Here is a 55631-nt window from a genome sequence, read left to right as displayed (position 1 = left end):
ATGATACTACGGATTAAATATCCATTATTTTAAATCCCAAATATCCACAGATTTAATATCCCAAATAATTTCTTTGGTTTAAACAGTATTCATGCCTGCACATTCACTTACTTTTTGGTTGACACTGAAAATCATCATGAGCAGAGCCGCAGTACTATGAAGAGAAAGGCCACAGTGGACTAAAAGTCTCTTAGACCAAACAACCATATGGAGATAGGAAGTTCATCGCTGTTATCTTACAAGCACTTTTGTTACCTTTAAGTGAAGCAAAGCTCCTTGTGCTTCAGATTCCTAAGTATGAGAGAATGTTCTACAATCAAAATTTCTTTATTCCAGAAAAAGTATCACTGATAGCTACTTTGCAGTTCTGCAGCAGCCTATCTGTAAAGAAAATATGAAACAACTCACCCCATTTAGTCATTTTTTTCCCCTCTTCTCAGTTCTGTTCAAGACATAGTTGAGATAACCAAATCACTAGGATGTTTGCAAAGTCTCATGTTGGCTGCAGCTGCAAATATTTTTATTTGGTGAGGTAACACCTTCAGCAGGAGAATAAGGATTTTAAAAGGCAGCTCATATTCCATAACTCATTTTGGCAGATTTATTATCAAATGTGTAGTAGGATTTGGATACAGAGATGGGATTTCAATTTTTTTTTTAAAAACTCAAAGCTAGTATTATTTCTTTACAGTTCTTAAATCTGCTTTTTCTTGTTCTTCTAAAAGCATAAAGATAGCACAGAGAAGAATGTTGCCAAGGCTAAGGAAAGAGAGAGTATTCACAAAGCAAACTTCATTAACAGCAGTCATGCCTAAGTAAACTATCAAAAACATTAGTGACAGCAGCAGTATAGGGCTTACACACCAGTGCATAAATCTATCAGCAAGGCCCAACTTACCAACTAGTTTACTCCCAAACAATTCACTTATTTTGGTGGAGAGAGAGCCTTACAGATAAAAATCATTTCTACACATCAAAACTAATTAAAATCTAAATGAAATAAGTCCTGCCAATACCTACAGGTTTATTTCTTAAAATCTTAGGCATTAAAAAGTCTGTAATTCTGACAACCCACATTAATTTTCAGAGGAGGAAGGAACGTAGACAACTATTACATAAACCAAAATTAAGGTATTTCAATTTTTCAAAAGAGGTAGAAAAGTATTTATAGGGGAAAAAAAGCTTTATTGTAAAGTTAGATAAACTTAGGTATTAAATTGGCAACGAATAAGAAACATACATAGCCCAGTATCGAACACAGTTCACACAGTCACCCTTGGCATAACTTACTGGGTTCTGTGATAAGGGTCTAAAATACTTCTAGATTAAATTTAATTTTTTCTTTATCTTTAGAGGGCTAAATGCTGGTCCACTGCCATCAAAATGAGGGAAAATAAATGTTAATGTGTGTTTAGTTTCCATCTAAACTTTCTATTAAACAGCTCTAAAATTGTAAATGCCTGCCTTATTTCTAAAAGGATTTTTTATATTAAAATTTAAAATAAAGTCTTTACAAAAGATCTAAATGGAACTTTCATTTACAAATTTGTTTAAAAGTGTCAGGATTACAAAACTGATATTGTCAACTATTGATATCAGTTATTCTAGGTAGATGACACATATTCTCCCTTCTTTTAAAGATGAAAACAAAATGGCCACATCAGTTTTTCTATTGTAAAAAAGCTGTGAACTTGGTAACAATCGTGCTATAGTCTCTTAATACCATGTTTGGTCCTTAAATCTTACTTGCCTATGTATAAAATCTATTATCTTAAAAAGAAAAAAAAAAACAGATCCAGTGGGAGAAAGAATGTTTAATAAATGGTATTGAGACAAATAGCTGTTTGGAATAAAAATAAAATTAGATCCTTAAATCTTGTACCATATAGAAAAATACATATTACTGATGGATCCAAGAGTAAAAAATAAAAATGTAAATATCCAAAATTCTACATACAATTTTAGGGGGTACACAGATTCTCTGAAGCCCACCCATGGATCCCAGATTATTATCTATAAGAGGAACTGTTAATTATAACCTCTATTAAAATCTCAATGCCAAATACTAGCTGTATTTAAGTCACATGCAACAAATGAAAAGGAACACATTAACTCATTGTTATAACTTTATAAAATCTCCAAACTGGACTAGAAACAGAGGCATGTCAATACAAATGGACAGTGACTTAAAAAAAAATACACCAATTTAAATAAGTTTGAATGCATACTGTACACGTGTATCCATGTCTGTTAGCCTTTCAGAAATATAAAATCAGTTAAATCTGTAGTCCTTAAAATTCAACATATGTAATGTTATTCTCAAACTTCATTAAAATAATAAATATACAAGTTATGTTTAATATGAGTAACTGCAACATACTTAAACATCTAAACATATAATAGGAATTCTATATTAAAATGCAATACTTTCACCTGCATTAATCTCTTACACAATGAAAAAATACTTGCAGATAATTAGCATTAAGAATGCAAATATATTTTTACTGTGGAAGAAAAATTCCAGTAATAAGGTTAGAAATCATATATCTGTATAATCTACAATGAAGCTGTAGATAGTCTACATTATGATATTCTATCTTAAAATGAAAACAATTCAATATTTAAGCTTACAACAAATTTACTCAAGGCAAAATATGTTTATTACAGAACAGGATCTTAAAGTAAGCAAGGCAACATGAGATCAACCATTTTAGATTTTTTTTTAATGAAGTGTAGCTTTGAAATTGTAATAAAGGTGAACATAAATTCTAACATGCTCTTCTCTTCTTATAAATGGGATGATGTAGAAAAGCAAAGCTTCAATGTATAGGGATTGGAACCATCTGTAAAAAGTAAAAAACAGAGTTAATATTTCACTTCATCAAACTTTCAAGATCACCTTGAAGTATCAGAGTAAATTACTTCACCTTTTTACACTAAATATAAGAAATATGGTGAATATAAAGCAGGAATATAAAGAAGTAAAATTGGCCAGACGCGGTGGCTCACCTGAAGTCAGGAGTTCGAGACCAGCCTGGCTAATGAAGTGAAACCCCGCCTCTACTAAAAATACAAAAATTAGCTGGGTGTGGTGGTGCACGCCTGTAGTCCCAGCTACTCAGGAGGCTGAGGCAGGAGAACTGCATGAACCTGGGAGGTGGAGGTTGCAGCAAGCCGAGATTGTGCACTCTAGCCTGGGTGACAGAGTGAGACTCCATCTCAAAAAAAAAAAAAAAGTAAAATTTCTAAGTAAAGTAAGGGAAAGATTTTTATTCATATTTACTGGAAGGTAAGCTCATGAAGGCAGGGACTTTGTTCACTGCTACATTTCTATTGTTCTCAACACTGTCTGGCACTCAACTTTTTTTAGTGAATCGATCATTAAAGAATAAATAGTATCAGGATTAAGCAGCAAAGCTCACATTGCAAAAATATTGCCAGCAGTTAACTCTCTATAAAAGCCAATTCAAATACAGCTTGGGAAGTAGGACAAAGCTGGAATGTACATGAAGACATCTATGATCCCAAAAGGTTCCAGGAAATCTAGTATTAAATCTCTCTTCATCAATGGGGTACATAAGTTTTGAAATTACTGAAAAAAAAGAAAACCAACTGGGTATACTTCACAAAAATATTTCCATTTTGTAAATTTTTCTTTCCTTTAATTTTTCAGACCAGGCAGAAACAGCTCTTCCTCAACTACATATATAAGAAATCAAAGCAAAGAACCAGTTTTGCTATCTTAATGTATCACAATTTTAGTATTAAAAGCTGTAGTTCATTAAAGAAAAAAAATTCCTGTAAGGAAAAGCATATGCATCAACAAGTGTGTACAAGACACTGCAGAGGATGAAAACATACATAACTGTCCCTATCTCCAAACAGTTTATAATCTATATACTGTCTCTAAGGTATTTCATATAACTTTAAAGCTTTTTAAAACTTTCTCTCAAAAATTAAGCCTGACTACTTAATAACATTTCCTTTTTTTTCTTTTAACTAAAAGTAAAATGAGAAGAAAGCCGACACTGTGGCTTGTGCCTACAATCCCAGCAACTTGGGAGGCTGAGGCCAGAGGACTGCTTGAGGCCAGGAGTTCAAGACCACCAGCCTGGGCAACACAGCAGGATCCCTCCATGTAAAAAAAATTTAAAAATAAACAAATATACACCAATAAGCTGGATGTGGTGTTGCACTCCTATAGCCCCAGCTATTTGGGAGGCTGAGGTGGGAGGATCACTTGAGCTCAGGAAAGTCGAGGCTGCAGTGGGCTGTGATTGTACCACTGCATTCCAGGCTAGGAGATGAGCAAGATCCTGTCTCAAAAAAAAAAAAAAAAAAAAAAAAAAGGTGTTTCTTACTTAACTTTTTATTTAGGAATTTTCAAACATACACAAAAATGTAGATAGGTTTAATGAATCCCCACATACCTATCACCCAGCTTCAATAATTGTCAATATTTGTCAGTCTTACTTATCTACCTACCCTTCACACAGTTGTGAAAGCTAGAATATTTTAAAGCAAATTTCAGATGTTATTCCAGCCATAAATCATTCATTGTTTTTTTTTCTCTTTTTTAAACCATCATTCATCACCACACCCAATAATGTTCCCCTATTATTTAAATACCCTGTAGATCCAGGGTCAAAGTAAATTACACAGCAAAAAGTTTCAAAAATTAAACTTGAGTTTTCTCACGCCTGTAATCCCAGCACTTCGGAAGGCGGAGGTGGGCAGATCATGAGGTCCAGGAGTTCGAGACCAGCCTGGCCAACGTGGTGAAACCCCGTCTCTAACAAAAATACAAAAATTAGCTGGGTGTGGTGGTGGGTGCCTATAATCCCAGCTACTTGGGAAGCTGAGGCAGGAGAATCGCTTGAACCTGGGAGGTGGAGGTTGCAGTGAACCAAGATCGTGCCACTACTCTACAGTCTGGGGGACAGAGCAAGACTCGTCTCAAAAAAAAAAAAAACAAAAAAAACCCCCAAAAAGGCCATTGTTACTATTATGGAGACAAACAAACAGGTTAACAATTTCACTTGACTTGACACAAATTAAAACAACCGAATACCATTTTTCATCTATCATACTGGTAAAAATTGAATATCTGACAACACTCAGTGTTGCTAAGAGTGCTGAGCAATGAATATTTTCATATACCACGGTTGGTAATGTAAACTGGTGCAACCTTTATAAAGTACAATCTAGCAACATTTTACCTAACTATAAACCTTCATGCCCTACACTACTGAAAAACTGTCCTACAAACACACATTAGAAAGTGCAACGATTGACCAGTCGTGGTTGCTCACGTCTGTAATCCTAGCACTTTGGGAGGCTGAGGCAGGAGGATCACTTGAACTCAGGAGTTCAAGACCAGCCTGGGCAACACAGTGAGACCCTGTCTCTATTAAAAAAAAAAAAAATTAAAAATAAAAAAAATTTAAAAATAAAAAAGTGCAACTATAAGGATGTTTATTACAATAACAGAAAAAACAAACAGAAGCAACCAGAGTGTTCATCAGTGGGGGGACGGGTAAATAAGACAAAACTGTGATACATCTTGACTATAAATAGCTATCCTGAAAATGCTTTAAAAAGCTTTGAATGTGGCAATATAGAAATAGCTCCAAGATATAGTAAGTGCAAACAGCAAGACACAGGAAAGTATGTACAGAAGAATCATTTTGTTTTTTTATTTTATTTTTTTGAGACGGAGTCTTGTTCTGTTGCCCAGGCTGGAGGGCAATGGCGTGATCTCGTCTCACTGCAACCTCACCTCCCAGGTTCAAGCAATTCTCCTGCCTCAGCCTCCCAAGTAGCTGAAACTACAAGTGTGTGCCACCACGCCAGGTTAATTTTTTATTTTATTTTTTTATTTTTAGTAGAGACAGGGTTTCGCCACATTGGCCAAGCTGGTCTCGAACTCCTGACCTCAGACGATCCACCCGCCTCAGTCTCCCAATGTGCTGGGATTACAGGCGTGAGTCACAGTGCCTGGCCAAGTTTTAAAAATATATGTAATTATATATACACACTAGGGAAGAAAAAAAGAACAAGACAAAAGGTTGGAGGTTGTAGAAAGCTTTAACTTTTCATTTTGTACCTTTATGTACTGTCTGAGTTTTCTAAACATATGCATGTATTGCTTTCCTCTAAAATGATCAGCAGGGATTGTGGAAGCTATAGCTTGAAGGTGATTCCAACCTCCTGGTACTCCCACCCTGTATAGTCCCCTCCTACACTCACTGTACTGTTTGGTCTCTGTGACCAAAAAAATTATAACATTAAGTGATGGTATGCCACTTCCAATGTTAGGTTATAAAAAACATTGTTGATTTATCTCTTGGATCACTCAGAGAGAAGTCAGCTACCATCAAAAGGCCAATGTGGCTTGATTGAGCCTACACACAACCATATGAGTGCACCTGGGGGTGGATCTTCTGGCTTCAGTCAAGCCCTGAGATTACTGCAGACTTAAACAACAGTTTGACTGCAACTTCATGGGAGATCCTAAGCCCGAATCGCCCAGCTGAAATGCACCCAAAATACTAACCCTCAGAAACAGTAAGATAATAAATGTTTGCTGTTTTAAGATGCTAAATTTTATGGCAATTTGTTATACAGCAATAGATAACTAATACAGGAATTAATATGCCTTTCTTTTTGTATTTATCTGTATTTTTTAAGAAGCCTATTAAGTGTTATTTTTATATTACCATGAATGTTTCTGTGACGGTAACTGCCACTACATAATTACAACACAAATAAAGCATTTTACTTACTCGGCACTCTTATCTGATAGTGATTCAGTGCCGTAAGGGCTTCTACTGCATCAGTTTTGCACTCCCATTCTAATAGACCAGAAAGTGTTTTGGCTGAAGCTAAAACAAAAAAACACAAACTCAGTTATTATTACTTGCTTATCACCAACTTAACCAGAAAGCTTTAAAAGAGGGACTGTTCACTTACGTTTTGCATCAAACACTTTATATTTGATGAATGTAAGAACTTCATGGTCATTACACAACTGTCAAAGAAAGTAAAACTTCATTAAAAATAGAGCCAAAATAATATCCCACTTTTTTACAGAAAGTAAACTTTATGGCAGAATTTAAGTTTTAATTCTCAAATGAATGGATTAAATCAAGTATGTTTTCTACATTAATATCAAGCTGTATGAAAAAATCAATTAAAAACAGTACAATTCTATAAACTATATTAAGTAACTTAGTGCTGTACAATAAAACCACAGACTTGTTAACTAAAATATATATTCTCAGAGTTGACCAGGATTTATCTAGTACTTAAGGTAGGGAGTAGAGTTCCACAAAATCATTTCTTATCTGAAGCATTTCTTACAGTTCCTACTTAGCATTTTCTAAGTTAGGGGAAACAATACGGATAGAGAAAATTTTGTTATGGGTGAGATTTAAAGACACGATATGTCTTTAAATAACTTTCTGAATGCAGGAGTAAGATGACCTCATTCTAATTCCAACTCTCAAAAGGATTGAGCCACAAATCAACGAAGACCAATGAGGAATGGAGGCCAGAAAAGTACAATGGTCAAAGAATAAACTATCCAGTACCAAGTAAATAAAATAGTAATAATATCAAAAGCAAAAGAATGAGCAAAACGACTTCAAAATGAAGCTAAAACAGATTTTAAAATAGGAAATAGCAACATTCTATACACATTTGTATTTCAGTGCCTACCTTTGTGAAGGTCTCTTCTGTGACACACAATGGAACATTATAATAATGCAAAACACAGGAGGGTGGCTGGATTATATTCTTAGATGCTTGGCCAGCACTTGTAAAGCGATTATTTTTGCTCATTGCAAAATCTTTGTAGCTGCTGGTACCATCCTCCAGCTCAAATATTTGACTTGGAACAACTGAATGTTGTTTAGACACACTAAAGATTGGAAAGAAAAGACATACAAAAGTACTTTGTTAGATAAAAAGCAGCAAGTAGTCTCAGAATGCTAATATATTTTGCTTGCATAAATCTTAACCAAAAAAGGCATACATAGAGCTATTTAAATAGAGGATTTAGTTTGGGTTATAATCAATCACTCTTGTAGTTTAGACATCAATTAGAAAGAAAATCTATTAAATATATTCTCATATTAGAAAACTTTAACATAAAAACGTGCCCATTTTAACACGTTTTATCATCATAAAACTAAAAAGCAGGTATCGCTAAGCAAAATCTGAGTGATATGACCCTAACTCTTGTCTAAAATAACAATATTACAGCTGTTGTTTCAGATGTGCCCTCAGTTACATTAAAATATTCTCAAGTTGACTTTAATGTCTCTAATAAAAAGGACAAAGATTTTTAAATATTTTTTTAAATTTATCATTTAAGATAGATAATTACCAAACATTAAGTCTTTTCCCAAATAATTTGACATTATTAAGGTGTGTGACAGCTCTTTCTACAGCATACTCATCACCCATTTCTACCAGTGCTGTACCAGGAATGGTCTTCATAAATTTTACCTGTAAACACAAAATTCCAAAAAGGTGACCATTTAATTCCCTTTTACAGTAACAGAAATTTTAAAACACAATACGACCTAAGTGGTTAAAGTAAAATACGGAAGATCACCTGGATTTTAACTATATTCTGCCATGTTATGAGATACCCTTAACTCTTATCAAAGTTCAATAGTTAAAAAGGAACACTATTGTATAGCCCACTGAAGAACAGCACAGGCTCACCCTAACTCTGTTATGTATTAATTGTGTGATTTGAGGGCAATATACTTAACTTCTCTGAGCCATGGATTGTCGCTGAAAATATAGATAATACCATCTGGCAGGACTCGTTAATATTTACTCTTTCAACAAATATTTATTAAGTGTCTAATATGTTTTGATAAGCACTGTGGTAGGTACTGGGGATTTAATAGTGAATGTTAACAGACATTATCTTCTTGAACCTTATATTCTAGTAGTTAAGTCAGAAATTTAAAAGTAAACAAATAGTAAGTACAAACTATGTAGAATTCTGTTAATGCAGTAAACAAGATGCTATATAAGAAATAATACAAAATAGCCTTGAGATAGCATGGTCACAGGAAGGCTTGTGCAACATAGGGGAATACACGTTATTTCAGGACAGTTTGGGCAGAGGCCCTACTTACCCTCTTGTACTATTTCCAGTTTTAGAATGTAATGCTGTAAGGGTTAGAAGGTATAAAGTATGATATCATTCAGCCTAATGCTTAGCCCTTGGGAAGTCCCTAAGTGGCTATTAAGTACAGTAGTTCCCCCTTATCTTTGAGGGATACATTCCAAGAACCCCAATGGATGCCTGAAACTGCAGACAATCCCTGGTGCAGTGGCTCACACTTGTAATCCCAGCACTTTTGAGAGGCCAAGGTGGGATGCTTGTTTGAGCCTAGGAGCTTGAGACCAGGCTGGGCAACATAGCTGAGACCCCATCTCTACAAAAAAAAAAATACAAAACCAGCTGGGCATGGTGGCATGCACCTGTAGTCCCAGCTACTCAGGAGGCTGAGGCAGGACTGCTTGTGCCCAAGAGCTAGAGGCTGAAGTAATCTATGACGGTGCCACTGTATTCCAGCCTCGGCGATAGAACAAGACCTTGTCTCAAAAGCAAACACACAAAAAAACTGTAGACAGTACTGAAAGATAATTAGATAGATAGAGACACAGACAGATAAGAGATTAAACATAGTATATACTATATATAAGCATAGCATATATAGACTATGCTTTTTCCTGTACATACATACCTATGATAAAGTTGAATTTATAAATTAGGCACAGTAATAGACTAACAAAATAATAAAATAGAAAAATTATAAATGATCTACTATAATAAAAATTACGTGAACATGCTCTCTCACAATATCTTATTTTACTGTAGTCACCTATTGTTGGAGCAGTTAACAGTGAGTAACTGAAAGCAAAACTGTGGATAAGGGAGGACTCCTGTACCAATGACATAGATGACACCTTCAACGTAGTATTTCCTTCTTATCTATTGACGTCTAAAGAATACTGAGAATGTATTTACACAACAAATGCAACATGGCTTCTATTTCCATCACTTCAACTACCCACTTTAATAGGATATACTACACCTGTACTTGAACAAAACTCAGTCGTAACAGGATTTTTCAGCTTTATTTGAAATCTCTTGTCTTCTCATGGACAAAATTCCTCTCCCTTGATTTAATCCAATGACTATCTGCAAATCTAATAGTGACTAAATATACACATTAAATATGTGGTTCTTGTATTGGTAAATCTCCAAAAGAAAGTTAGAAAAAATTAACTATATCTGGATCTTTAAAGGATTATGATAGTTTGAGTTCAACGTATCATAGCTTATCATTTAAAATGTTTTAAAAACTTGCGAGATGTAGAGTGAAAGGGACTAGAATTAGTCAAATAACATACAAAAAATCTAAGTTTTATTAGAAAAAGTAATTTGAGTTTCTAAATCATGAGACAATTAGTTCACAACACAAAAGACATAGATCTACTAAAGATGTTGATTAAATTGCCTGATTCTGATTGTCTGCATATGTGAAAAGCACAAAAAGAAAATACTCTATAAAGAAAGTTAAAATATACATTAAAGCCCATTTAATTATCAAACATGCATTCCCTCCACTTAACACTTGGGCCTAAGATAGTGTCTGTGTGAAAATAATACTTCTCCCAATGCTACTAAACCTATCCCATGTATTCTTGCCCAGTTACACAAGTATAGGTATCCCATATGTTATCTCCCAGACCAAATGTGGAATTTTTTGTTTTGTTTTGTTTTGTTTTTTACTGTGATCAAATGGTTGACAAAATTCTTGTTTCAGAATTCTGAAGGGTTGCTTCCTCAGATCAAGAAGCTTTAGAATTAATGAACTAAGAACTACATGTAGCAACTTTTCAAGCCATGTTCCCCTCCCACACATAGTGACTCACATGCTGCAAGAACTTACTGTTGCAAAGAACACTAAAATCACTTAAAACAGGAAAAAAACACATTACTACAGTACTAAAACTCAAATTAGCAAGTGTTTTTATCAAACTACTGGTAACTTAAGACTACCATTCATTTTCCTAGTTAAATTTTCCATGATTCTTTCAAAAACTATTTATCTCACAATTGTGAGGTATCAATAAATAAAACCTCGCAGATTTGGGGAAAACACAGTTATTTGATAATAAAGTTACAATTATTAAAGACCTTCAAAATATGTAAATTGCTAGACAGAAAGTTTTGGACACATTCTATCAAAGTGGGTCAGTTTCAAATACTGGTTGAGCTAAATGCACATGGTTCCTCCGAAGATAATAGAACCCTGGCATTTAGGAAGCAAGTGCATAAATTCTAGAACTCTTCTGAAATTCACAACTTCTGGCTAGGCTCCGAAGCTTGTTTTTATATATACCCTCCATGAAAGTAACTGCTCTTTCAACATGTTAAATGCTAGAATCTCTTTGAAATGAGATCACCAAAATATAGACTTCAGGCCTCTCATACCATAGTGGTTGATTACTACTGCTTTAGACTTCTTTTTATATTGGTTATTTTAAAAATATTTGTAGTATCAACAACCTATACTTATTACTTATCAACAAAAAACATTTTCCAGAGTTCCTATATAATGGATTTTTAGCTTATGTGGGTCATTACTCAAAGAATTTGGATATTCCCGATACAAGGAAAAGACACATATTTGCAGCCTTTTCAGAGTTACCACTGAATATCCTAGCAAAAGAAACCAATATAAAGAGAAACTTACCTTCTCAATATTTCCATATAAGCAGAACAGGTTGAAGACTCTTGAACAATTCATTTTTAGTTGATGTAATCCACTAACCATTACAACTGAACCAGAGGGATTTCCTCCATGCATGTAAGAGGAAGAAGCCTGCGGTAATGGATAAGCAACAAGTTCAGGTGTATCTCGAGAGCCCATTCTGTAACGACTTGGTAAAGGCAATAATGGACCATGGGATCCTATAAAAATGATCAAAATAAATAAATTAGTTAACATATACACATAGTTCTGTTTGTAAATACTTTAGTAGATATACTGCACCACACACAAAAAATAAACTCTTAATATTAGCTAGTTTGATGTACAAAGAAAACTCAAATGTATGAATATTTCAGTATAACCTGAGGAAAATTAATAAAATCTGTATTCATTTGCACCAGATACAATATATATTGACCTATACCTGCATACACCAGGCTATAAGTTTACATTTTTAAAAAATTATAGTTTAACAAAAAAGACTATGGGGGGGTTAAGAAAATGAATGTAAAATCTGGTAAATTTGAGGTAAAATTATACCTCAAATTTAAAAAATAAACCTCCTGCCAATGTCTTTTGGAGGAGTAATAATATTACATGTACAGTGAAATCTGGGAAGCTATCTCTACACAGATATAACAAAAAGAACCTCTTCAGTTCCACTGAAAAGTTGTTTCCTTGAATATATTTTACTATGTACTTTCAGGTTGGTATCTTATTCCCCTAATTCTAATTTAGGAAACTAAAACCCTAGATTTAGTTAATAACTCAACTACACACAGGTGTCTTATTACTCTACAACTTCCATTTTTTTGAAACAGTATCAAGAACCCAGAAGGAAATAATGCCTGAGTATCTAAAACTATTTCAGCAGAAAAACACACACAAATCTATGTCTCTTACATTGAGAATCCTCATTAAGAATCAACTTGCTAACTTTAGAGTAGCTTTAAACAACTTTATCTGTTTTTCCCATCCACAACAGATCTAACAAAAAATAAAGCTAGAGTGTAGAATGAAAAGAAATGAGGGTGGAGAAACTGACACTCAAAGTAGGCACAGGGCACATTTTACAGCAATAAGAAGAAAGGCAGAGGAACTCAAAAGCAGCAACTAAGATGGAGACATGCAGCTTAGAAACAGAAACCCTACACATCTTAGATGCTCCTAATAATAACAGAAGCAACATCTAGGGTACATGCAAAGGTCCCCCTGATGTGCAAAACCAATCCAAAAACCCAAGTCCTTTCTCTATTTCTCAAGAAGAGTATGTAATGCCACTGAGTTGCACTTGTATATAGGACTAAGGGACAACTGTCATCTATCTACTAAGTGAGTTACTAAGAACTACTAAATTTTGGTATTCATAACATACTATTAGAGCTTACGGTGGACTCCAATTTTCGGTATTCTAACAACAGCTGCCATTGATAACAACACAGTAACACAACCACCAAGCACACACAAACATGGTGTGAATTTCTGCAATTTTAGGGAGGAATACTTTATCAATGTATCATCAGTGTCTCCTTAAATTGGTCATGGATTTCAACTACTTCTTTTATTGGCAATTGGTAGTTTAACAAAACAATCCATACGAGCGACTGTTTAGTAATTAGTTTTTAGGCTGTTTAGTAATTATTTTAGCCTCTAATTTAGACTCTCATACACACACCAAGATTCAAATATCAATTATTCTTATTCCTATTGCAAAAGTACATCTACATAATATACTGCCTCCCCGCCACCTACCATTTGCTTGTACAGTAATGACATTTCACTATCATCACACTAAATTTTCTTTTTCATGGAAGTAGAAAGACACATGGTAGACAGGCAGTGGAAACTTTTACTCTATGTATAGTGGCTAAAGTCCAAAACCTCTGAGATCTACTGCCCTAAGTAACAACCAAAATCAGTCCACAAGAATAACTGATGTTTATAATTATGACTTTGAGCCATCATTATTAAATTATCTTATCTATACTACTTAAAGTATTACCTATATTATTTAAGATAAGAAAAATCAGACGTCTTTTAAAAGTTTTCTATACTAAATTTATAACAGAAAGTCTGGGTGTTTAAAAAACTAATGCTTTAAATATTTAAAAAACTGACGTGGAAAAATGCTACATAAATGGTATATTAACATCTTGAAGGCATTTTTCATCTTTCAAGCTTTAAAATCTTTCGTCTACAAACCATATCCAAAGATGCCACAAATTAATACACAAACTCTTCTTGAGCTTATAGCAAATAAATCTATGTATCAATTTCTCCCATGGTTCAACTATGAAAGCTTCTACCAGTTCATATCATTAAGTCTGGGCTTCCCAAATTAAAAGATGTAAAGAATTGTGATGATTCATGTAGATTTCATACTGCTATAATAAACCAATGAATAAACTTAATCTGATGGAATCTATGGGTCCTGAACCATAATTAACTCTTTCTATTCCCTTTCTTATAGTCGTCACATAGGAAAAGGAAAGGTCATCTATAAGGTGATCCCAAAATGCAAGTAAACCTGTTTTGCTGAAGCGCTGATCTGAAGGGATACATTTGTGATTTGCAATATTTGTAAAAAGGCTCAATATCACTAGCACACATCCCCCGTCTTTGCTTTTTCCCCTATTACTCATCTTACTTCTCTTCTCTGCCTCTTTATTCGCTCTCTTTCCTCCTATACCCCAATTCTGCTTACTTCCCTAGAAAAGTGGAACAAATTAACCTCAGATTAAATATCTTAATGGACATAGCTCAGAATGGATACCCCCCTACATAATCCCACCACAACTATCAAAGAATTTCACAATAGGCTTTTTAAAAATAAAAAATTTTGGCAGGGTATATAACATCTTTTGTTTATACTATTTTTTGGTAAAATATTTTATAAAGGAAGGCAGACTTACACTAAGAAAAAAATCTGTTTCCACACTACTACAGCAGAGTTCCTTGTCCTTCATTTATTCTTTCACAGATTTTTCTAATCCACTTTGGCAAAATATTTAACCAGTTTTTAGCCTTCAGCTGACTGCCATGACTCTACAACTATACTACAAACTTGTAATGGCAAATTTTTTGTAACCCTCCATTATCAAAGTGCAAAAAACACCCAATGTTTTTTACTGCAGGATCAGAACTACCCATACAACCATGTTTAATGTTTACTCTGTTACAGGAATAACTAAGAAAAATAATCAAGGTACACATTCACTAAACCAGCTGTAATGAGATTTTCATTCTATACCACACTTACTGTTTTGACAAAACAGAGATGGTTTCAATCTTTTCTGCCATATAGACTATGGAACCTTGAAGTCACACACACACACACACACACAACACAAACACACTACTAGAGTTCAAAAGAAAAACACTAGAAAGTAAGCTAAAACTCACAGCTAAGAATGGTCATTAAAGTAAGTATGTAGGCAATTTGAACCATTTAGGACAATAGGCAATACCAGGTGCTTTTCGGTGACCAATCCCAAGACTACAATATAGCAATTTCTATTTTCTGCCAGTTTTAATAGTATTGTGCTTCAACTTTAAAGCACAGAATAGGTAGAGTCAATAACTACCACTAAAAACTAAAGAATATTTTCAAACAATTTACAGCTAGTTAAAAGATTCTACTTATAAGAGAACAATAGTTTGATACCTAACGTTACCTAATTTTTTCCTGGGGCAGATTATTATTCTAGGTTCCATAATCTTATCAACATAGCAAAAAGTAAAAGCTGAGAAGTTTTAAAAGGGGAATAAATATGAACAAATTTAACTGAAACCAAAATACCAGCTATAGAACTGTAAGGTGAGTCTAACCAGAAGCATGTTTCCTTTTTGACAAATACCCTATTCTTTCTGCCTTTATTACTCAAAATTCCTCTTTGTTCCTAATTGCTGGAATGAAAGAAAATACACTTACTGAACAATAATTCTTCTTTCTGGTCCTCTTACAAGCCAGAACCCATTAAAAATCAAAACCAAACCAAAATATAATGGCAAAAAAGTATTCAATCCCCAACTAGTAGCTCTCACTTATCTCAAGGATTTTTTTTTTAATCAATATCCTAAGAAAACAAATTTTGGACAACTCCTGGGAGTACATTACAAGGGACTGATCCCATATAAACCGAGGCAGATACGCAGGAAAAATAGACAAGAAATGTGCCATACTTCATCAGAAATGCAGCAAGTCAAACAGTTCATCTATACTACCTTCTTTCTACCTTGACAACTTACCATAGCCATCATGTCTAAACGAAGAAGGGTGTTCTCCCAAAATGGCTTGTCTCTGGCGACCCTTTCCTCTATCTGACACAAAAGTAGAAACATGGTTTTAACAATTTTGACCCAAGTACTTAACAGAGTTCTCAGATGGGAAACACCCATTCAAAACATCCAATACAACAATTCATAAAAGAAATACGATTCCTGGTTAACTTTAAACATCCATTCATATCCAATTTAAACACAACACCAAGAGTGTAAAAAATTAATTCCATCTAACAAATTCCACTTAACTTGAATATATCTTTTTGGCAAATGCCAAATACAATCACACTTTCAAATTTAAGGAAGAATGGATACTTTTCAGAAAGTGAATGTACACAATGCTAGAAGTTTGACACTGTACAGAAGTTTTTACCAATACATGTCTTTAAAACAAGCTTTAAGTGCAGTACTTTTGAAAGACAGTACCTGAATCATACTATTAGCTTCAACAGCAACACATTTTCAAAGTGGGCTTCTTTCAAGAAGTTTCAGCATAAGCCAACAACAACCTGTATTACATGGTTTCACAATCAGTAAACACAGAGTATTTTATAAGTATATGCACATATTTACAAACACCTGACTTGAGAGCTGAAAATGTTCACATCACTGACTCATATTATATCATGAATAGGTCATTGTCTATTGACCATAACACCAGGTAGGACTATGAGCAACCCCAAACTTTAAAGATGCCAAGATAAAGCTAACCAAGGGGGCTACATTATTGGATGAGAATACTACAATACTCTAAAGGATAATTTTTATTCTAGCTACATTTTCAGAAAAGGCATGCCAATTTTCCCAAATCTAATTAGAGACATCAACAAAAAAATTATTTATAAGTTTCTAAAATAGCACCTCCTATGTTAGTAAATTTTAAAAATCATTATACAATACTTTTAGAAAGTTTGCTGATGAAATTACAGTGCCCAATAAGATTTTTAAAAATATGTATCTTAAGACTCTGGTCTTTCTAATCCTTGAAAATTCAGAGAGGCTTTACCTATATCCTTAGGCACCTAAACAAATGAGGTTTATGGGAGATGAGAAATACTTTAATTTTCACTTCAGTCTAGAGAAGTAGAGTTTTAATCACCTATTCCAAGTTATTGTGGCATTGAAAGGGACTGAGGCCATCTAGTTTAACTTTTATTCAATGTAAAAATTCTCTTTACATCATCTCTGTAAGTTGGGACCATTTAGCTTCTGCTTACCCAAAACCAATAATAAGATTTCCAGATAGCCCTAAATTGTGAGAAAATGAATTTTTATATTGTATAGAAATTGATCCTCTACCCATATTCTACCCCATTTAGGGCCTTACAGACTTAGTCGTTGGCCAAAACCTCTTCTAAATGCTCGAGAAGTTATTATGACTGTCCCCCCAACCCCATTTCCCCAAAGTCATTTCTTCTTCAATCCTAACATTCACAGTTCCTTCTACCACATGGCTTCTAACGTCTCTCATCATGCAAGTCTCACTCCTTTTGAGCCAATCTAGCCTACTAATCCATTCTGTTAATGTTCCTCTGCTTAAGCATACGCCATCAAACACTAAATACAAATCCTTATCTGACCTAGGAATCTTAAAACCACAACAACCATAATGTCTTCATGACTCAGTTTTATTGATATAGTTAACAGTGTGCTATAAAGGAAAGAGAACTGGGTTGGGAATCAGACGATTCCAACTTAAACCACTAATTTGCTGTATAGTCACAGAAACAATTTTCATTCATAAATGAAGGAGTTGGAGTAGATTATCTTCCAAGCTATCTTTCAGCCAAACATTCTCATTAATAATTCACTTCTAAATGACGAGTTAATGGGTGCAGCACACCAGCATGGCACATGTATACATATGTAACTAACCTGCACATTGTGCACATGTACCCTAAAACTTAAAGTATAATAATAAAATAAAATAAAATAATTAAAAAATTAATAATAATTCACTTCATTTGAAGTATTCACTGCGTAACAGGTCACGTAAAACAGAAGTGAGCAGAAAGTTGAACACTAAATATATCAGTTTCTAAACAGTGGTAAGCTTTCCTAGAGTCAAATGATCTGATGGAAGCTGTGAACATTCTCCCCAAAAAGATGCACCTATCTACTACAGGTTCTAAGATTTCTGGAGGGGTTCCCTGGCGTCCTGGTTAGGGATTCTTTACACTAAAATGTAATTCAAGCTGAAAAGGGCTTTGAAAAAAGTGAGGGTATGTTTTTTAAAAAGTTTTTATTTTTTTTTGGTAAAAAAAAAAAATGTTATGAAGGTCTTTATTTGGGGATAGCAACCTAACAGTTTCAATAGCTATCAACTTGAGTGCAAGCTAAGAGCTCTACAGAAACAAAAACATAAACTGTTATGGTCTCGCAAGACAAATATCTGTAAGGAATTAGAAAACAAAAAATTTTCCTTGAAAGCATAAACTAAAAACGTTTTACGTGATTTAATTATATTTCACTATTCACATATATACCTTATACATTTCTAAACTTATCTGACTAGAATTATATGAAGAACTAACCTCAGCTGGCTTTGTGTAAACATCAGACCTTTTAAAAGAATAGATGTAAACACTATTAAAATAAGCTTATCTACACCTGTTTAAAGAGCCCCTGAGAAAAATGCAACCACAACTATTTCAAATGAGATTTTTTTTAAAAAACAAAACCGAGTGGTCAATAACTGTAAATTGACAGAAGTGAGACATTTCTCATCAACCACTTGTCCGGTTGTTTCAGTGCTAAGGATGTGCTTTCTAATACTGACATCAACTGTACCAACCCAAGGCCAAGCAGATTTCCATAAGTAGTGAAAAACATGGGGTCTAGCCAAAGCTGCATTACAAAACAAACCTATTTGCAATTTCATGCATAAGGCAAGATGATTTCCTGGGAATTGAGAGTTAAAGGAGCCAATCATCTAAAAGTCCTAAATATGCAAACATGCAAAAGATCAATCATCACATTGTCTTTTTCTTTTTGCTAGAGTACATGCACTACAGAGTACCCACTCCCCAAGGTATTTTGTATGCCATAAAATTTTTTTCTAGTTACTGACTTTTACAGACATACTCATCTTGAGCTTTTCCACTCTGTAGTTCAAACACTGATATTGTAGTTAAGATGTAGCCAATACTGCAGCCCCCTTGTTTTTACAAGATCCACATTTTAATTTGTATATTCCAGAATTGCCACACAGTTAGTTGAACAAGTTTATCAGTCAAATTTATCCTCATGAAATCTAGCACTTATAGGTGAAGATGCATCTCAAATGAAATGCTCTTATTTTCAGATTTATCAAGTTTAAAGATATTCTATGTGGAACAGACATGTTACTTTCACCTACATTTGAAATGTCAAAATTTCTAGTTACACAAATTGACAGTGATAACCTTAAATTGTTACAAAAAGTGACAACTTATAAACAGCCACTTTACAAAAATCAAACCACACAGAAGAACGTCTTTCACATATAATGCACCTTTTCATTATGTTAGAATTTCTGTTCAGTGACCACAATTGAGAAAAAAACAAAAAATTTAAAAAGTAAACAATGCAGCAAGTGTGCACCTTTCTAATCCTTTTATTTTTCTATCTGTGTGGATTGGTTGAGCATTATCAATTCCCAAGACCTGTTAATAAACTGGTCCTGGTTATTTGCCAATTAACAATTTGAATCTAAGCTGCACACAGTCACAGTAATGGGCATTAAGATTTACAACATTGCAGATGAAGTCTAGTTTCCGTTAGTGGAAAGTCTTAAATTCTACAACTGAAACCTTAAGGGAAATCAGACCAATATATACATACAACTTGTATAAATGGGCACAGTCTATCATGGTGTTCATCCCATGCAATTCTGAAGTACTGTTAAGTGTCCTCCTTTAAAAACTTGGGGTGATGGTGCATGCAGTATGCAGTCAAGGTGAATTGCGAGTCTGAGTTTTTCAGAGGGCTTTTTGCTGATGCCGATGTTTGTGCATGATGAAGTGTAGAGTCAGCCTGCTGGAGTCCTCTATCCTTCTTAATGCCTCGTCCAGCTTGGGGGAAAGTCCTTTCCATAGAGAAGCAGTGTGCAAGTTTGCAGTTTGTAAGGAATATTCTGAATCAGTTTCCTCTCCTCCAAAGAGAGAGAGCTGCTTGGAGAAATGCAAGTCCTTGAACTGCGGGCGTGCCTGAATGTGTGGGCTCCTTGTTGAACTAAATATAAATAGCTCAGTACATACCAGTAGGGGGCACTAATGTTCAAGGTTATTTTCCAGCATTACATGGCCTTTTGCAACAAAAGCATTCATCAACAAGGTTTTCATTTGAATTAACTAGCTCGTCTCAGGAAAAAAGAATCTAACTGCATATAAAAATTTGTCAGCAGATCAAGTACATTCTAAAATGTATAAAATACCTACCTCGTCTTCCCAAATATGGTTTAGTGTAGTCCCAACTGTCATTGTCATTCCTAATAACATTTAGACGAGTTGGCTGTTAAGATTGAAAATAATGTAAGTTCAAACTGTATATCCAAAGCATAAATATTTCTTGGGTAGGGTGTTGAAAAAAATATTTACCCGTGCATATTCAATTTTTAGTGTGCAACATCCAGCGTATATGTCAGCTCCATTGAGTGCTGCTTTAGCTTTCTGGGCACAAAGGACTGATTCAAACATAAGCTCTATTAAGGAAATTCGGTTTAAGGTATCTGATACTTAATCATTATTCACTCCCAAAGGACAGGATTGAAAATAATCAGAAGTAGCTCTTTTACTTCTGGAAATGTTTTACCAATTTCAGGATGAATTTTAAGAGAATTTTTTGTTTTGTTTTGTTTTTGAGACGGAGTCTTGCTCTATCACCAGGCTGGAGTGCAGTGGCGCGACCTGGGCTCAATGCAACCTCCACCTCCCGGGTTCAAGCAATTCTCCTGCCTCAGCCTCCCAAGTAGCTGGGACTACAGGTGTGTGCTACCGCACCCGGCTAATTTTTAATTTTTTTAGTAGATACGGGGTTTCACCATGTTGACCAGGATTGTCTCAATCTCTTGACTTCGTGATCCGCCCGCCTTGGCCTCCCAAAGTGCTGGGATCACAGACGTGAGTCACTGCGCCTGGCCAGGAGAATTTATTTTTAAGATCAAGGGTGGCTGGGCACAGTTGCTCACGCCTGTAATCCCAGCACTTTGGGAGGCTGAACCAGGTGAACAGCCTGAGCTCAGGAGTTCGAGACCAGCCTGGCCAACATGGTGAAGCCCCATCTCTACTAAAAATACAAAAATTAGCTGGGTGTGGTGGCAGGTGCCTGTCATCCCAGCTACTTGGGAGGCTGAGACACGGGAATCACTTGACCACCCTGGGCAACAAAAAGCGAAACTCCATCTTAAAAAAAAAAAAAAAAAAATCAAGGGTACCAAAGAAAACATAATACAACCGAACTATCTACCTTAATTCTTTTAGGTCATCATTAGTACTTTATAAATCGGAAAGCAGAGGAGATAATGGAGCATGGTCCCATTCCCTAGCAAAGGACAACTTGCAGCCTTGAAACAGAAAAGATTTTACTCTTTAAGAAGAACATTACAAAGAGCCAAAGTAATACAAAACAAATACATGATTTTTACATATTTCTGAGAAGGCAGAGTTTTATAATACTCTATCTAAAATTTTGTCAGTTTTTAAAAAAATTACTTAAGTCCATAATCTTAAAAAAATAAAATCACAAAGGTATATAAGGTAAAAAAACAAAGATAAAACATAAGTCCCTTGCCAGAAGTAAGCACTATTAAAGAGTTTGCTGTATATCCCTACCTTCTTCTATGCATACACATGCACACGTAGGTTGGGGTTTTCTCTTTATTATTATTATTTAAGATGGGTCCAGCTTGGGGGAAAGTGTATTATCTGTACTATTTTGTAACTTGCTCTTCTTACTCAACGTGTGACAAATTTAACATAAAGAGGTTTTTACATAAACCATTACCATTTTAAAGGTTCAATAAAAAAAGGTAAGATTTTACTGACTCTAAAGTTTTGGTACTTCCAAACTACTTTAAGAGGGAGTCAGAAAAGTTCACTTAGGATAAATTCCAAAATAGTACAAGTGTACATATCTTCAAATAGTGTTATTTAACAGCTTAAAAAGGAAGCACTAGATTGCTTTCTGGTAGCAAGTTATTCTTATCATAAATAGTAAAATTCCCTATGAGTACTGCAGTTTCATTTTTTAAATCTAAGTCACGTAGATTTTTGTGAGAGGACAAAGTAAACACCACTTGTCTAGAAATGCTTAAGCCAGAAAAAAAAAGATCCGTATGAATTACACATCAATAAAAATTTACAAATAAAGGATATTCAACCATTGCTTGTATCCCATTTCTCTTGAATATAACAATACGTTGCACTTTGCCAACAGGGTTGCATACCGTATATAAAACATCCTATGAAGGAAAAGAAAAAGATTTCTTCACACTTTACATCTGAAAAAACATTAAAGCTATACTTCGTTTTGTTTTACCTAAAAACCATCAACTGTCAAGATGTCATTTCTATTGATTAATAAAATTAATTTTTAAAATTATTACTTTGTTTTTGAGACAGGGTCTCACACTGTTGCCTAGGCTAGAGTGCAGTGGCACGATCACAGTTCCCTACAGCCCTGACTTCCCAGGCTGAAACGATCTCCCGCCTCAGCCTCCCGAGTAGCTGAGACTTCAAGGCATGCACCACCACACAAGGTTAATTTTTTCATTTTTTGTAGAGACAGAGTCTCACTATGTTGTCCAGGCTGTCTCAAACTCCTGAGCTCAAGGGATCCTACTACCTCAGTCTCCTAAAGTACTAAGATTATAGGTATGAGCCACCATGCTGGCCTAAAATTATTATACTTTAATAAATCTTTAGGTATTTCTTCACCTACACAATACACCCACATTAAAGAAGTTCCAATGGAACATTTGGAAAGCACTGTCACCTATTTTATCTCCTAAATGAATCCTCAATTTTTATTTTCTTAACAGGTGACTAAAATAACTTCTGATGATATAAAATTAATAAACCAAAACTATAATCAATGAATATTTTTTCCAAATGTGACACTGAAATGTTTAATATTATAATCACTTGTGTTATAGTAATAGATATGTATTAAGAGATAATATTAGAACAACTCTGGTACTCATTTTTCAAGGGACAATGGCCATAAAGAAAAGACCCAAGGAAGACCATACAGTTACATGTCACTAAACAAGACGCCTGAGTCATCTAAGAATCTAAATACCTACTTAGGAGTAATTATTCAACTACCAAGAAATTTCTTGAGCATCTATAATTTACACAGCTGCATTGTTACACACCACAGATATAACAAAAAACAGAGTACCTACACTAGATTAGTTATATGTTTTCCCAACACCGAATATTATAAATATATTACTATATATTAATAAGTCTATATTTAAAATACAAAATGTCTAATTAAATCTAAAGAATATCTTATGCTTTAAGTTTATGTCCCAATATCATATGCCCAGACTACATATGATACCAACTGAAGTTTCCCTTACTGTGATGTTCCTCTATTCATTACAAAAATTAAGTGTCTGTGTTACTAGCTTATTATGAAACAGCATGTGAGTAGGAAGAAAACTAGTTCTGGAAACAAATCCTTTTTAAAACTTCTACCAATAACACTTTTCAAAAGAGTAAAGAAGCAGGGAATTTAAAGTAAATCAAAGACAGATTTTTAACAAGCTATTGCAAAATAGTTCATAATGATATGTGCATCTTACCATAACATGGGATTCTGTCACTACCTAGTAGATGCTCTTATATATATGCTGGCATATGCGTGATAGAGATTTTTTGAACGATTTCAAACAAGTCTGTCTATAATTCCTTATTATCAAAAACAGAACTGGTACTGATTATACATTAAAAATTTCAATGTGCCTATTTAATTATGACAACTGTGCTTATCTTTTTAACTATAGTGCTCAGCATTTTTTCTTTGTTCATTAAACTTGTTAAGATTAATTGTCAAAATTAAAAAAAATATTTTCTAGTATCTAGATGGCAATGAAAAAACTACAGATCAGTCACTCTGGAGGCAAATTGCAAAATCACTTTTAATTTCATTTGTCATACTAAAACACATACCACTGTAATTGGATAAAGTGGATTCTGAATTGAGAGCAGAAGAACTTTGTTGCCTCCTGATGGATCATCAGTATTTCCTGGCCGAGTGATCCTTTTGCTTGTAGAATAGTTGAAAAAAGCCTGTTGACCAGCAATGTACACGGGTTCATCTGCAGCAAATGTCACACATTCTTTGGCACTATCTATGTTTTCAAATTCCACTAGAGCCTGTCGTTTAAATGGCATCATCATCACATAGCTGAAAAGGGAGAAAAGGAGGAAACACACAAACACAGCAAGTTCCGTTAACATTATTTGTCCTCAATTAAGTAAAAGCAGACTTTAATAAAAATGTGTCAAATCCCACAGTATTCTTCACTACCTGTGTCCAATGTAAGTCAACTTTTTTTTTTTTTTGAGACGGAGTCTTTCTCTGTCGCCCAGGCTGGAGTGCAGTGGCGCAATCTAGGCTCACTGCAAGCTCCGCCTCCCGGGTTCACGCCATTCTCCTGCCTCAGCCTCCTTAGTATCTGGGACTACAGGTGCCCGCCACCAGGCCCGGCTGATTTTTTATACTTTCAGTAGAGACAGCGTTTCCCCGTGTTAGCCAGGATGGTCTCGATCTCCTGACCTCGTGATCCGCCCACCTCGGCCTCCCAAAGTGCTGGGATTACAGGCATGAGGTAAGTCAACTCTTAAATCATCCGAAGAATTGTGGTACAACAGGTAGATGTACACATATGAAAGCTTATCTCCCAGTGATAAGTTTATCTACCTCATGACCTCCTCAAAAAAAATTATCTGTTATTAGTTACTAACAAGACAACCCAGTTTATTCTTTGGGGTGCTACTCCGAAGCAGTATTAGAAAATTTCAAAGACATAGAAACCAACGCAGATCAAACTCAACAGAAGGTTGGGCAGACAGAATCCCTACTTAACAGCAGAAACTACCTCTCTTGAATTTTCTTGAATAAACATCCATACTAACAGCTAAGAACTGACTATACTTTTAAAACAGAGATAAAAATAAATGGAAGCAACAACAGACTGACCAAAGTTCCAAAGTTCATATAAATAATCTCCTCCAAAACATTTTAATACTAACCATCCATAAAAAATATTCATTAGAATACGGCCATCAGGAGTGTCTATGAGCAGGAGGGTAAAATGTTTACTTTTCAAAGTATATTCTTTACTAGAGAGACAAACGAAGCAGCCAAAAAAACCCCAAAATATAATACAGTACGTTCTTTTTGGAGGAGATATATTTTAATACAGGAAATGAAGAATTAAAAAGATATATTTTAATACAGGAAATGAAGAATAAGAAAGGAAGGAAGAGTTGAAGACAGAAATCACAGCACCTGGATCACAATGGGGGAAGCATGTCCTCTATTCACAGGAACAAGAACCTTAAAAATGCTTTAAAATACAATCAAGTGGTTTTCGTAATAGCAGAAGGCCAAAGAAATGTCGGGTCCGGTACTCAATGACATCACTGTTTCTCAATCAGGCATCCAGGACCTACTGCTACACTACGGAAACTAACAAATCGTACAGTATTAATAAGAAAGAAACAGATCACCTTACAGCCTGGCAAATTATTATTATAATAAATGTCAGCTTCCTCATTTATAAAACTTGGAGAATTGTCAAGATTAGAGTTACTACATACAAACTCTAAGCGGATTGCCTTGCACATTGTACACCCTCAATAAAAGGTAACTATTACTGTATTATTATTATTTAACATATCTTGCCTCATTCATCTTTCTGTCCTCAGAAGCTAGAAACAGAGCCTAGCACATATTTGTTAATCTAGGGGACTTATTAGTTTTCCCCACCCATATCATTCAAAATTAAAGAAGTACAAAAACAAGGCGTTGAATTTAAAAGTGCAAGATATAAATCCCAGGAGACATTCCTTTTAGAAACACAGACGCTTCACTGAAGTTCTAAAGTCTTGCACATGAAAAATAGAAAATGCTGGTATCAGGTCTATGCTAAAGAAATTCAAGAAGAAAAAATCTTCTTTCACAAAACAAAAAAGTTGGTTTAATATCTAAATGTATTACTAAGTTTATGTTATTACGCTAATAATGCCATATGAAAACAGAAAATTATAAAGGTACTGATATGGTTTGGCTCTGTGTCCCCATCCAAACCTCGTATTGAATTCTGATCGCCGGTGTAGGAAGTGGGGCCTAGTAGGAGGTGATTGGCTCATGGGGGTGGTTTCTAATGGCTTAGCACTATCCCCCTAGCGCTGTCTCCTGACAAGAGTTCTCACAAGATCTGGTTGTTTGACAGTGTGTGACACCTGCTCCTTTGTGTGCGCGCTCTCTCTCCTCTCTTTTTTTCTCTCTCTCTCTCCTGCTGGCTATGTAAAGATGTGCGTACTTCCCTTTCACCTTTTGCCGTGATTCTAAGTTTTCTGAGGCCACCCCAGAAGCAGAAGACTGTATAGCCTGCAGAACCGTGAGCCGATTAAGCCTCTTTTCTTAATAAATTAGCCACTCTCAAATACGTCTTTATAGCAATATAGCAATGTAACAACAAACTAATACAGGTACAGAAGTAAATTATTTATTGGCCTGTTATAGACTTAGTAAATTTGCTTTCTGTGACTAAAATAAGAAGTGAGCTGGCTAGGCACAGTGGCTCATGCCTGTAATCCCAGCACTGTGGGAGGCGGAGGTGGGTGGATCACAAGGTCAGGAGTTCAAGGCCAGCCTGGCCAAGATGGTGAAACCCTGCCTCTACTAAAAATACAAAAAATTAGCCAGGCACGGTGGCAGGCGCCTGTAATCCTAGCTACTTGGGAGGCTGAGACAGGAGAATCGCTTGAACTTGGAGGGCAGAGGTTGCAGTGAGCCAAGATCGCGCCACTGCACCAGCTTGGGTGACAGAGTGAAACTCCGTCTCAAAAAAAAAAAAAAAAAAAAAAAAAGGGTGAGCCAAAAGCACAACTTAAAAGTGAAGGTTACCCAGAAAAGTAGCATCAATGAAGATAAAGAAAAAATTAAAATGTTTTATTTTCCTTTTTACTGCCAATATTCAATATAAAAAAACTAAAATGTTACAGACATTTTAGCATGTGCTTAAATTGTTTTTTGAAAATCTTTAAAACGCACTCATATGAAACCAGGTGTGGTGGCTTGTGCCTACAGTCCCAGCTACTCAGGAAGCTGAAAGTGGGAAGATTGCTTGAGCCCAGGAGTTCAAAAAAATAAAGAAAAAAGGTATTAATACGAGAAAGAGTGGGAGATCAAAGAGAGAAAAGGCTAAAGAAACAAAAAAGCTAAGGGACATGGTAGGATCAATGCTTTTAACTCCATCAATTTAAAAATCTTTACCAATTTCTAAATAAAAACATAGGAGAAGACAACAGATTTAGTGCACAACCTGTGTCCTCCCAAATGTTGTATTGTAAAACTAATCATTTCCTAATATCTCCTTTAATGGGAGAGAAGGGGAAAAAGAAATACAACATATATTTTAAATACTCTTATACTCTTGATTATAATGCATACAGTATAGAAAAATAACAGAAGTTAAAAAATACAAGCAATTTCATCCTGACACAACACAACCATTTTTAGTATCTTGTTGTATTTTCTTCTGAGCTTCTTACCTATGCATCTAGTTTTTATATATAAGCTTACTACATACTGAACTTGGTGATTCACCATTTTAATATAAGCAATTTCTATACTGTTTATAATCCCACACATTCCATTAAATAAAGGGAAAGTTTCCAAATTGTAACATTTTGAAGCAAAATTTCTATTGGAAGCTGTTCAAGGTTCTTTCAGCCTTAATAGCAGCCACCTCTTATGCAAGTTCATTTCATACAACTGAAACTCCTATTACACCTATTTATGCCAATTAAGCTCTTAATTACACACTAATTTGTTCCAATTATTTCAGACTTTTCTATCCACATAACTACCAATCTTGAGGGCAAAATGACGCAAATTAACTGAATGACATTCACATACGGTAGACTTTACCAGAGACTAAGTATCAAATCAAAATTTTAGAGTCTAAAAATGCAAAGGTCACCAGGAGTAATTCAAATTACTAACTTAAAATACTTCTATTTCTTTAATTCCTAACCTTCATGTCATGGTACTAATCAACATCAAAATAGTTACTGCTTCCCAAAGTTTCCATTTATATTTGCTCATCAACTTGTTTTCTGACATCTGCCTAAGAAAATAGATTTTAAAGCCCTAAATACACAAGAATAGAGGAAAAATAAACCACAGACACCCACCTCTTTATAATTCCATAGGACAATGTGCCACTTATATAATCATTAGAAGGTCCTTATAGAGACAGGGGTAGTCTACTGTCAACAGCAAGACTAAAGGTCTAAGGAGTCTGTCTACTTAATATGTAACTCTCCACGCAGGTTTAATTCCAATATCCACTCCAAATGACGGAGAATTGATATAATCAACTTAGTGATACACTTTCAACATACAAACTTTACTATGCCCATGTGGATTCTCAATTTGTACATCCAAGGTTAACGTGTTTGCCAAGTCATTTACCTCTCAATGAGGTCACCCAAGAAAATAAAATTATGCCACAATGGACGTTATCACCTAATACTACTATTCCTTTGAAGAAATAACCCATTTCTGCTGGATACCCTCTGCTGGACATCTCTGATCACTACCTTATTATCTATGCATTTTCCTCTCAATACTCAAATACTTAACATGAATTTTTATAAAATTGAAGCAGTAAGGGTAAGTATCTCAGAAAACACACTGAAATTTCTCTTCTATTTATATACTTCAACTTGATCTGTGTCTTCGATAGCTGTAACAAAAACTCTAAACATATTTATCAAGGAAAAATAATAAAATCAACGCTAGATTATCTATACTAAGAAAAGAACAACAGCCGGGCATACTCCAAAAATAATTTAGAATTTTTAAGTGTCTATTTTTGGCAGCAGATTCACTTTTCTAATTATGTTTTCACTTAAGTTAATATTCTTAAGTATACACCAGCTGTGGGAAGAGACAGGGGGAGCCTGTGTGAATACAAGGCACAAAAGGAAGACAAACTAGGATAAAATATAGCTCATGATTTGCATTAAGAACTCACAGAGCCTATAATCCCAGCACTTCTGGACGCTGACGTGGGAGGATAGCTTGAGCCCAGGATAGCAGCTGGGGCAATGTTAAGAGACCCCTCATCTCTACAAAAAATTTTTTTAAATTACCCGGGCATAGTGACATGCGTCTATAGTCCCAGCTATTAGGGAGGATAAAATGGGAGGATAACCTGGGCTCAGGAGGTGGAGGCTCCAGTGAGCCATCAATGTGCCACTACACTCCAGCTTGGGCAACAGACAGAGACCCTGTCTCAAAAAATAAAAAGAACTCAGCAATATGCACATGAACAAAAGAACTCACAGCAATATGCACCTAAACAAATAATGTCTACCCTTAATCTGCTTACTTTTAGTTGCCAATTAATTCCTAAATATTCCAAAATCAAGAACAACAAAAAAGTCAATATTTAAGCATCACTACTTGAAACTCTGAAGATGAAGCATGTAATCAACTCAATGGTTTAAAGAGTGTTTGAATAGGACTCACGGACTCATTTGAAAATCAGATGAAAAGCACACATAATTTCTTTATACAACTTTGCTGGGGAGTGAGAAGTGATCATAGCTCCACAAAAATACACTCATGCATCACCCAGGAAGGTTAAAAATAGTAGGCTTAAAACATTCCAAAGAAATACAGTCATAGGCAAACAATAGATACTACTTTGTTTATATATACAAACAATATTTACTATGCTAAACATCAAGGCTTGTAACAAGCAAGCAAGGATTATTCTACCACACTGTTTTCAATCTACATGAAGTCCCTATCATCCTTACCATATTGTCCCAAATTTTTCCAGCGCTTCCACGAGGTCTGCTTCCACCACAGATTCACAGAGTCCTCGAACATGGACGACGGGTGAAACAGAAACTTTATGATGACTTCCACCTGCCTCCTAGCAAGAGAAAATAATTTCTAGTTAAAAAATTTTTAAGTCTAAGGCCGAATGCGGTGGCTCACGCCTGTAATCCCTGCACTTTGGGAGGTCAAGGTGGGAGGGTCATTTGAGGTCAGGAGTTCGAGACCAGCCTGGCCAACATGGTGAAACCCCATCTCTACTAAAAATAGAAAAATTAGCCAGGCATGGTGGCACGTGTCTGTAATCCCACCTACTCTGGAGGCTGAGGCAGAAGAATGGCTTGAATCCGGGAGGTGGAGGCTGCAGTGAGCCAAGATCGCGCCACTGCACTCCAGCCTGGGCGACAGAGTGAGACTCCATCTCAAAAAAAACAAAAAAAATTTAAGTCTAAGTTGAATTGCATCTTTCAGTAAATTCAAACCTGCTTAAAAAGTAAACATTTTTTTTAATCCCAAACCAAATCGCAATTCACAAGTTAGCAAAAGGATATGAGAATAAAATAAATGTTTGTTTAGAATTTTTTAATTTCTTAAAAGGGAGCATTCTATCTCAGTAAGAAGTACAAAGATGTTATTTAATAACACTTCAACTTCAAGAAAATCTCAGAAAGAAAATTTAGCAGATACATAGGGCATGCTACAACTGGAAGTATATTTGATACTCATTAGTTGTGTTACCTCCATAAAATCAAAATCTCAACTAGTACAAATGAACAAAAAGTTCCAATCAAAAATTTTTCCTCAACATGAAGATAATATACTTATCTTTCCTGTAACGTAGATTTGTATCATCATTTGTTCTTGTTTAATTGGTTATCTAGTCCCACTATAACTTGAGGATACTCACTTAGCAGTATTAATTCATTAAACACATGACAACTTAAATTTATACAAGGGTACCATCTTTGCAAGGCAGGGGGATGAATAAGAACTACTCAAAAATGCAAGCCCTCCTGGGCATCTACGGAATATTGTGTATCTTCGAGTATGCCAGGCAGGATGTTTCAAAATGTAAGAATATGGTCTTAAAGTTTATTTTTAAACGTAGTATCTGTACGAATTACTTTGAAAATGCAAATAGCTTTCATTTACTTATTCAAGTTCCATTAAGACAAAGATCTGTATTTACAAATGCCATCAGGCACTTCTCTTGCATCGTAACTTCAGAAATGACTTCCACCGTGTACATCCCTGTCTATACAAAAAGAAATTTTTTAAAGCTTTTTTCTGCTATAACAAGACTAATCTGAAAGCGCTATTTTACCATTAAAATTTAACAATTGTTTTAAGAAAATTAAATTTCTTTAAGGCTATTTTAAATGACTCACCAATTTTTCTTTATTATAAAGACTGTTAGGAAAATATAACAAATGGAGTGCCCTGCCAGTAAAAATTTATGTCACAACTGAAAGAAAGGAACTGATTTAAATATATAAAGTAACCACAGAACTACTCACGCTACTGTCAAATCCAAAAAATAAACTCAGTCCTTTGCCAATACTAATTCTATCCTTGGAATTTATTTGAATTGCTTATGCTCCGTCTTTCCTATGGTTAAACAGATATCCCTTACATGCCACTAAGTTTGAAATGAATCATTCTGAATATACCCTAAGTAAATCAACACTTTCTTAAGCAACATTAACAATCAGACTCTGTCTAGATGAAATTCAACAATCAAATGTGCATATATCATCATTACATTCTTAAATATAACTGGAAATGAATAAAGCAGGAAGAGCTCTAAATAATACCTACCTGCCAAACACAGCATGTATTTAAAGTATAACAAGTTTTACTCTCAAAATAATTAGAAAATAATAAACTGCAAGATATAATTAAGAGAATCATTTCAGTTCATTCTTAGAAATCAGGTGGCAAAGGTAAAATAAAAGGACAACAGAAAACTGTATTGGCCTGAACTCTTCAAAAAGTTAGTATCAAAAACCAGTGGAGGGAAGATTGTATATGGAGACTAAGAGACACAGCAACCAAATGCTGGGCCAGGCGTGGTGGCTCATGCCTGTAATCCAGCACTTTGGGAGGCTGAAGCAGGTGGATCACAAGGTCAGGAGTTCCAGAGCAGCCTGGCCAAGATGGTGAAACTCCGTCTCTGGTGTGGTGGAGGACGCCTGTAATTCCACCTACTCGGGAGGCTGAGGCAGAGAATTGCTTGAACCCAGGAGGCACAGGTTGCAGTGAGCCAAGATTGTGCCACTGCACTCCAGACTGGGCAACGGAGTGAGACTCCGTCTCAAAAAAAAAAAAAAAAATACACCTAAATGCTGGCCGGGCACAGTGGCTTACGCCTGCAATCCCACCACTATGGGAGGCGAAGCCAGGTAGATCACAAGGTCAGGAGTTCGAGACCACCCTGGCTAACACGGTGAAACCCCGTCTCTACTAAAAATACAAAAAAATTAGCCGGGCATGGTGGCAGGTGCCTGTAGTACCAGCTACTCTGGAGGCTGAGGCAGGAGAATGGCGTGAACCCAGGAGGCAGAGCTTGCAGTGAGCCGAGATTGCGCCACTGCACTCCAGCCTGGGCGACAGAACAAGACTCCATCTCAAAAAAAAAACCAAAAAACAAAAAACAAAAAAACCAAATGCTGTATGTGAGCCTTTATTAGACAATAGTTAAAACTACTATCAAACACATATTAGGGACAACTAGAGAAATTTGAATACAGACAGGATATTAGGTTAACATAATAGAATTAATTATCACTGTCTTTAGTAAGAAAATAGTAATGGTTATGTAAAAGAATACCCTTATTCTTAGGAATGTTGCGATATTTAGGCATGAAATGTCATGATGTTTGAAATTTACTTTCAAATAGTTTAGGGGAAAATAGTATAGGGGAAAAAAGTATGTATATAAATACAGATATGCAGATGTAGAGAAAAAAACCCTACACAGCAAAAAGCTAAAAACTGCTGAATCTAAGTGAAGGATATACGTTAAGTTGAACATTTTATATAATAAAAAGTTGCAAAATTATTTTATAATATTTAAAGCCTGAAAAAAGGTATAAATAACTTTATTAAAAATACCCACGGCCAGGCACAGTGGTTCATGCCTGTAATCCCAGCACTTTGGGAGGCTGACACAGGCAAATCACCTGAGGTCAGGAGCTCGAGATCAGCCTGGCCAACATGGCAAAACCCCATCTCTACTAAAATTACAAAAATGAGCTGGGCGTGGTGGTGCACATCTGTAGCTACTCAGGAAGCTGAGGCAAGAGAATTGCTTAAACCAAGGAGGCAAAGGTTGCAGTGAATTGAGATCACATCATTGCACTCCAGCCTGGGCAACAGAGCCTCCATCTCAAAAAAAAGAAATACCCATGTGCCCACCATCCAATTTAATAAATAAAACATTATTAGCCAGGCGTGGTGGCTCACGCCTGTAATCCTAGCACTCTGGGAGGCAGAGGCGGGCTCAGGAGTTCGAGGCTCAGGAGTTCGAGACTAGCCTGGGCAACATGGCAAAACCCCATCTTTAGCAAAAAAACAAAACATTAGCTGGGCGTGGTGGGGTGCGCCTGTAGTCCCAGCTACTCAGGAGGCTGAGGTGGAAGGACTGCTTGAACCCAGGAGGTGGAGGTTGCAGTGAGCCAAGATCGTGCCACTCCAGGCTGGGTGACGAGCAAGACCTTGTCTAAAAAAAAAAAAAAGAAGAAAAGAAAAGAAAAAAAACACAGAACAATAAATTGATCACATCTCTTCTTACTACCCCCTTCCCTTCCCATTATAGGTAACCACTATCATGAGTATAGTGCTAAAAAATATAACTATTTTTCAAATTGGTCTTCTTACAAAGAAATGGATTATACAATCGATTTTTAAATCTCTCAAAAAAATCTCATTTTAATATATTATTATTTAATTATATTTCCTAAGTGGAATAAACTGAAACCACAGTCATCACTTAAAAGCTGGACAATGTGGGCCGGGCGCAGTGGCTCACGCCTGTAATGCCAGCACTTTGGGAGGCCAAGGCAGGCGAATACCTGAGGTCAGGAGTTTGAGATCAGCCTGGCCAACATGGTGAAACCACATCTCTACTAAAAATACAAAAATTAGCCGGGTGTGGTGGCGGGCACCTGTAGTCCCAGCTACTTGGAAGGCTGAGGCAGGAGAATGGTGTGAACCCGGGAGGCAGAGCTTGCAGTGAGCTGAGATCGCGCCACTGCACTCCAGCCTGGGCGACAGAGTGAGACTCCATCTCAAAAAAAAAAAAAAAAAAAAAAAAGGGTGGACAATGTTAAATATACTCAGTATGGTAATTAGGGGAAGCTAACGATTATTTCAACCTCAAGGCAGAAAACATACCCCTCACCCACCTTGTACTTCCCTTATTCCCACTCAACGAATCTGCCATTCATAAGTTTATTTACCTGGATATTTCTATTTTTAAATTATGTCCCCTTTTCTTTAACACATAATTTTCTCATTCTTTCTGTAGTGATAAAAAAAAAAAACCTATGGCTGTTTCCAAATACAAAACCAATGTATCAAAGGTATCTTTCCCAACTATTTGTCTACCATCATCCTCTCCTGAGCTTCGTTTTCCCCCTTTTCCCCCAAAATACTCATACTGTTCTTAAATCACTTCTTTACCTGTACTATATGCTGGTGACAAGAAATCTGGTGTCATTTGTAGAGACTTCTCTTTTTTCTTGAGACAGAGTCTCGCTCTATCACCCAGGCTGGAGTGCAGTGGCGTGAGGTCTCACTGCAAACCTCTGTCTCCTGGGTTCAAGCAGTTCTCCTGCCTCAGCCTCCCGACTAGCTGGGACCACAAGCATGCACCACCACACCTGGCTAATTTTTGTGGTTTTAATAGAGACAGGGTTTCACCATTTTGGCCAGGCTGGTCTTGAACTCTTGGCCTCAAGTGATCCACCTGCCTCAGCCTCCCGAAGTGTTGGGATTACAGCTGTGAGCCACCGCGCCCCGCCTGTAGAGATTATTTTACCTACTCTAAAATAACCTCTTTTAAGCATCAAACTATGAATCTTGACTCCTAAACTGGTGAATAAATCAGTTTTGTTTTTACCCCCCATCAATATATTAATATTGTGGTCATGTCTTCTCCAGCTTAAGGAGTCCTTTTTTTAATCCTTCCTCATACAGGAGCCCAAGTTATTTCCATTTCAGATGTTTAGTTACCTAGGCTCTCTCCTTTCTGTATCTATTGCTTACCAGACTAGAAACAATATCCCAGCTGCGTACCCAGAAAAAGAAGGCATGCTTGCAACATACATGCACTTTACAAACTTACATAATCTCTTCTTTAGGTCAATTCGGTTAACTGTAATGGCAGCATTATTTGGTCTCTACTACAGGCTCTAGACCAGTCTACTTACAGACATTTCAAATTCTCAGCCCTTCAAAGGCCATTTCAGGGACAAACTCTTAATAATACAATATTTTATTTATTTTTTATTTTTTCACAACTCCCTCTTCACAGCAATACTAACTTTAAATGCTAATTTTGACTACTGCATATTAAGGACTAAACTCTACTGAAGAGAAGAAAAGCTCAGTACAGTATAAACAAAGGTTCAATAAACATTAGTTAGCACATCCTACCTTATCCACATTTCCCTCTTTTACATAATCTTTCAATTACCGATATTTGTAATGATTTATTAAGTCACACCTAAGTTTACTCTTCAGGCAAAATATCCTCCAGGTTCTTCTGTCACTCCTTTTATGATGCAATTTCTAGTGCCTTCTCCATTCTGGTAAGCTTTCTGGATACATTAAAATTTACCAATGCAGTCCCAAGAATAAGTACAGTATTTCCAGACATAAAACTATCCCCTATCTTACTCTGGACACTTAATATAGAACAAAGGACAAAGTTTTAATGGGCAGCTGTAAATATCATTTTAACCCACGCGATGTTTAATCACATTTTTTCCCTACTAAATTAAATAATTATGTCTCTTGGTCTTTTTCTCTTTGTAAAGAAGCACATCTAAAACATAGGGAAACTAACTTTCCTATCCAAAGTTTTTAGGTACATTTGATCACATAACAGAGCAAAGATGTAAAATTATGGCCATATGAGTCAAGTAACTTTTTTTATTTTTATTTTTTGAGACGGAGTCTCGCTCTGTCGCCCAGGCTGGAGTGCAGAGGCACGATCTCAGCTCACTGCAACCGTCGCCCCTCCAGGTTTAGCAATTCTCTGCCTCAGCCTCCGGAGTAGCTGGGATTACAGGCGCGTGCCACCACACCCGGCTAATTTTTTGTATTTTTAGTAGAGACGAGGTTTCACCATCTTGGCCAGGCTGGTCTTGAACTCCTAACCTCGTGATCCACGTGCCTCAGCCTCCCAAATTGCTGGGATTACAGGCGTGAGCCACCGTGCCCGGCCGAGTCAAGTAACTTTTTAAAAAACAAACTTTTTTTTTTTGCTCATGTAATAGAAATCATTTGGTTTTGCCTACCCAGAATTCCTTACCCGTTCTGTTTAAAAATAAAAACATAAAAACAAAACAACTCCTTATTATTATTATACATTGGTATTTTCAATCACACAGTTATGCCTCCTCAACCTCAGAGGTGGCCTGGTGATTAATTAGATGGGGGAAGAGGGGAAGATCAAAAATGCTTGATAAGAAGGGATAAATACGGGCTGGGAAAGAGAGGATGCTCTTTAGCTGCTAGCTATAAGAATGTCAGCCTAGCTTTACCACTACACAGAGAAAAGGAGAATTGAAACATGGAAAGAGAATCAAGTCCCTATGACATCATCCAAATCTCTGGATCCAGCCATTCCTAAAACCAGTGTCACAATTTGGCTTTCCCAGTTACATGGGCCAATAAATCTTCTACCCCGCTCCCTTTTTGTTTTCCTTAAGCTCATCTGAGTTCTTGCTGTGGCTGTAAGCCCTGAAAGTTGTGTTCAATTTCATGGAGGGAAAAAAAAGCAATATATGATGTAAAACCACAGATTTTTAGATATGTAATATTTTTTCACTATTATAGCCCCATCACCTGACATATGGTAGAAGCTCAATTATTGTGTTTTAAATGAGGCTAGAGATCACTGAGTTCCAGAGAGGTTAAGTGAAAAAGTTTGTAAGCAGAGCCAATACACTTGCCTTGATTGTGCTACTGGCTCTATGAACAGCTCTTTTCACCGTAACATACTAACATGAAGAAACAGTCTAAAACCAAAAGATGGTAAAATCTACTACTTTTCATTTCTTTCCCCAAACTAGGCCTAAAAATCCTCACTCTACTAGAACAGCTTCGCTGGAGGAGACACAAGACACTACTGCTATGCAAGCCTCAGGCTCTGGCACTTAACCTCTGGGGCACACATCCTTTAACTACTTTATTTCCATGAAGTAGTTACTACACAGTCTTCTACACTTCTCCTGTGAGAGCCAAGTGACCTCATCCCATCTCCCAACCCATATGCATCTAATAGATCACAGTAATATTGCTATCATTAGTAATTTACATTGTGCAAGTATAACAGAATAGTGTATCCTGAATTCAAACTGGATTTTCAATGTGCTGTATAATCCTTTGTTTGGAAATCCTAGGAGCAACAATTTTATCTTGGCATTTTGCCATCTTTCACGTCTATTTACTAAAAGTTGAGAAACAAATTTTCACTTCATCAGCAAACCACTTAATAATCTTTGATTTGCCCGTTTATTCACTAGCAGAAAACAGAAAAACTTTAAAATCTCCAAAATAAACTAGCACTCCATCCCAATTCCTCAAGTGGTTTTCCCAAGTGAAGCCTTAATATTTCCAAGTCAAGCTGCCTTCTTAAAAGAAGATACAGAAACTTAATATGATCTTGAAGGTCATGCCTATTAAATTTAAGAACACTACTCCACAAGAAAAAAGTAACTGTATAATATGTGGCAGCAACCTCTATAATCAAGCCTTATTCAATAATGCAGCTCAGTGAATGTGAAAAACCCTAGGAGTTTTTTGCTCTATTAAAAAAAGGTACCAGAAGACACAAATTTGAAGGGTGTTTTATTTCTCATATCCAAAGTATTAACTCTTCTCTCATTTCTCTTTGTACCTTCAACATAATGATCACTCACAATTATCCATTCATTTTTAAGTTAAGAGCCTTTGTAGAACCACTATGTTTTTCTTAAATACTCATTTTCCTCTTTAAATGTAGTCAATATATTATCAAAGCACTCAAGGTTAATCATAAAAAACCAAGCAATGTAAATCTTCAAAGGCTTACTTTGCACTTTACAAACTTCCAACTAGAGTTGCAAAGAATGCCATCATTGTACCTAATCTGCATTTACTTTAACAGTCTGACCACAAAGGTATTTCTTCTCTGGGCTGAAGGACCACTTAAGTTGTGCAAAACCCTTTTCGGTTACAATGAATTACCAAACATGTGAACGAAGAAGCACAAGACAGTAAACTTCTATCCGGGGAACGTCTATCCTAATAATAGAATTTTATTATGTACAGGTTTCCATAGTTACCATGATTTCAAAATAGTACCAAAAATTACATGAAAAATATTTAAAAACAAGATAAACAAGGCTTCATTAGATTTCATAGTACAATAATGGTTTTACTGTTAAATGAAAACAATTCACCCTTTCCTAGGAAACATATCAGCAGTAAGATAAACAAAGAAATTAAAATTTATACCTCAATCTGCTTATATCAGTTCCCGCCTGGGTAACTTAAAAGCAGCATTAGCATTACGTTAATCACTTAACTATAGCTTCGGGTAAAAAAGGCATGTGTTTCAACCTTCATATTTTACAGACTAAGAGAACTCAGAGTAGTAAACTGACTTTCTCAGACTCACACAAATTGTATGCTAAGACCAGGTGCGGTGGCTCACGGCTGTAATCCCAGCACTTTGGGAGGCCAACTCAGGTGGATCTCTTGAGCCCAGGAGTTAAGAGACTAGCTTTGGCAATATGGTGAAACCCCTTCTCTACAAAATACAGAAAAAAAAATTGGCCCGGCGTGGTGATGCAGGCTTCCAGTCCCAGCAACCCGGGAGGCTGAGGTAGGAGGATCGCTTGAGCCAGGGAGATCAAGGCTGCGGTGAGCCGTGATCACGAGCTGCTGCACTCCAGAGCTGCTGCACTCCAGCCCCGGGCCATAGAGTGAGACCCTCTCAAAAAAAAAAAAAACAAAAATTGTATGCTAAGACTAGACTCTTGACCATCCCCAAGCCCTACTCAGTGCCATTTCCACCGCTCCACACACTTCGCTTTGGATACATTAATTATATGTTATTTTCTTCCCAACATCCAAAATAATACTATTGATTTAATGCTTTATCTGTTTTCAAAACCAAATTTTTATAATCTGATTTAAGTATCTTTCCAAAATGCCTGAAGACATTTCATGATGCTGCACAAAAACCCAAGCAAGATTTCTAGCAACGAGGTACACTGATCGAATACATCGAAATATCAGTTATAATATTCCTGTTTCCAATTTCCACAATAGAGTTGGCTTTGAACTGAAACTTCCTAAGAAAAAATGCATTTCCTTTATTCACACTTCCAAGTTACATTTTGAATATTTCAAATAGCTCGGCACAAAAATCTAAAGTAATAGCTAACACCGTAACAAGACTGAGAGAAAAAGTTCCTTCTTTAAATGTGTTGCAAAGTTTGCTCTCACATCCTGGTAACTGGAAACTGCAACGCTGGGTGACTGACCAGCCTTTTTTTATTATTATTTAAAAATTCAAACGGCTATAAAGGGCTTCTAATGTGCGTCTTATTTTTAAAAGGTAAGGTAAAAACCCTTTTAACCTAATAGAGGATATATGTGTACAGTTTCGTAATTCTGTTAAAGTTTGCAGAATTAATCACAATTCATGTGTTAAATGTTTAAATAACATCTAAGTCATTAAAACCGCTTAAGTGCACCAAAAAAGGGCAATAACGTTTGCTCCGCTTTGTTTCCTTGAAGTCTCCCTCCAACTGAAGCTAACTACTTGCTGTGGACAAAATGATCACATTCCTTCTGCCTCCCCCTAACATTTCCGGTAAGAGAAAGACCTGGCTCTAGGAATGTGTGTTTAATGCAACCCTGAGCTCACTTCATCCTTTCATGGGGCAAATCTGGAATAAATTACCAATGAAAAACTTTAGTAATTTTAAGATTTGTTTTACTTGAAGGTAGGGGTGTACCAACAGCTGCCAACGCTTCTGTTGAAGTGTTGTAACCGAAGAGGTAAAAACTGTACTGAGTAATCCACAAAACTGGGTAGAGCAAAGGATGCACGCCATGCTTATAAAGAGTTTAATTTAAAAATTTTTTTAAATTAAACCTTTAAGGGAACTAGCATGTGAACGCCAAAGCATAATCTGTTATTTAATTACGGGTCTCCTTAGGACCGAGGCGGAGAGAGCTCCCGGTAGAACCGACGCAACCATCCCGGGATGGTGACCAACGCGCGGATGCTGCGGGCAGAGGGACTGAAGAGAACCGGTGGTCCCGACGCTGGCCCCGAGCCCGAGGAGTTAAACTAACAAAGAGCTCCCCGAGCCGCGAAACCCCACAGAGCGGAAGCGACGCCTCCCCGCCGCCGCGGCCGCGCCGCGACCCTCCCCAAGTTCAGGGCCCGGCAGTGGACTCGCTGCGGGGCCTGCGGCCAGGACGGCGCCGGGTTCGCAGTCGGGATGCGGGAAACAGGTAGAGGCCAGAATACAAGCCCCAAAGAGAAGAGTGGGCGCTTCCCCAAACGGGTCGGCGCAGCGGAAAAGGCTAATTGAAGCGAGCGGGAGGCCCCGCACCGAGGCCCTGCTTCCCGGGGAGCAGCCAGGCACAGCGGACAGGGGGGCCGCGCTTTGTTACCGGCTGAGAGAAGCTCCGGCCGCCGCCGCCGCCATCGCCCCCGCCCCGGGGCGTCGCTTCCCGGCGGTTCTCGCCTTCCTCGGCCGAGTAGTCGATCTCCCCCTCCTCGGTCTTGAGACGCTTGGCCTGGCTCTCGTACTCCCGGTCCTCCTCGTACGTCTCCCTGGGGGAGGAAGAGGAGGAGGACATGGCGGCGGCCGGAGGGACCGGCTGGCAGGCGGGTGGGGGTGGCGGTGGGGCGCGCGCCTCTGATGCCGCCGGCCAGTCCTCGCCGCCGGCAGCGCCTCTTCTGCGAGGGTCTCCGCGGCCCGGCCGTCCGCGGGGACTGCGCGGCCAGGAGACTGGCGGCTGAGAAGCGCGGACGGACTGAGGGGGGCGCCCCGGGAGGAAGCTCTGGAGCGGCCGCTCCTCTCAATTACCGAGCCAACATTCAGCCTCTCCCTCCTCCTCCTCCGTCTCCGCTCCCTGCCCGGAGGAGCGAATCTAAGGATGGGGACGCAACCGTGGCTTCCGGTCTTCCCTCCTCCCCTAAGCCGCTCCCAGCCGCGCAGGACGAGCCTCCGCCCCCGCCTTCGCGGCCGTCGCGCAGGATCGAATCCAGCCGCAGCCTGCGGGAAGCGCCCCCCCGGCCCGGGTTCTGCTCCCTATTGGCAGGGGCGGGAAAGTCGACCGGGCTTCCCATTGGCTGTGAGGGCCGTTCGTCAAAAGCCGCCCGCTGCTCGATCTCACCTCTCTCCCCGCGCCTTCTGAACTCGCCGCGGTCCTGCGAGGCCCGGCGCGCAAGGCGCGCCGCCTGGGAGTAGTTGCGACCCGCAACCGTTGGCGCTGTGCGGCTCCTACCCGAGGCCAGGCGTGGAGTGAACACGGACGAGCGACGAGAAGTGCGGAGAGGCCAGGGCTGCGGGTGTTAACCGCCCTGCCGCTAATTTAAATGCTTTTTATCACCTCTTAAAAAGAGAACGAGGAAAAAAACCTCTAAAATCCCTGCAGTCATACCCCCTGAAAAGCCCTAAAATTGCAGGCGATGAAGGGAGAAAACGGCTTGGAGCCATGAGAATGGTCTTTCCACTGTTTTGTGTGCAAAATCTGGTAGAAGTGGGCGGACCCTCCCGCCCCTAGCTGGGTGTTGGAGAACAGCTGTCAGCATTGACTGAAGGCTGCGAGGCGCGCGTCGGCAGGAGGCGCTGCACGCGGGCGCTCGTCGGTCTGATCGGTTATAACTCGTTTGTAACTTGGGCCCTTTACTGACTTGCCTGTCCCTGTAAGTCCCTGCTCCAGTTAAATATGTTTTAATCCTTCCATATAAAATCTCATCCTCCATCCCAATTCTTTCTCTTCCGGACAATGTATTTACTTCACTTGATCATTTATTGTCGAAAGATACAAAAGCCTTTCAAAGTTCTGTGATCACAGCTTGCTTCCTCTGTGGCGTCCTGAGGGCTTTTCCAAGATTTTAGTTGCTGCTCTCTTTTTGCAACAGGGCCCCTTATAACTCCCTCTTAAGATGTTATGTTTTAAAAACTCTGTGAGCGCCTGAAGACAGGAACTGTGTGCAATTTTCATTTTCGCAAGCCCAGTTCCTGTGAAATCTCCAGCACAATTTAGGTGGTCAACAATGCTGAATGAGTAGTCCTTGGGAAATAAAGGTCCAGTGTATCTTTCAGGACAGAAACTGGCAAATCAAGGCAACCTAACTGCCCTCTGTCAGGTGCCTCTTGGAGGACTGCCTGAGATCAAGAGCCTCTTGTGTTTCTGTTGTCCTTGTCCCTCGGATGCTTTCCTAGATGTGGCTCTTCCTTTCCTAAGAGTGTAGATTGCTTCCTCCTCCAGCCTAGTTCTCTCCAAAGTTATTTCCTCCTCCAAAAAGGCTATTTTTATTTATTGCTGAGAGTGCTTTAACATAACACTTTTGTACTTTGTAAATTACACCGCCTGTCATTTTGGAATCTAATTGTAAGATTTTCCACACTATGCAGCTATAATCAAATGTGTGTGCGGCTGCAGGTATACATTGACAAAACAGAACTAAAAAAATTATAAATTTATTTTTTAAATTAAAATGGAAGTCGACAGAAGAAATAGCAAAAGAGTGGCAGAGCTGGCTGCGGATGAGAAAATGTCATTGGCAAAAAGCTCTGCAATGGTTTGGGAAAGTAAAATAGCAACAAGGGAAACAATGATACAATTCTGCTTAAAATATGTCCTATGGATTCATATGTCCCCTAACATATTCAGAATGCAGACATTACCTGGCCTTCAGAAAGCTGAAGATACCAAGGGTCAAAAAAAAGGTCTAACAAACCTACTTCACGTGTTATCTTTAGCATCCATTGTCCTTTTTATAGCAGTCTCAGTATCAAAGATCAGGAAAGGATGAGTGAATTAATAAACTTGATACAAAGAAAACTTCTTTGATGAGGTGAGATGGGCCATTCTCAAGATATTTTTAGTTTGCTCAAATTAAAAGAGAAGAGCTGAGAGCTTAAAACAATTATTTTTTAGGAGAAAGAAAACAATAGAATATTATGTGAAATAATTGAGAGTGATGAGAAGCACTAAATATCTTTTTGTTAAGTATGAGCAACTACCTGTTAATTTTGTTTTATGTACATTTTCATATGCTAGGTGAATTTAGTTTGGTAAATTCTATTCACTCACAACTGGATTTACTAGGCCTTATACAAACTTTCCAAATATTTCTTGTGAAGATGCAAATATTTTAAATTCTCAAAGCCCTGCATTCAACCTATGGATTATACCACATTACAATGCAACTCTCACACCAATGGGTAAGGAAATCCAGCCTTGCCAAACCTAGGGCTGCTGTGCTCAGCGTTCACAAACAGCAGGTGGAATTCAATATGTACCAGTATTAAACTTTGTTCTTTTTGTAAGTAGCCCAGTTGAGTAAAAAAAAAAATATTGAAGGAGTAAAACTTAGAAAGCATTTTTAAAGGACATCAGTCAGTTCGTTAACCATGGGTGAAATGTGAGCTTGTTGCAGATGAGTTGTTCAGACAGTGACAGTAGGTCCTTTGATAAGGAAAATACTAGCTAGCTCATCACCAGGGCATGAGGAGCTAAAGAGAGAGGACATAAATTATACTCTACATTATTTCACTTAGGTGAGACAAAGAAATTACACACTGCCCAGTAGCCAGAAATACCTAAGAAAAGCAGAAACAGCTCCTAAATGCCATGACTGTCTGGAACCTCTCATGCATTACGGCTTCAGACCTTTGACTATTTTCTGAACATTTGATTGAATTGGCTGCTGTCAAGTAGGCAGCAGCCAAGAGCTCCCATTGCCACAGCTCAAAGGGGACTCCGGCTATACTCGAGTAGGAGACAGGCTTAGGGCAGGCCTAGGGAAATTGAGAGTCAAGGGCCTTTATAATCAATCCAGCCTCAAATTGCCCTTTAGTTTTAAATCTCGTTACTGACCTATTAAATTTTTAAGACATTGTGCTAGGTGATGAGAGGACTATGTGAGCTGGTCCCTGCCCTCTCAAAGCTCGCAATCAAGTTGTGGAAACAAGGCTCATACCCAAGAGATAGGCTACAAGCATCCATATGTAATAATACATATACAATAATTAATAGCCACATTTAATGTGCCAGTCACTGTGCTAACCACTGAAAGGGTTTTGTCAATAAATTCTGACAGAAGCCTTCTACCAGAAGCATTATTATTACTCTTCCCAGTATACAATTAAAGAAACAGTCTAGGGGAGATTAAGAAACCTGCCTTAGGCTGGGCACAGAGGGAGGCAGAGGCACACAGATCACTTGAGCCCAGGAGTTTGAGACCAGCCTAGGCAACGTGGCAAGACCCTGTTTCTACAAAAATTGTAAAAATTAGCCTGGAATGGTGGTGCGTGCCTGTAATCTCAGCCACTCAGGAGGATGAGGTGGGAGGATTGCCTGAGCCCAGGGAGGTCCAGGCTGCAGTGAGCCGTGATTGCACCACTACACTCCAGCCTGGGTGTTGGAGTGAAACCCTGTTTCAAAAAAAAGAAAAGAAAAAAAAGGAAACCTGCCCTAGAGCTGCAGTTAATAAATTGAAAAGCCAGGACTGGAACCCAAGCAATCGGGTTCCAGAGCCAGTACTCGTCATCAGAAGACTGATGATTTAATTATTGTGTTATTTATTACCATGGACATACAGATCTAATTTATAGTCACTTATTATATAATGATGCTAATTCATTCACTAATTTCTCCTTTTTATTTATTTCTTTATTTGAGACAGGATCTCACTCTGCTGCCCAGGCTGTGGAGTGCAGTAGCGCAATCATAGCTCACTGTAGCATCTACCTCCTGAGCTCAAGCAATCCTCCCAACCCCAGCCTCCCAAGTAGCTGGGGCCACAGGCACATACCACCACACCCAGCTATTTTTTTTGTTGTTGTTGGTAGAGACAGGAGTCTCACTATATTGCCCAGGCTGGTCTCAAACTCCTGGGCTCAAAAGATCCTCCTGCCTTAGCTTCCCAAAGCATTGGGATCACAGGCATGAGCCACTGAACTCAGCTTCATTCACTAATTTATACCTGGGTTTATGTAGCTATAATCCTGGGAAGGATTGAATAGGTTATAGTTTTCATCATTTGCATTTGTATAAGGAAATTCAATTTACTTCCACAGGAAATTACAAATATAATGCACTGTTTTAGTGTTAATTTTTTACTTTTTTTATTTTTATTTTTTTTAGACAGGGTCTTGCTCTGTCACCCAGGCTGGAGTGCAGTGGCATGATCTAGGCTCACTGCAACCTCCGCCTCCTGATTCTTGTGCCTCAGCCTCCCAAGTAGCTAAGATTACAGGCTTGTGCCACCATGTCTGGTTAATTTTTGTACTTTTAGTAGAGATGGGGTTTCACCATGTCGGCCAGACTGGTTGTGAACTCCTGGCCTCATGCAATCCACCCACCTCAGCCTCCCAAAGTGCTGGGATTACAGGCATGAGCCACTGTGCCTAGCCTTCAACTTAATTTCTGTAGAAAAAGCCCAGAAATTATGTGAAAAGTGTCACCATTTTCTGATGGATGCATTATTTGAATAACTAAAGATGCAAATTACAAGTTTTTCATACCCAAACTCAATTTCCAATATTGCTGCCATTTCATTGAATATGCAAAACTTTTGTTTCCTGCCTCAACTCCTGTTAAAGTCCAGTAAAACCTTCATGCACATCTTATTGTGAGTCACACTTCCAAAGGATTAGAGCCATAGAGGTGTGTTATGATTAAGACAACATACTTAACATGAAATCCAGCTATTCAGAGACAAATCAGTTAGTTTCTATGAAGTTTTGTTAAATCCAGAGTGCACTATTTCTGACGATGCCACTTGTTTGACAGAGATCACTGAGAAAGAGTACTGTGGCACTGTTGCTGAAACTAGCCCCTTTAATTCAACCTATATTTGCTTAGTTATGGTCAAAAGAAGCCGCAGTTCCAGGAGGATGCACTCTGCAGGAAATGCCTCAAGCACTATTAGCTCAAGATGTAGTCGAGTGTAACCACAGTGGTCTACTCTATCAGCTGTCATGCACAGCTGCTCTGGGAATCCAGCTGCCACCGTGTTTGACCTCTTTAAAAAAAAAATTATGATAAATCTGCAAAAATAAAAGATTAACCTTAGAAGTACTCACTCATATACCCGATAATGAGAGGTAAAATTCAGGGTTTTTTTGTTTTTTGAGACAGAGTCTCGCTCTGTCGCTCAGGCTGGAGTGCAGTGGCGCCATCTTGGCTCACTGCAAGCTCCACCTCCCGGGTTCACGCCATTCTCCTGCCTCAGCCTCCCGAGTAGCTGGGACTACAGGTGCCCGCCACCAAGCCTGGCTAATTTTTTGTATTTTTAGTAGAGACGGGGTTTCACCGTGTCAGCCAGGATGGTCTCGATCTCCTGACTTCGTGATCTGCCCGCCTCAGCCTCCCAAAGTGCTGGGATTACAGGCGTGAGCCACCACGCCCAGCCAATTCAGGTTCTTGTTATTGGTTACAGCCATTTGACCTCAGTCTTAGAAATAATATTTAAATTATTTTCACTTTTCCCTCTGACTTGTGTGACTTGATATTGCTTTAGACATTTAAAAAATAATTTTAATACATTATAATTTAATAAAGAACAAAATGATAGCATTTCTGTCCACAGTTGAGAGTAAATAGAATTTGCCAAATGAAATTCACCTTGCATATGAAAATATGGATAAAATTAACAAATAATTGCTCATACTTAACAACAAAAAGATATTAAGTGCTATTGATCATTCCCAATTATTTCACAGAATATTCTATTGTTTTGTTTCTCCTAAAGAAAAATAATTCAATTTTAAGCTCCCAACTCTTCTTTTCTGTCTCTTTTAATTTGAGCAAATTAAAAATACCTTGGGAAGGGTGCATCTCACCCCATCAAAGAAGTTTCCTTTGTAAGCAAGTTCACTAATTCGCTCATCCTTTCCTGATCTTTGATACTGAGACTACTATAAAAAGGACAACGGATGCTAAAGATCACACATGCAGTAGGTTTGTTAGACCTCAGTTTTTTCACCCTCCCTATCTTCAGCTTTCTGAAGCAGGCGATGTCTTTACATTCTGAATATGTTAGGGAACATTTGAATCAATAGGACATATTTTAAACAGAATTGTATCATTGTTTCCCTTGTTGCTATTTACTTTCCAAAACTATTACAGTACTTTCCTCACCCTCACCCCTAAATCCAGAAAATTAATAAGTCACTGTATTAGTCCATTTTCACACTGCTAATAAAGACATACCCAAGACTGAGAAGAAAAAGAGGTTTAATTGGACTTACAGTTCCACATGGCTGGTGAGGCCTCAGAATCATGGTGGGAGGTGAAAGGCACTTCTTACATGGTGGCGGCAAGAGATAATGAGGAAGAAGCAAAAGTGGAAACCCCTTATAAACCCATCAGATCTCGTGAGACTTATTCAGTATCATAAGAATAGCATGGGGTCAGGCATGGTGTCTCCTGCCAGTAATCCCAGCATTTTGGGAGGCCAAGGCAGACAGATCACATGAGGTCGGGAGTTCAAGACCAGCCTGGCTAACATGGTGAAACCACATCTCTACTAAAAATACAAAAGTAGCTGGGCATGGTGGCCTGCACCTGTAATCCCAGCTACTCAGGAGACTGAGGCAGGAGAATCGCTTGAACCTGGGAGGCAGAGGTTGCAGTAAGCCGGGATCACACCATTGCACTACAGTCTGGGTGATAAAGTGAGACTCTGTCTCAAAAAAAAAAAAAAAAAAAGAGGGAGAAAGAGAATAACACGGGGAAAACTGGCCCCTATGATTCAATTACCTCCCCCTGGGTCCCTCCCACAACACATAGGAATTCTGGGAGACACAATTCAAGTTGAGATTTGGGTGGGGACACAGCCCAAACCATATCAGTCATGCTAGCCACACTTTAAGTGATCAATAGCCACATAAAAGTGGCTACCTCGTTGCACAGGATTGGACTGGACTGATCTCATTCATCTTTGTGTCTTCAGCACCTAGAACATTGCCTGGCTAGATGTTTGTTGATCTAAACTAAGCTTTTCTTTCTCTGCCTCAAGAAAAAGAAGCACATGAAACAAAGCATGTCAGCTTTGCAAATTATGTCTATGAAGATGTCTCAAAAGACTGATCTATAATATGATTTGCTCCTCACCCATATTTGAAATGAAATCATCTTAAAAATATAATTCCATTTTTCAAATAACTGCATAGATATGGCTTGTTTTGTGCACTTGATGTACCAAAATGCATATGATTTAAATTTATAAATCAGCCAATTGTAATAAATGTGAGAGAAGCATTTTAACAAAAACTTTCCTATTGTGAATATTTTCAAAAGTGAAATTCCTTTACAAAGTGAGTAATTACTCTCTGATTTACCTGTAAGCACATCATTATATAAAAATCAGAATTTGGGCAGGGGAAGGGAGAGCATCAGGATAAATAGCTAATGCATGCAGGGCTTAATGCCTAGGTGATGGGTTGATGGGTGCAGCAAACCACCATGCCACATGTTTGCCTATGTAACAAACCTGCACATCCTGCACGTGTATCCCAGAGCTTAAAATTAAAATAAAATAAAATTAAAAAAATAAGAATTTGCCCTTAATTGAAGAATTAGGCAAACAAAACATAGTTTTATTTGAATGTGCTATTGTAACCATCTGATGTAGAAAACTTTAGAGAATAAAGTTACTATTATTACTAACTACAAATAAATAACCAGCATTGTATAGCACTTTACTATGTACAAAGCAGTATCACAAACATTGCTTAATTTGATTCTCACAGAAACTATATAAGCTAACAGGGAAGGTCCTTACTGTCTCCATTTGGCAGGTGAAGTTCAGAAAGACTAATCTTTTGTCTCTAAATTCCGATCTTCTTTTCACTATACCAATAAGGACATATGAACTATCTATGGTAACTACATTGGAATTGGGACTTTAGATTTTTCTGCCTTTTTTAGACGGAAATACTTTCCTAGAAATATAACCTTTTCTTTTTTTTTTTTTTTTTTTTTTTTTTTTTTTTTTTTTGAGACTGGGTCTTGCTCCATTGCCCAGGCTCCAGTACAGTGGCACAATCTTGGCTCACTGCAACCTCCACCTCCTGGGTTCAAGTGATTTTCATGCCTCAGCCTACTGAGTAGCTGGGACTACAGGCACCCATCACCACATCCAGCTAATATTTGTATTTTTAGTAGAGACAGAGTTTAACCATGTTGGCCAGGCTGGTCTTGAACTCTTGACCTCAAGTGATCTTCCCACCTCTGCCTCCCAAAGTGCTCAGATTACAGACGTGAGCCACCGTGCCCGGCCCTAGAAATATAACTTTTTAAGCAACCTATAATTTGTGTGAACTAAAACCATTGTTTTACATCTCTGGAAAAAAATATATCTCGCCACCTATTTATAAGAAGGCCCTCAATCAATATTTGCTAAAAGATCAATGAATACATGAGTGATCCTGAAAACAAATAGAGCAGACTATTATCAGCCAAAGTTCAGTTGCAAAGAACAGAATCCAGTCTGGTTAGTTTAAGCTAGAAGTATTAAAGCACTTAAAGAACTGAAACTATTAATGGAGTGACTCACAAAACCATAACTCAGAACTGGGAAACCAAAAGAGCGGTGCTGTTGCTCATTGTGAAGCTGAGTGCTCCAGCACTATGCCACCATACCACAGTCTGGAAGCCATCACGATCAGGAAGCTGCCACTTCCATAGCCAGCTCCAGAATCACACCATACCAACTATAATCTGCACTGGCAAAGTAGATGCACCACCCCATGTTTCCTGATATTCAGGAAACTAATAAGTGAACACTGGAACCTCCAGAACCATTGTTATAGAAGAAAAAAAACGCACCCAAAGCCAAGCCTAGCAGCAGAAACAGCCTTCCAGATCTTACATAGAGGCTCTGATTGTTGAAGCTTAAGTAATAATAGCTGCAAGAGAGTCTAGGGATGCAATGTTGGCTTACTAGTCTCTGTAGGAGTCTTGGCCAATTGGCCAACATGTGTGCTCTTTTTAGAATCTTTTATTAGTAGCAGAAATTGAAAAAAAAATTATTCTTGCAACAAATTAAGAGAACTAAAGATCGCAATGATCAACTAACATATTACCAAATCAACTCTTATTATAAGAATTTATTATAAGATTTCAGTGTGAAGAAGAAGGTGCTAATACACCATTTTATCTCAGTCTGAAAGCAAAGTCTCTAAGATGGCTTCAGCTACTCTGCAACTGGCACCAAAATGACCACAGGAAGAGAGAAGAGAAAAAGCTAATCTTGACTGTTTCCATAGTGCAATGTTTTTTACAGAAAAATAAGTGAAATGTACAAAAACGATTATTGGAAATGTTTCTGCATGAATACTAATGTGTATATCTGCAATTTAGACATAATTTTTGGTGTTTTTGTTATTGTTTTTTGAGATGGAGTCTCGCTCTGGCACCCAGGCTGGATCTTGGCTCACTGCAACCTCTGTCTCCCGGGTTCAAGCAATTATCCTGCCTCAGCCTCCCAAAGTGCTGGGATTACAGGCATGAGCCACCGTGCCCGGCCCATAATTTTTGTTTTTGGTCCTGTATACAGTAAGACAAAACTCAAGTTCTTTTAAACTAGGGAAGGCAAAATAGTTCTACCTAGTCAGATTGAGTTATTTTCACAAGCAGCAGCATTTCCACCCCATCATCCAGCTAGTGGTGGGGCACTAGAGGGAAATAATTATTGGGTGAGAAAAGAAGAGAGAGAATTTTGTAGCCACAGCCTTATGTGTTGAGGGATCCTATGTGCACTGTGGTGTGGCATTCTGAATGGCTGCGGCACCACAAGGGCACCGTGTGGTGAGATGCCCTTCCCAGGGAAGGAAGACGCCAAAAGAAAAAAAATGAGTGAAGAAAGCTGAAATCACCAAAAACAAATTTCATCTACTTCACAACTTTAAAACATTAACTCTGTCCAGTCTTGTAGTGGAGAAGGATGATTGCCTATGGACCTCCAGATTGTCAAACCCCAGTCTTTGAGATTCAAATATAAAAAAGAGAACAATGGGTCAAATAGACAAATTATCTAGAAATTAAATGGATTGGAGCATCAGGTCTCTATCTATTGCTATTTATTTACTTCCTGGCATTTTGGAGAAATCTTTGGAGGCAGCTGTGACATGCCAGCCATCATAGTTCAATACTGGGGCAGATTCAATGATTCATAATCCCTGTGACATCCTTGACACATTGTGAAAGAATTGTTTCTCTTTCTTAGACACACACAACTACAAAATCAGTTCCCTCATGCCCCAACCCCCTACGCCCACCAGACTTCTTCTGCAGTAATAGAGTTTTCAGCTGGGCATTTGACCACACGGAGGCTACATCTCCCACCCTTCCTTGCAGCTAGGTGTGGTCATGTGACAAAGTTCTTGCCAGTGGAATACGAACAGAAATGATAGGTCCATCTTCTGCATCACTTGCTTCAAAAATGTTGTTTGCCCTCCACATCCTCTCTGTCTCCTTCCTACATGCAGGAGTATAGAGGTGGCACTGAGTTAGCTTCCACCATGCACAACACTATAACTGATGGCAGAGAAGCAAGATGGAAGGCACAGGGTACCTGGAGGATTTTTACTGAGAAGTGCCACCCCAGCCTGGACCTCACACTTCCAGACTGTTATCTAAGAGAGACAAACTTCTATTATGCTTGTGTACCTTATTTTGGAATCTGTTGATATGGCCATCGTTAGCCAATACATAACATATCTCTGGTAAGTCTGCAGAGGGGGAAACTAGACGGATTGCTGGAAACTACAGCTTTGTTTTCTCTAGACTGTATTCTTTTATACTTTTCAGGTTTTGTGCTACATACATTTATTTTCTGTTTTATTTTGTTATTTTTTTTTCAAGTTTTGTGCTACGTATACTTATTCTCTGTTTTTTTCTTTGTTTGTTTGTTTTTTGAGACAGAGTCTTTCTCTGTCACCCAGGCTGGAGTGCAGCGGTGCGATCTCGGCTCACTGTAACCTCCACCTCCAGGGTTCAAGCAATTCTCCCGCCTTAGCCTCCCAAGTAGCTGGGATTACAGGCACCTGCCAACACGCCTAGCTAATTTTTTGTATTTTTAGTAGAGACGGGGTTTCGCCATGTTGGTCAGGCTGGTCTTGAACTCCTGACCTAATGTGATCCACCTGCCTCGGCCTCCCGAAGTGCTGGGATTACAGGCGTGAACCACCATGCCCGGCCTATTCTCTGGTTTTTAAAAACCCATCAATTCCTTAATTTGTTAATGTCTTTGTATCCCTGTTAAATTAAACAAAAAGCAGGGCTGGGCACGGTGGCTCATGCCTGTAATGCCAACACTTTGGGAGGCCGAGGAAGGCAGAGCACGTGGGCGGATCACGAGGTCAGGAGATTGAGACCATCCTGGCTAAAACGGTGAAACCCTGTCTCTACTAAAAATACAAATTAAACAAAAAACAATGTTATCTTCCTAGAGAGTGTTTTTTCATCCTGGCTGAGAAAAAGAGCCATGTATTTGCCCCCAGACTTTTTTTGTTTTGTTTTGTTTTTTGAGACAGAGCCTCGCTCCGTCATCCAGGCTGGAGTGCAGTGGTGCTATCTTGGCTCACTGCAACCTCCGCCTCCTAGATTCAAGTGATTCTCCTGCCTCAGCCTCCAGAGTAGCTGGGATTACAGGTGCCTAACACTGTGCGTGGCTAATTTTTGTATTTTAGTAGAGGCAGGGTTTCACCATGTTAGCCAGTCTGGTCTTGAACTCCTGACCTCAGGTGATCCACCCACCTTGGCCTCAGAAAGTGCTGGGATTACAGGCGTGAGCCACCGTGCCCGGCCCAGACTTTTGATATCTTGGCTTCCACCACCAATGTTAGCAAATATTTCTAGCAGAGTCTGATAGCAAAAGCAACAGTCTTTAAATCACTAAGTATAATGATGACTGTAAGAACAAATCGAAACACGGTGATTTTCATGTGTTCCTGAAGCCATCCCTATAAACTTTATAAAATTAATCAGGGAAGGAGGGAGGGGAAGAAACAAAAATAAACCAAGCTCACTGCCCATTCAGCATTAATCATGAGGCCAGCTGCTCTCTGACTGCTTCCTCATGGTTGCTTGGTGCTATTGCCTCAGAATCACATAGAACCTGTTACAAGACTTTAGTTCCCCTTAACTCCTCAATAGATAACAACTGGAACATTATTAAATGTTTAGTTTTACATTTGATATATTCTTTTTGGTCCCACGTATCAATAACACTACTGACATCAGCTGGTCTGAAGGAACCCCCAGGAGCTCACTCACCAAGGAATTCAGTTTTTACATCCTGATGATTTTATTCCCCTTACCTTGACCAATCAACAACTCCAACTTTCCAGCCCCTCAGCCTCCATGATCACCTTAAAAGCCCCAGCCCAGAACTCCTGGGAGGGATGGATTCGAAGTTCTCCTCCCATCTCCTCACTCGGCGCCCTGTGATCATTAAACCCTCTGCTGCAAACCTTGCTGTCTCAGTGTAACTGGCCTGTTACTGTGGATCGGGCATACAAACCTGTGGGTCCTACAACATTGCCACAAAACAATAATTTTATGGGAAAACACAGCTTCCTCTGCTGTCATCTGCCCCAGTAAAGTCAGCTACATTCAGTCACTTCATGTGTTACCTCTCCTACATTCAACAAACATTTATGATAAACATTTCAACCTGACACTGTGGTGGGCCCTGATAAAAGAATAAATAAGACACAGTCCCAACCCGCTCTGTGTCCATTCCAAGGACTCATATCTTAAAGAAGGCTAAGGCAGATGGTTATATCTTTTTTCTTCCACAGACTTATGTGAGATTTCAGACACAGTGGGTAACACAAATGAGGGTAAAGAGATATCCTCCCTGCAATGTGAAATGACATCATTATTCAAAAGCTAAAACCATCAGCTAGAATCCTCCCCCAGTGCCATTACTTCCCACTTACAAAACAATAGCATTAGAAGCTATAGTCAAAGGCAGACTTTAACTCTCTCTGATAAATTATTAATAACAAATGCGTTTTACCAAAGTTAATAAGATCCCCATGCCAAGTATAAGAGCCATAAAAATGATAATATCCTTTGTCAAAGTAATTTTACTCAGGAGAATTGAAGTTTAGTCCAAACCAATATAGAAGTCATATGCATAGAGATGTTCACAATATTATCTATGACATCTAAGAGTCAAGAAATCATTAGATAAATTATGATTGTCAACTAGATATACTGAGGGGTAATTATAAGACTCGTGACAATAAAAAACAATTTATTATTTGATGGAAAGTTTTGAAAAGTCTAATTTTTCTTTTTTCTTTTTTCTTTTTTTTCTGAGGTGGAGTTTCGCTCTTGTTGCCCAGGCTGGAGTGCAGTGGCACCACGATCATGGCTCACTGCAACCCCCGCCTCCTGGGTTCAAGTGATTCTCCTGCCTCAGCCTTCCAAGTAACTGGGATACAGGCATGCACCAGCATGCTCAGTTAATTTTGCTTTTTTTAAAGTAGAGACTGGGTTTCACTGTGTTGGTCAGGCTGGTCTCGAACTCCCGACCTCAAATGATCCACCCATCTCGGCCTCCCATAGTGCTGGGATTACAGGCATGAGCCACCGCACCTGGCCTGAAAAGTCTAATTTTTTAAAAGTGTGACCATGTGTACCAGGGCTTCCCAACCTTGGCACCATTGACATTTTGGTCCAGATAATTCTTTGCTGAGAGGGAGCTGTACATTGTAGAATGTTTACCAGCACCCTTGACCCCTGCCCCCTGGATACCACTAGCGCCACCCATCCTCAGTAGTGACAATCAAAAATGTCTCCAAACATTCCCAACTCCCCACAGGTAGCAAAATCACCCCAAGTTGAGAACCATGGGTTATACTCTATGATCACAGCTATGTAAAAATGTGTGCATATGTGGAGAAAGCTGGGAGGAAATTTGGAAAAATTAAAAAGGCATTTCTAATAGGATGATGAAGTCATTGAAGTTTTTAA

At 38.0% G+C, this 55631-nt stretch overlaps 1 protein-coding gene across 8 annotated transcripts; it reads right to left on the bottom strand.

Moving 5' to 3' along the window:
* Positions 1–587: 587 nt before the first annotated feature.
* On the bottom strand, positions 588–41667 carry HNRNPLL (heterogeneous nuclear ribonucleoprotein L like). Of its 8 annotated transcripts, XM_063788840.1 has the most exons (14): positions 41489–41628; positions 41070–41232; positions 30143–30261; positions 24248–24485; positions 22445–22530; positions 20669–20765; positions 20510–20582; positions 16059–16130; positions 11793–12010; positions 8390–8511; positions 7720–7921; positions 6973–7030; positions 6786–6884; positions 588–2843 (listed from the first exon to the last, which is right to left on the bottom strand). In XM_063788840.1, exons 1-14 carry the CDS (start codon positions 41497–41499, stop codon positions 2788–2790), a joined length of 1614 nt encoding a protein of 537 aa, XP_063644910.1. In that variant the 5' UTR covers positions 41500–41628; the 3' UTR covers positions 588–2787.
* Between the last annotated feature and the right edge of the window lie 13964 nt (positions 41668–55631).

The sequence above is a fragment of the Pan troglodytes genome, chromosome 12, assembly GCF_028858775.2.
Source record: "Pan troglodytes isolate AG18354 chromosome 12, NHGRI_mPanTro3-v2.0_pri, whole genome shotgun sequence".
Taxonomy (NCBI): domain Eukaryota; kingdom Metazoa; phylum Chordata; class Mammalia; order Primates; family Hominidae; genus Pan; species Pan troglodytes.
Note: the sequence above shows the minus strand (reverse complement) of the source record. Positions and strands in the feature narration are given on the sequence as shown.

Excerpts from the sequence above, each read along its gene's own strand:
- HNRNPLL (XM_063788834.1), bottom strand. The coding sequence starts at position 41,258 with ATGTCCTCCTCCTCTTCCTCCCCCAGGGAGACGTACGAGGAGGACCGG. Across the intron at positions 20,583-20,668 it reads TAAAAATTGAATATGCACGG|CCAACTCGTCTAAATGTTAT; the intron begins GTAAATATTTTT and ends CAATCTTAACAG. Across the intron at positions 7,922-8,389 it reads GGGAAAAGACTTAATGTTTG|TGTGTCTAAACAACATTCAG; the intron begins GTAATTATCTAT and ends TCCAATCTTTAG.